The 72,089-nt window shown below is 44.8% G+C and overlaps 1 protein-coding gene across 1 annotated transcript; it reads right to left on the bottom strand.

The window, feature by feature from the left end:
- Nucleotides 1-22,779: 22,779 nt before the first annotated feature.
- Nucleotides 22,780-33,295, bottom strand: LOC143981983 (uncharacterized). Its single transcript, XM_077480279.1, has 2 exons — nt 33,115-33,295; nt 22,780-26,152 (listed from the first exon to the last, which is right to left on the bottom strand). The coding sequence occupies exon 2, from the start codon at nt 26,104-26,106 to the stop codon at nt 23,431-23,433; it is 2,676 nt and encodes an 891-aa protein (XP_077336405.1). The 5' UTR covers nt 26,107-26,152; nt 33,115-33,295; the 3' UTR covers nt 22,780-23,430.
- Nucleotides 33,296-72,089: the final 38,794 nt, after the last annotated feature.

Genomic DNA, 72,089 nt, shown 5'->3' with positions numbered 1-72,089 from the left:
TCTCGGAAACAATCGGTGTGTGTGCTGGGCCCTGCTGAGGAGTCTGGGAAGGGGTACTTAAGATGTTGAAGTCACGTGTTGAGTAGGAGTTCGTGAGGCCCGAGTGGTCTGTTCTTGTTTCCTGAACTGGGGTAGCCCTGCGAGGGGTCCCAGTCACGGGGTGTTCGACATCCCGCAACATGCTTCTGTTGGTTACCCCCCTGCTGGTCTGGAGTAAGGATCCGTCTGTTCCCGAGTCTCAGAACCGTCTGGTCCGAGGCACAGTAACTGAGGGAGGATTCAAGGTGTTTGGGTGTGCTCTCAGTTTGGAGGGGCAACACAGCTTGTGAAAGTGACCGGGGGAGGACTCTTTGGAGGAGGGCTGACAAGTGGCATCCCTTCCCAAAACACCCCCCACCACATAGCCTACCCCCCCCCCCCCTTGCACTGGGCCTCTTGTGTCACAAAGCGCCCCCTCCAGCACATATCTGACCTTACCAAGCGCCCCCAGCACATATGGACACAGAGGCTGCATATGATGGGCACAGAGGCTGCATATGATGGGCACAGTGGCTGTATGATGGGCACAGAGACTGCATATGATGGGCACAGTGGCTGCATTTTATGGGGCACAGTGAGGCTGCAATTTATGTTTTTTTTCAGTTTTCAAATTGTGAGCACCAGCCACCACTGCCCCCAGCACATATCTAACTCTCCCCACCCCCCTGCTAGCACTGTAGCACTCTCCCCAGGATATATCTGACCCCTGCATTCCATGCAGAACACTCACAATTCAGCCATGTGCACAGTTTGCTGTGGCAAGCAATACGGCACTACTCTCTTTCAGGCCACCAAAAGTGTCCCAGGTCTTTTAAAATCTTATGCAATATACCCCCCCCCCCCCAAAAAAAAATGCCATTGCTAAAGTGTTCAGGTTTGGCTTGAAGAAAAGGTGGTAACCCTAACTACATCAGAGGTAGTGATGGCCGAACGGTTCGCCCGGCGGTCGTTTCGCGGCGAATTTCCGACTTTCGCCGTCCGCGGGTTCGAACGCCTTTTTCCGTCGTTCGCCCCGGCGGACTTACGTGTTTAATGTATACAAGAACTTTAACCTTTCGTGACACGTTTATCATGTGTTACAGGACAACCAATTGAGACATGACAGCTCATGGACACTTGGACATTCCCCCTAACCTATAAATACACCCGATCCGGTGGCCATTTTACATTCTTTCTTCTGTCACTGTAGGGAAAGGATCCTGTGTGGAGTAGGGACAGAGAAAACGCTAGCTATTTGGTACACAAAAGTTCTTTTCAGGACTGGTATAGGTGTTAGGTCAGCAGCCTGAGTTTCTTTTGTCAGTTTAGATAAAGGGACAGAGCGCTGTATGCTGCTATTTTAGGGACAGCTCAGCCAGATTAGTCTTTCTTCATCATCATCATCATCATCATCATTAGCTGTTACTATCAGGTCCACAAAAGAGCTGTTCCAGCTAATCGTTCCAGCCTACTCTTTTTTGCCAATTTGTATAGGGACAGGCAGGAAGCAGTGTGTCAGGCAGTGAGGATAATTTTAAAGACTTGCTGTTACTATTAGTTCCACAAAGGTTCTTTTCAGGACTGGTATCAGTGGTACGGTAATAGGCTTGTACACGTATAATATTCTTTCTTCCAAATATAGAAAGAATATTATACTTGACTGCTGCCCTTCTGCTGCAGTCTGCTAATCATTCACAACTCACTTGTTCCACAAAGCTCTTTATCAGGACTGGTAACTTGGTCTGTCTAGGGTGCTACGGTACATAGGCTTGGGTGCGGTACAGTCTGCTGTTCTGTAAGGACCGCTATCGGTCCACAATAGATAGGGTTGCCGTGCACTACTGCTGACCGCTGCCCTATACTGCAGCAGTCCTTCAGCGGTATAGGGACTGACGCACAGTCTGCTAAACACTAATACACAACCTGCTTGGTCCACAAAAGTTCTTATAAGGACTGGTAACTTGGTATAGGGTGCTACGGTACATAGGCCTGAGTGCGTTACAGTCTGCTGTTCTGTAAGGACCGCTATCGGTCCACAATACATAGGGTTGACGTGCACTACTGCTGACCGCTGCCCTATACTGCAGCAGTCCTTCAGCGGTATAGGGACTGACGCACAGTCTGCTAAACACTAACACACAACCTGCTTGGTCCACAAAAGTTCTTATAAGGACTGGTAACTTGGTATAGGGTGCTACGGTACATAGGCCTGAGTGCAGTACAGTCTGCTGTTCTGTAAGGACCGCTATCGGTCCACAATACATAGGGTTGCCGTGCACTACTGCTGACCGCTGCCCTATACTGCAGCAGTCCTTCATTGGTATAGGGACTGACGTACAGTCTGCTAATCACTAACACACAACCTGCTTGGTCCACAAAAGTTCTTATAAGGACTGGTAACTTGGTATAGGGTGCTACGGTACATAGGCCTGAGTGCGTTACAGTCTGCTGTTCTGTAAGGACCGCTATCGGTCCACAATACATAGGGTTGCCGTGCACTACTGCTGACCGCTGCCCTATACTGCAGCAGTCCTTCATTGGTATAGGGACTGACGTACAGTCTGCTAATCACTAACACACAACCTGCTTGGTCCACAAAAGTTCTTATAAGGACTGGTAACTTGGTATAGGGTGCTACGGTACATAGGCCTGAGTGCGTTACAGTCTGCTGTTCTGTAAGGACCGCTATCGGTCCACAATACATAGGGTTGCCGTGCACTACTGCTGACCGCTGCCCTATACTGCAGCAGTCCTTCATTGGTATAGGGACTGACGTACAGTCTGCTAATCACTAACACACAACCTGCTTGGTCCACAAAAGTTCTTATAAGGACTGGTAACTTGGTATAGGGTGCTACGGTACATAGGCCTGAGTGCGTTACAGTCTGCTGTTCTGTAAGGACCGCTATCGGTCCACAATACATAGGGTTGCCGTGCACTACTGCTGACCGCTGCCCTATACTGCAGCAGTCCTTCATTGGTATAGGGACTGACGTACAGTCTGCTAATCACTAACACACAACCTGCTTGGTCCACAAAAGTTCTTATAAGGACTGGTAACTTGGTATAGGGTGCTACGGTACATAGGCCTGAGTGCGTTACAGTCTGCTGTTCTGTAAGGACCGCTATCGGTCCACAATACATAGGGTTGCCGTGCACTACTGCTGACCGCTGCCCTATACTGCAGCAGTCCTTCATTGGTATAGGGACTGACGTACAGTCTGCTAATCACTAACACACAACCTGCTTGGTCCACAAAAGTTTTTATAAGGACTGGTAACTTGGTATAGGGTGCTACGGTACATAGGCCTGAGTGCAGTACAGTCTGCTGTTCTGTAAGGACCGCTATCGGTCCACAATACATAGGGTTGACGTGCACTACTGCTGACCGCTGCCCTATACTGCAGCAGTCCTTCATTGGTATAGGGACTGACGTACAGTCTGCTAATCACTAACACACAACCTGCTTGGTCCACAAAAGTTCTTATAAGGACTGGTAACTTGGTATAGGGTGCTACGGTACATAGGCCTGAGTGCAGTACAGTCTGCTGTTCTGTAAGGACCGCTATCGGTCCACAATACATAGGGTTGCCGTGCACTACTGCTGACCGCTGCCCTATACTGCAGCAGTCCTTCATTGGTATAGGGACTGACGTACAGTCTGCTAATCACTAACACACAACCTGCTTGGTCCACAAAAGTTTTTATAAGGACTGGTAACTTGGTATAGGGTGCTACGGTACATAGGCCTGAGTGCAGTACAGTCTGCTGTTCTGTAAGGACCGCTATCGGTCCACAATACATAGGGTTGACGTGCACTACTGCTGACCGCTGCCCTATACTGCAGCAGTCCTTCAGCGGTATAGGGACTAAGAGTTTTGTCACAGGGTGATTTAAAAAATGACAGGCAGAGGAAGAGGCAGGCCCTTCCGCAGGGGTGGTAGGGGTAGGGCAGGAGCAACAGCCTTGAGCCAAAGTGGGAAGTTGCAGAAGGTGCGTTCAATTACTTTAAAGGACGCACCAGACTTGGTTGAGTGGCTCACTCAGCCTTATTCTTCTGCACCCTCCTCATCCTCTCGATCTGCACCCTCTTCTTCACTCTCTGCTATGTGCACCCCCAAAGACACTACCACCAACAACACCACCACCACCACATACCTTCCGCTTGAGTGCAAATGGGGGCCTTCATGCTCCAGTGTTTTAATAGGGACCCCCGTATAAAAAGCATGAGGGTCAAGGACCAGTACTGGGTGGCAACGTACTTAGATCCCCGGTACAAACACAAAATGGCGGAAATGTTACCGCCGTCGCAGAGGGCTGTCAGAATGCAGCACTTCCAGGCCTTGCTTCGAGAAATGCTGCATTCTGCTTTTGCGTGCGCTGGCAGAGGAGCAATTCCCACTCCCAGAGAAGGATTTGCGGGTACCAATCCAACAGCGCCTGCAAGAAGAGGCCGGTTTGAAGATGTGTTGGTGACTTCGGATATGAGGTCATTCTTTCAGCCGACCCATCGACAGGTGTCATCCGGATCCAGCATCAGGGAACGCCTAGACCGTCAGGTGTCCGACTACATTGGGTTAACGGCCGATGTGGACGCTCTGAGGAGTGATGAACCCCTAGACTACTGGGTGGGCAGGCTTGACCTCTGGCCAGAGCTTGCCCAATTTGCAATCGAACTGTTGGCTTGCCCCTCATCCAGTGTCCTGTCCGAAAGGACGTTCAGCGCAGCAGGGGGGATTGTGACCGATAAGCGTACTCGCCTAGCTCACGACAGTGTTAACTACCTCACATTTCTAAAAATGAATGAGGCATGGATCTCGGAGGAATTCAACACATGTGATCAGTAGACCATGTATATGTCTATAAACAATTTTTGGAATCAAGCACACAGACCTTCTTAATTCATTTGGCTCACTTCCCTGACCCAAAAAAGCACACCGTACTATATGCCCCTACCCTCCTCTTTGAAGAGGTTGAGCGGTGTCATATTTCTACTGGGGCTGCTTATTATGAGGGGTTCCCACCATCCCTGTGCTGTGCTGACTTCCTCCTGGGTGTTCTTATTATGAGGGGCTCCCACCATCCCTGTGCTGTGCTGACTTCCTCCTGGGGGTTCTTATTATGAGGGGCTCCCACCATCCCTGTGCTGTGCTGACTTCCTCCTGGGGGTTCTTATTATGAGGGGATCACACCATCCCTGTGCTGTGCTGACTTCCTCCTGGGGCTGCTTACGGTGCTGCTGTCAGCGCTGTATGTCACGGAGCTGCTGTCAGCGCTGTATGTCACGGAGCTGCTGTCAGCGCTGTATGTCACGGAGCTGCTGTCAGCGCTGTATGTCACGGAGCTGCTGTCAGCGCTGTATGTCACGGAGCTGCTGTCAGCGCTGTATGTCACGGAGCTGCTGTCAGCGCTGTATGTCACGGAGCTGCTGTCAGCGCTGTATGTCACGGTGCTGCTGTCAGCGCTGTATGTCACGGAGCTGCTGTCAGCGCTGTATGTCACGGAGCTGCTGTCAGTGCTGTATGTCACGGAGCTGCTGTCAGCGCTGTATGTCACGGAGCTGCTGTCAGCGCTGTATGTCACGGAGCTGCTGTCAGCGCTGTATGTCACGGTGCTGCTGTCAGCGCTGTATGTCACGGAGCTGCTGTCAGCGCTGTATGTCACGGAGCTGCTGTCAGTGCTGTATGTCACGGAGCTGCTGTCAGCGCTGTATGTCACGGAGCTGCTGTCAGCGCTGTATGTCACGGAGCTGCTGTCAGCGCTGTATGTCACGGTGCTGCTGTCAGCGCTGTATGTCACGGAGCTGCTGTCAGCGCTGTATGTCACGGAGCTGCTGTCAGCGCTGTATGTCACGGAGCTGCTGTCAGCGCTGTATGTCACGGAGCTGCTGTCAGCGCTGTATGTCACGGAGCTGCTGTCAGCGCTGTATGTCACGGTGCTGATGTCAGTGCTCTGTATTACGGTGCTGCTGTCAGTGCTCTGTATCTCCTGCACCCTCTTGTTTGCCTACCCTGGTCCCTGACCTTCCCTCTCCTCCATTGCCTTCATTAGCTCCATAGTCCTGAATTGTCAGAACAATTTCCCAAATAAAAAAAAAATGCTTGTAGTTATCGATCCCAAATTCACCTCATACATGTATTATGCTATTGTCCAGGTGGTGGGACTACGTGCTACCCCCTAATAATTACCCCGTGGCCGCAAATTCGACCTAAAGGTTTGCGAAATTCGCCTCCCATTGAAGTCAATGGAGCCCGCGGCGAACGGTCGTTTTCGCGAACGTTTGTGCCCGTTCGCGTTTCGCGTTCGCGAAACGTCCCGTCGGAAGTTCGTCCATCACTAATCAGAGGAGAGAAAGAGTATGTGAGGGGTTTGAATCAGAGAAAGTGCTCACTGTGATTGTGGAGGTAAGAAGTGATGACTAGGCCTCACTTAGCAACTTCCTGGGAGTACTTAGCAACATCCTGGGAGTATTCCAGTCAGGCTTCAAAAGGTATGTAAATGGCCTACACCTATACCAAAGGTAGTATTCATCTTTAGTTATAGTTGCACAGTTTGTTTTAATCTACAAACATCCCTTACCTGCACCGGCAGTTTTTTTTTTTGTAAAGGTGAACATTCTTTTAAAGTAGAACTATAGGCAATTTTTTTTTTCATTTTGGATAGAGTAAGGGAGGGTTTGTAGTTCCACAACAGCTGGAGGGCCACCAGTTTGACACCTGTGAGGGTTTAATTTAGCTTTAAACACATGAAAGAAATCCTCCCTGCAAACCAAGTAATTATTACTAATCTGTTCATCTGCCTGCACCACTGAACTGAACCGAATAGAAAAACTGTAAGGAGAAGTACAGCCAAAGCTCGTTCATTCTGCACTCCTGTGACCCATTTTCAGCAAACAGCGGGCTGATGTCACTGACCCAGTCCAGGCTAGGGAAAGATCGTGGCAAAATGGTCGGGATCCACCCACAACCCTGGCTTGGCGCCTGGCTCAGTCTCTCAGCGTGCTCCCGTCCCTCCACAGTCCAGGGCTCCAATGAATGACTGACAGTCACCAGCTCTCTGCTCACACAGCTCTGGGAACCGAGCGATCACTGATGCGTGATCACTCGGTTCTCAGTCTTAGAGCTGGCGGGGAACAAATGCAGCACCAGGACAATGCTGCATCCACCTAGGTAAATATGATTCTTAAAAAATAAATAAAAAATGTATATATATATATATATATATATATATATATATATCCCGAACTTCTCTTTTAATAGAAAATCTTCTATATCAAACACTTTGAATGCTGGCCTCTCCTGCTGCTTTCTGTGATTTAATCCAGCAGCCCCAACATCACTACAAAACAGAGTGTAGCAGGGGACCAGGTATGCCAGTTGCTGAGGAAGTTTTGGGTAGTTCCACTCTTTAACTCTGCAGAGTTTGGTGATGTAAGCAGTGAGACAGGTACTTATGGCTTGCTTTGCAGAGGAATTCTTTTCAGCTGTCTAAAATTACAAAGTCACTTTAGTCCCCGTTCACATTGGAGCGACTTGCCATGCGATTTGAAAGGTCCAGTCACATGACAAGTCGCATCCTATTGCGAACAATGGCACTGTTCAAATCGGTGCGACACTGACTTTGTGGTGCTGCACAAAATTTGAAAAAGTAGTACATGCACTATTTTTGGAGATTTTGTGTACTATTTGAATATACATCTGTGCATTAAGCCGCACAGATATTATTAAAGTCACATCTAAGTCGCATTGAGATGCGGCTTTGAAATTGTACGATTTTTAGATGAAGTTGCACGATTTCAAAGCCGCATTCAATGTGAATGGGGTCAATGTGAATGCCTCCCGCACATAGGGGTGACGTCATCGTGGCTCCGGCCAGTCACACAGCTGGACTTGTGGTGCAAAGTGGATTTTACAACCCCCAATGGCTGTACTTTACTTTGCCTTCTCAGAAAGCAAGTCAGCCAAAGTTTTCAGCAATAACTGTGTTTATGTTGAAGTAATATATGCAACATGTGAATCTACTATACAGATATATTTACATACCTCCCAACTTTTTGAGATGGGAACAGGGAACACCTATTAGCAAATTTTTGTAGGCGTAGGACACACCCCCTGCCATGCCCCCACACAGGAGAATTATTTAAAAAAAATTATTTATTAACCGCTTGCCGACCAGCCGCTGTCATTTTACTGCAGCAGGTCGGCATGATCCCACGAACCGCACGCGCCCGCTGCACTGCAGGGGTGCCGATGCTCGTGGCCAGCAGTCGCGATGACCGACAGCCACGAGCGAGCACGAGGGACAGAACACGGAAGTGTGTGTGTGTAAACACACAAATCCCTGTTCTGTTCTGAGAGGAGTGACAGATCGTGTGTTCCTATTAGCTAGGAACCACGATCCGTCAGTCCCCTCCCCCTTCAGTTAGAATCACCTCCCAGGGAACATAGTTAACCCCTTGATCACCCCCTAGTGTTTTTTTTTTTTTTGAAAAATATGTTTATTAAAAGTTTCATAACAAACAACACTTATAACAACAGTGCTCACAGTATACAAGAGCCGTTCAATGACACAGAATATTCAATGTAACATAATATTTCAGCAGTTCACAGTAAAAATCAAACAAGGGTGCACCGCTGGCGGCCCCAATGCCCTCTGCCAGTACAAACGATCCCCCATCTGGTTCCATAAAAGCAAGGGACAGCTCTTAAGGGCACGAAGGGGGGAGGGGAGCAGAAATATAGCTTAACAAAGCGAGCGTACCAATTCTCCCCCGCAACCACAGTCACCATCCCCATCTAAGCTGTTTCGGGGTCAGCTACCCAAGCATGCCAGACCTTATCATACTTCTTTGGACATCCCCGATGGAGGTAAGTATCTTTGTAAAGGGGAAGACTGTTATTCACCAGGCGCTTCCATTGCACCACGGATGGGGGTTCTGCCTTTTTCCAGTGCATAGCAATATTCTTACGAGCATAAAAGAGCAGCAGGCCGGTCATCGTGCGTTTGGCGGTGGAGTGCACCACGGGCTCAATGTTTTTGGCGGTGGAGTGCACCACGGGCGGTGGAGTGCACCACGGGCTCAATGTGTGAGAAGTCTCCAGGGGAGGCCCCACATCGCCAACAGCTCGGAGGGTGCGCAGGGTTCATCCTATGGAGTCTGTACGGGGTGTAATAGGCCCGGTGTACAATTTTAAATTGCACAAGGCGGTCCCTAATAGAGACCAGGGAGTTAAAAGGAAGGTCCCAAACATCATCCCAGTCATCTGTGTCTAGTGAGGGGATGTCAGTCCGCCACCTGGCCCAAAGTTTGTCAAGAGCCGGCAGCGACACATTTATGAGATGAGAGTATAAAACTGAAGTAGGTTTCCTGTCGCAGTCGGCCCTGAGTGTATGTTCCAGTTTCGATTGTGCCAAATTGCAGGAGGAATTCGGGAATTGCGCTGTGAACGCATGGACCAGTTGAAGGTATCGGAATAGATAGTGACCAGGCACATTGTACTTGGAGATTAGGTTGGTAAAGGGGAGTAAAGAGCCCTGCTCCACGACATGCGACATAAGCTTAATCCCGTGCCTAGTCCATGCGCATGGGTCAGGGATCTGGTATAGGTGAGACAGACCAGGATTCAACCACAGTGGGGCATTTGGGGACACATCAGTGCGTCCACGTCCCTCCAGGGCCAGCCCCGCTCGCCATGCTCGCAGGGTAGCGACCATGGAGGGAGTCAAAGAGTAAGGAGCCCGAGGGCCTCGGTAGATGAGAAGCCGGAGGGCCTCCAACGAACCCAGAACCGAAGCCTCCAGGATAGTGGAGGAGTTTGTTTGGTCTGGCTGTAGCCACCAGGCTACCGTAACCAGCTGTGCGGACAAATAGTATTTGTAACAGTCTGGGAAAGCCATGCCCCCCTGCGTCCGTGGTCTCATCAAAGTGGTCAAGCGGTACCTGGGTGGCGAGGAGCCCCAAATAAAGGAGGAGAAAGTCTGGTTCAGTTTTTTGAAAAACGACTTAGGCAACCACTGTGGGGAATGACGAAACAGGTAAGTAAGTCTGGGAATGACCTTCATTTTAAGGAGATTTACACGCCCCCAGAGCGACAATGGCAGGTTACTCCATGATTTGAGCTTAGCCTGGATATCCAACAAAACCGGGGTAAGATTGAGAGTGAGGTAATCCGACGCCAAGTGAGATACCTGAACCCCCAGATACTTAAATGAATCAACCCAGACAAGGAGGTTGTCCGAGAGCGAAGTGGCCCTTGCCCCCTGATCAATCGGAAACAGAAGAGATTTGGACCAGTTCACCCTGAGACCAGTGACCCCTGCATAGGTATTCAGCACATCCAACACTCCCTTCAGTGCAGGACCAGCATCATTTAGAAAGAGCAGCATGTCATCTGCGTACAGGGCCACCCTCTCCTCCAGCAGCCCAATACGCAACCCGAACACCCGGGGCGAGACGCGCAGTGCCTCCGCCACAGGTTCGATCGCAAGGGCAAACAGAGCCGGAGAGAGAGGGCAGCCCTGCCTGGTCCCCCGAAAAAGCCTGAAGGGGGCGGAAAGGGCTCCCCCCAACTGAACCGACGAAGTCGGGCTCTTATAAATCACCTGAAGCCAATTAATAAACAGCAAAGGGAAGCCCATTTTCCGCAGGGTTCCCCACAGAAAAGGCCATTCCACCATTTAGAAGGCCTTCTCGACATCCAAGGAGGCCACCACCCGGGTTCCCACATTTAAATGTTGGGTGTGAATGTTAGTAAAGAGTCTCCTGAGGTTAATGTCCGTAGATCTACGGGGCATAAAAACCAGTCTGGTCAGAGTCTATCACCGAGGGGAGCATGGGATAAAGTCTACGGGCCAAAAGCTTGGTCAATATTTTAAAGTCAGAGTTCAACAAGGCTATGGGCCTATAGGAAGCACAGGAGGTGGGGTCCTTAGGGGCCTTGTGAATCAATGTCAAGTGGGCATGGTACATGGAAGCAGGCAATTCACCAGCAGTCAGACAGGTAGTATAGAGCTGAGCCAGTTGGGGCGCCAGAAGAGCCCCGTGGGTCTTGTAAAAGGCCATCGGAAGTCCATCAGGCCCCGGAGCCTTACCCGGGGGAAAATAACTAATGACCCCCAGGACCTCCAGCGCCGTAAAAGGCTGGACCAGAGTCTCCCTCTCCGAGTCAGAGAGCCATCCCAGCGCCAGCTGGTCCAACAAAGTATGGAGTGACTCGGGTCTAAAGTCGGTAGGGAGGCCTGAGGAGTACAACCCTTCATAAAAGGCGCTGAAAGTCCGCAGTATATCCGAGGGGGAGGTCACGGTGTCCCCCTCCGGAGTCTGCAAGGCAGACACCAGAGTAAGGGGTTGGTCATGTTGAGCCATCATCGCCAGCAAGCGGCCGTTCCTATCTCCTTGTTCAAACACCCGCTGCTTCCCCTTATACATGTCAAGTCTGGTAATTTCCGTCAGGTGTAGCTGCAAGTCCCTCTGAGCTGCCATCAGTAAGTCAAAATTGGTAGGGTTGGGGTCCGCCGTGTATGTGGCATTACACTTATCAACGGCTTGTTGTAGTGAGAGAGTCATACTCGCCTGTTTTTTCTTAATGTCAGCAATACAGGAAATATATTGGCCCCTGGTATATGCTTTGAAAGCGTCCCAAACATTTGCGGGCGAAGAGGACCCCACATTCACCTCCCAAAATTCCGCCAGTTGATCCGGCAATTTGTCGGACAGGTCAGGGTGCGAAACCCAGTGTGCACCCAGCCGCCAAAGTGCCGCGTTACGGGAGGCTGGGGAGCGGAGCACCACCGACAGTGGGCAATGGTCAGACAATCCACTGGGGAGATAGGACGCCTCCAACACGTCCGCTAACAGTGCGGGGTTGGAGAAAGCCAAATCAATCCGGGATGCCGTCTTGTAAGAAGCTGAAAAACAAGAGTAAGCCCTCTTGTCAGGGTGCTTCCACCTCCAGACCTCCACTAAACCAACCGCCTGAGCCCATCCGGAGAGCTCCAGACACTGCCTCTTAGCAGGCGAAGGTCTGTCCAGGTCTGGAGACAGGGTGGCATTGAAGTCTCCCATCACCAGCACCCGCCCAGGACAGAAAGGTGAAATCTTGTCTAAAACATCATACAGTAATGTGGATGAAAACGGGGGGGGGGGGGGAATATAGAGATTTATAATAATGTACCTTTGAGAATACAGGGTAAACACCAAAATCACAAACTTCCCCAGGGGGTCCGTGCGGACCTCTTCAATAACACATGGAAAATTCCTGTGAATAAGGATTGATACCCCCCTGGCGTAAGTGGAGTAAGTGGCATGTACACCCCGTTGTATCCAGGGTTTCTTAAGAGTTAGGACCTTGCTTCCCAAAAGGTGAGTTTCCTGGAGGAGAATAAGCTGGGGGGAGTGAGTTTTCAAATATTGGAAGAGCAGAGCCCTCTTAAATTTAGAGTTCAGGCCTCTAACATTCCAGGAGAGGACAGTGAATGAATCCGAGACCTGGCTAGCCATATGGCATATAAAGGAAGGGGGAGCAGGAGGATCGGGGGAGGCCCGTCCAGGGGCACCCTGTAAGCAGCAAGATCATAATTACATTGCAGATAATACCGTCAGCACTGAGACACAACATATAACACAAACAAACAAATGCAATTGCATATAGAACTGTGGAGATCCAAACAGGCTCCAAACTACCCAGGCACGGAGTGCCTTTCCTACTATATCCCATCGCTCCCCCTAAAAAGAAAAACGAGGGGGGGTCCGGGAATAGTTTGTCCCCAAACAAAAGAAAGTCCTACCTAACAGGTGTAAGCGCCCCCGACTGGGACCCTACACCGTCAGTGTTCACCCCTCACACCACTGGTCAAAGGCACATGTCCAGGGAGCAAGTCAAAGTTAGGAGGCGTGGACCACTGACCAGAAAGGGGGGAAACAAAAAGCAAAAAGTAAATAAAAAAGGGGGGGGGACAGGGAGGGGGGGTAAGAAAAACCAGGGAGGGGGGGTGGGGGAGGCGGCAATCACGCCGCGGTGGCAGTACTTGCTTGTAGTAGTGTGTGTGTGTCTTCCGCAGTCTGCTGAGTAGGCCCGCTCCTGCAAAAGTGCCCAGCAGATCAGTAATGGCAGCACAGCCAGGTGTACAGGAAAAGAAAAATAAAGACACAGGGGCATAGGTGCCGGAGCAGGCACATGGTAGGTGGCAGCACTCCGATCCCCCGTGTTCAGGCAGGATGAAAGATGAGAGTCAGCAGGTGCAACGGCCACCTGGCAAGGATCCAGCAGGGGGAATCAAGTAAGGAGCAGAGTGCCAGGCAGTGTAAAGGTGCAGGTGGCATCCATAGTGTGGTGCAGCTCATCTGCGGCCATCCAGCCAGGACATGGCAGCTTCTGGGTCCATAAAAAAGTGTGCACGATCATCAGCAATCACCCAAAGTTTGCTTGGATACAGCAGGCTATACTTGAGGCCCTCAATTCGCAGGCGCTTCCTGACCTCAGTAAAGGAGCGCCTACGGTGCTGCACTTCTGGGGAATAGTCAGGAAAAAGCATTATCTTGGCCCCATTAAAAAGTAGATCCCGCTTTTCTCTGGCCGCCATCAAAACCCTGTCCCGGTCTCTGTAGTTTAACAACCTGAGCAGGAACGGCCGCGGTGGAGCCCCAGGGACAGGGGGAGTTGGAGGGAGTCGGTGCGCTCTCTCTACAATAAATGTGGGAGGCAGATCAGGCAGGTCCAGGAGCGTTTTCAGGAAGGCCTCGGTGAATTCAGCAGGCCACGCACCCTCTGCCTTCTCGGGGAGGCCTATGACACGGATATTGTTCCTTCTGAGCCTGTTTTCAGTATCTATGGACTTCTCCTGCAAGGCTCTAACTTGCAACTGTAATACACAGAGGTCCCGGGAGTCAGCTCTGGTGGTGTCCTCCAGCTGCGATATGTGGCCTTCGGCCTCTGTAAACCGGGCCCTAAATTTGTCCATGTCATGCCTAATTAAGCTCACATCAGCCACTAGGTGATCAATTTTCACCATCACTGAATCCCTGCCCTCCTTGATCGCCGCTAGGAGCTCAGCGTGGGAATCTGCCTGAGATGGAGGAGGATCAGCGGCGGCCTGAGAGCCGACAGACATCGTGGCGACGGGGGACCTCGTGGGGAAGATGGCCGCCGCGGACCGGGCCTCACCTGCTGCGGACGAACGGAGCCTTCCCGGGGGCTGCGGAGAGGGCCGCGGGGTACCGGAGGGTTTCTTCCGCCCCAGGGTGTCAGGGGGAGAGGCTGTGTGATGGTAAAAACGGCGCTGGAAGTCGACAGGATAAGCGGTGGAGCGGAGCTCAGCAGTCACACGTCTGCTCTCGTTCACATCCCGGCCACGCCCCGATCACCCCCTAGTGTTAATCCCTTCCCTGCCAGTGACATTTTTACAGTAATCAGTGCATTTTTATAGCACTGATCGCTGTATAAATGCCAATGGTCCCAAAATGGTGTCAGAAGTGTCCACCATAATGTCACAGTCCTGATAAAAATCGCAGATCGCCACCATTACTAGTAAAAAAAAAAAAATAATAATAGAAATGCTATAAATCTATCCCCTATTTTGTAAAGGCTATAAATTTGTGAAAAACAATCAATATACGCTTATTGCTATTTTTTTACCAAAAATATGTAGAAGAATACATATCGGCCTAAACTGAGAAAAAATGTACTTTAAAAAAATAAAATAAATGGGGACATGTTCCAAATCAGGGACAGTTGGGGGCTATGTAATTATATGTGGTATTTTCATATAATACATGTAATTCAGTAAACAATACAAAATAATTATGTTTATAAGCTAACCCCCTCGGCTAAGAAGTAATTCCATAATGATTAAATCGTACCTAAACAAAAATGTAATATAATGGAGCTTACCAGTCCTTCAAACTTTTTCCCCTTTACTTTTACCTGCTAATAACCAACTTCCTTTCATGACTACAGTCATTTCTCTATTGCATCTGTAACACTTACCCCAGCAGGAGTCGCTTGATTGTTCTGCCACAACTCTTTAACCCACTTGGTCTCCACTGACCTGGTTATAGGTTAGAGGTTGCTCACACCTGTGTAACTTAAAGTGGGATTCCGCTCTTTTTTTTTTTTTTCTTACCTGTCTCACAGGTGGGCGAGTGCTACCTTCGATTGGCATCCATGTCCGGCGTTTATTTGACCCCCGGCGCGACAAATCTTTTCCTCAGGATGACTTATAAAAACCTGCTCTGGCGTTTTCCATTTTAACTGTGGGCGTCTGAAGCCCACAGGCATTTACTTCCTGGTATATGATGAGGTCTGGCTCCCAGCATGCTCCGCTCCATCTTGCACATGCTCAGTGAGACCAGTGTAATGGCAGATACAGCTGCCTGCCCACTTTAAAAATGGCAAATTCGTACACGCCCTCGTCACGTGACCGGCGTCCTAACGAAATCTCGCGAGATTTCGCAATTTCATTGTCCCCCATGGATTCTTGGGAAATAGCTTACAAATTTCCCAGGGACCATTGCTAGGACGATAGCCACGCCTACTCCCACGGGAGGACAACCCGGAAGTCAGCTGAAACATCAGAAATAAAAGGTAAGTAATCTTGCTCCCTGATTGTGGCTTGCATGTGGATTTTGTGAACACAAGTGGATTTTTTGAACTAAAGTGGAGAGTTAACAACCAGGAGTTTAAGACAGGAGTCTCTAACCTCTATCCTACATCAATCCTCCCCTCCATTTTAAAGATCCCACTGCAAGGGGCAACCAGACAGCTTTCCAGAAATGTCAGGCTGACAGCAAGCCAGATTCACCGGAACCAGAGTGTTTAAAGGGGACAACCGCAGCCAGGTAAGCTCGCACCTCCACTCCCCCCCCCCCCCCCCAGTGATTGTTCCAGGGACTCCGTCCGACCGCCTACGGGGGTCAGGAAGGAATTTTTGCCCCACTGGTGCGTTTGGCTGCTACTGTCAGGGGGTTTTTCGCCTTCCTCTGGAACAACCATAGGTTAGCATACCCCTACCTCCGGCCTCCTTTCCATTTTTTACGCTATCCTAGGATGACTATTCCAGATCACAGCCAGACTTCTTTTCTAAGCGGAGACCTCCACCTTAAGTAAAGGTAGCTGGAACAGCCCGCAACCGAATACAACAACTCCTTCCGCATCCATATAGGCATCCCCTGATCAACTTGCGCGCTAATAGCCTCAAGCACGGCGGCAAGTCTGATACCTAGCCCCACCTCAGGATCAATACCCTGATCAGGATCATCATCTTAGGCCCACAGTACCATCAACAGCATCCACAAACCATGTGCTACTTCAAATACTCAGCTGAAGTTCTGCACAGACTAAGGAACATCAACACCACATTGCCATCTTCCATACAAAAAATACTTCAAAGAGAACAACTATTAAAAACCGGACGACAACCAGCTCCCAACCACAGGAAGACATCTACTCGACCACTACAATTAGATTGCGCCTTGATTAACGCCAGGTCTGCAGTCAAACATAGACTGGATGTACACGACTTCATCATCGAGAACAATGTAGACTGCCTCTTCATCACCGAAAGCTGGTTAACCTCTGACTGCAACACCCTCCTCACCGAATTGGTGCCGGAAAACTACAGGATCCTAACCGAACACCGGATAGGGAAAAAAGGAGGAGGCCTAGCAGTGATCTTTAAAGGTCACCTGGATCTCACTAAACCATCATCTCAGAACCCAGTGTCTTTTATGGAAACCCTGACGCTACATTTTCAACCAACACCCCATGACACCACTCATATTCTACTGTGCTACAGACCACCGGGACCAAAGTCCAATCTTCTTTCACCCCTCACGGAATCCTTTGCAATGCACACCCTAAAATTCAAAAATTTCCTGGCACTCGGAGATTTCAACCTTTGGGCAAACGAGCCTAAAGACCCCATCGCGACTGCCTGCATCAATCAACTAGAAGAACTGGGTCTACAGCAACTGATAAAGACTCCCACGCATGGGTCAGGACACACCCTGGACCTCATTTTCAAACAGAACATCGACGTCAACATACTCGACAACATAACTCTGCCATGGACGGATCACCATGCCATCAAATTCAAAATCACTACCAACATCACCAACGCAAAACGGAAACCTGTAACAACGCACTGGACCAGATCGCATAAAAAACTGTACTCCGAAGCCTTCAAAACCACTCTGTCCAAAAAAATATCTACAATAACCTTAAACCACTCTACGGAGGAAACACTCAACTCCCTGAACAAGGCATTACTGCAATCAGCAGACTCGGTAGCACCAAAACGCAGGGCTCTCATCAGGAAGAAAAATGCTGGATGGTTTAATAGCTCCCTCTCCGTACTAAAGCAAGAACGCAGAAGAGCGGAAAGAACATGGAGAAGAAATCCCACCGAGGAAAACCTATTTAACTACAAAGGTCTGACAGAGAATTATCGGAAAGCAATCTTCAAAGCCAAAAAGGACCACTTCTCATATACAATCTCAACGGCCGCAAACCAACCACGGGAACTGTTTAAACTGGTTAATCAATCAATGAATCCGGTGTGCCTAGAACCCCCAGAAAGCGAATCCCAGGATTACTGTGACAAACTGTCGGATTTTTTCATCGATAAAGTCAAAACCATCAGGGAAACAATTTGTCAGAAGAAAACATCCAACCTCAGCCAGCAAATACATAAAGAGGATGTCCGCACCAACATACCGCAACTGTCAAAATTTTTACTATCCCCAATTACCGTAGACACCGCAAAAAACATCATTAATAAACTGCGTGACAGTACCTCACCTATTGACATCATCCCCACAAAACTACTGAAAGAATGCTCCGACATCGTGGCTCCAACCATAACCCACCTCATAAACCGATCATTCCACGAAGGGATTGTTCCCAGCATCCTCAAACAAGGCATCGTCAAACCTCTACTCAAGAAACCAAACCTGGACCCTCAGGATCCAAACAACCGTAGGCCGATTACAAGCCTCAACACCATTTCTAAGATCATGGAGAAAGCTGTAGTACATCAGCTACAACTTCACCTGGATACTCACAAACTCCTGGACCCGCTGCAATCAGGCTTCCGCCCGGGTCATGGAACAGAAACAGCTCTCCTCAAGATTTGGGATGACGCCCTCGAAGCAGCAGATGACGGAGAGCCGTGTCTCCTCGTACTGCTAGACCTAAGTGCAGCGTTTGATACAGTAGATCACAATACTCTACTCGTCCGCCTCACAGAAGTAGCCGGAGTCCAAGACATAGATCTCCATTGGTTCGCGTCCTTCCTAGGAAATCGGTCACAGACAGTGAAACTAGGAAAATTCCTCTCCGAAACTCGGGCAGTCACCTGCGGAGTCCCTCAAGGCTCTCCGTTGTCACCCGTTCTCTTCAACATTTACATTTGCCCACTCCTTCAAATCATCAGATGCTCAGATCTCTGCTTCCACTCTTACGCTGACGACACGCAACTTTATTTCCGGATCAATGGAAAAAAAGATCACCAACAACAACTTGAAAACTGCCTCAAATCAATAGAGGACTGGATGACCACCAACTCCCTCCAGCTGAACCAATCAAAGACAGAGCTTCTTATCTTACACCCAAATCATAAGCCCGCAACCAAAACCTCCTGGTCTCCACCAACTGTCTTTGGGCAGACTATCTCCCCAAAGACCAAAGCGAAGAGTCTCGGGGTTATTTTAGACGCACAAATGTCAATGGATGCGCAAATAGGATCTGTAGTCAGTCGATCTCACCATCTGCTGCGCATGCTTCGCAGACTCATCCCTTTTATCCCAAAGAATGACAAAGCAGTGGTAGTTGGAACAATCATTAATTCACGACTGGACTACACAAACTCGCTTTACATAGGATTACCACAATATCAACTTGCGCGATTACAACTGATCCAAAACACGGCGGCAAGGCTGATAACAGGAAAAAACCCTGGGAATCCATTTCTCCTTCACTGAGGAGCTTACATTGGCTAACCGTAAAAAATCGGATCACGTTCAAGACCCTTTGCCTCACCCACAAATGCGTGCATAGAGAAGCTCCGCAATACCTAATGGAGAAAATAAATCATTACACACCAAACCGCAGTCTTCGATCAGCCAACAAAAACCTCCTCCTCGTGCCCAAAGCCCGGTATAAATCCAAGGGTGATCGGAGATTCGCTGTCCAAGGGCCTCGGCTATGGAATGCTCTACCATTTAACATCCGCCTGGAAGAAAATCACCTGGCTTTTAGGAAAAAACTCAAGACCTTCCTCTTTTAGCAGATTATCAAAGCTCGCCACAGCGCCTAGAGGCGATTCAGTTCGCATTGTGCGCTATATAAGTATTTCATTCATTCATTCATTCAAGTAAATAATTTTTTTTTTTTTCAGGGTTCGTTTAGGTAAGTATGCTATCTGTTGATTTTAATAACATGTATTTTCATTTTTAGGTACCAAACCACTTTAAGCATTAGTATGCTACCACTCTTTAATAATAGACAGAAAATAGGCCACAAGTAACCTGATGATGAGATTAATTAGATGTATTATGGCAAGGCAAGTTAGACAGTACATGGATCCATAACATGGCAATTAACTGAACTGCAGCCTTGCTAAACCATTTTTTTACTGATGCAAACAGGGTTGAAAGTATCAGCAATATTCACCCAAAAATAAGTGCTCGATGTGCACGCCATGCACACAGCCCTAACAGTGGGTGGGTGCATGTGTTGCTGACAAGTTGTGCCCCTGGAGGTGGCTATAAAATACCTGGTACCTGTTTAGCAGTACTCAGACAGCTTTTGTTGGGGCCCGTCTGTAAGGTGGTGCACATGAAGCTGTCCCTTTAAGACTGTACTAATTGGATGGTTTACGGGCTGCTAAGTAAGGAGCAGTCTCCCTTGGTATTAACTGTGGGCAGTATGGGATTATGCTTCGTAGGTTCCGCTCACCACTCCTGGCATTCAATGAATCTGTCCCAATATGCTTGGCAGTCAACTGTGTCAGAGGGCTTAGTCCTCATGATCAGGTCATCTCTGATGTGGGTACACACAGCTCAGGTCCCAAGACACGTCCACTCTCTGTGGTTCATCCTCTCAGCTCCCTGGGTGCTCAGAAGAGCTCAGTCTCTCACTGGTGTAGGCATGTACATATCCAATGTCTGCCCAGCTCCGATAACCATTCACAGGCTAACTGTGACTCAGTTCCAGCCTCCGCTCTCCGCAACAGATCTGTCCTCCCTCTGGTGTATTGTACAGACCCCAGCAACCAGTCTACTCTCTCTGACTACCTGCAATAGACTTCCCAGACCTCTGGTAAGTTGCGTGGGGAAACACTGTCCTCTCCTTCTCCTGTTTGCAGGGAAGCCTGGGTGTTGAAGTCCAAGATCCATAGCCTCCATTGTACAACACTCCTTTAAGGACTACATGTCCCATGACTCTCTGCCAGCCTCCCACTGATTGGTCCATTGCCTTGCTGCCAGAAGGGGGGGGGGGGCAGGAGTGAGAGGGGGATTTTACACAACCCACTCTGACACACACAGCCAGCAGTTGCGCCTGTCCCTGATCTCAGCACAACCTCTCTGTCATTTTGCAGTGTTAGGGGTGGGGGTTTTAATGGGTGTAGACACACACAGCCCGCTCCTCCAGTAGCTTTGTTATCCCCATTTCATTGTTTATCAATCAGATTAGTAGTTTCCACAATAAAATTAAGCTTGTTTGTGCTTTCATTTCAGCTCACAGGAAGTGACAAGGACACTGAATTACTGGCAGGATCAGCAGGTGTTTTCTGTACTTCCTGAAAATGAAGTCATGAAGAAATAAAAATGAATGCAGCCACCACATCTAATGACTGGTAAGCTTCAATATATTACATTTTTTCTTTGGGTTTACATACTGTACACTTGCCTAGAAAACACACACTTTTTTGTGTGCAGTGCGGAGTGCGAATGCACCGCAGATATGTGAACCAGCCTCATTAAAATTAATGTATTTTGAAATGTCCTGCGAATTGGATACGGTGTAAGCTGCATCTAATTCGCATAGGTGTGAACGGGGCCTTAAAGTGGCACTAAGCTCTAAATTAGGATATCTGCCTCAAAAGCCTTTAGCCAGCTGCACCGGCAAGTAGAGTTTATCATGTTTTAGCACTATTGCTAAATTCTCCTCCCAATCTCAGAATTATTTTTCTTATGCTGCTCTGATCTGATTTCTTGTTAGAGGGTGGCTACATTCGCCCATGGTCTCATTGCATGTAAGAACATAGCCACCCTCTCTTGCTCATTGCTGAGATGGACTATGGACTATTGGAGTTGTAGTGTTCATAGAGCAGTGCACATGACCACAACTAAAAGGGACTGCTCATTCCAAATAAAAGGAATTGAAGAGAGAAAAGGACAGGTTTGGGAGCTCAAAGAGGACAATACAGGGAAGCAGAAAAAACTATAGGAAACAATCTAAAGTGTTACTAAACCCACAACAATAAAATCAGTCTGTATATGCAGTAAATTATGCTTGTTTTACTTACCGTGGAACCGAAGGGGTTATTCCTCTGCATTGTATAAAAAGGCCTTTTGATTCTGTATGCACAGATCCTCCCCTTCTTGCATTGTCTCCAAAACAAGTCAGGATAAGACAGAGTTACTGGAGTCAGGCTGCACATGCTCAGTTTGGTGTGTATTTTGTGTGTATTGCTAGAGAGTTTTTTCATGTGCATGTGATCAGCACAAGGCCAATCAGCACTGTTCAGACAGAGTGTCAAGGGTCCTGTATCCTGATAGGACAGCCAGTGCCATATGAAAACTCCTCCTACAAGCTTTAACCAGACACTGATAGAAGTCACAAGACTGCTATATACTGCTGATAAAAAAAGGTATTTAGCAGTTTATCAATTAAAATGAATTGCATTTCCATGTTCTGTGTACTGTGGGAGACCAGATATAGTGAATGCAGGGTCCTGGGTTTAGTAACACTTTATTGAAAAATTTATTCCAGGGCCATTACGTACCGACTGTGTATAGATTATTTTTGGAGAATAAAGACATTATCTACTATCACTTTAAAGCCTACCCTCTTTGTCAACGCACATATGCTTTACATGTGGTAAGAAATTAATGACAACATTTTGCAGACAATGGGGAAGATTTACTAAAACTGGAGCACCCTGAATCTGGTGCAGCTGTACATGGTAGCCAATCAGCTTCTAACTGAAGCTTGTTCCATTAAGCTTTGACAAACCGTGTCGGTTCACACTTATGCGCTGCAAATTCCGTGAAAATGTAAAGTGGTACATGGTGCGAATTTGAATTGCGATTTCTACTTGCCATGTATAATTTCAATGCAAATTAAGTGCAAATTGATGAGGGGAGTGGTCACATCCGCGATTTTATTTTCAATAAAAACTAGCCAAAAAAATAAAAAATTGCAGTGATGTGAACACTGGACTGCGATATAAATCTGGTCCCATAGAAGTCTATGGAGATGAAATTCGCACCGCGCCACACTAAACTCACACAAGACCCTTTTTTGAACCGGATAAAATTTGCACAGCATATATGTGAACAGACCTCATTGGAAATCATTTTTTTAATGACATGTGAATCTATGCCTTTCGGATCGCATCTGATCCACATAGAATTTACATAAGTGTGAACAGGGTCTAAAACCTGGAAGCTGGTTTCGATGCAGAGCTGCACCAGATTTGGCATACTCAAATTTAAGTAAATCTCCCCCAATGTTCCATGAAAGGACACAAACAACTGAGGTAACTGAAATAAGGGTGCATTTTTATTTTTTTTAAAACCAATAGTGGTTAAAATAGCTAATTAAAAAAAAAAATCAAACAGTTCTTATAAAGGTGTTTTAATCCCATTCAGTTGTGTATTCTCTGCAGTGTTTTGTTGTGAAGCCTGAATTGCCATTCTTATAGATATGTGATTATTTTATCTTGGAGCGTGTAGACATTCCAAATGCACATAAGTTATGTTATACCGCATACAAAGTTTGTAGCAAATCCAAATACATGCTCTGCTAATTCAAGTGTGACTATCAATGCTTACAGTCATTCCATATACACCAAATACTGTGAAATGTGCAGTGATTTCAGACTTATTATTGTCCCATATTTCGTGAAACTTGCAGTGCTGTTCAAAACATAGGCATGTTTTGTGTAGTTGGTCCATTAACACATAGGTGTGTTTAATATTGTGTAAAACTTGTAGTCATTCTTTAGCTTCCTGTCTGGCAGAACGTAACTCTTTGTTCACATTTATGTGCTGTTCTGTGTTTTGTATAGTGGCATCCTTCCATGGCTGGATACACGGAAGTGATATCCTGTGTTTTTTTTTTTTTTTAAATAGTGACATGTGTCAGGCATACATATCCTAGCTTATAAGATCCAAATTAAGAATGTATTCTATTCAGTACCTTGGGATTCTTGGGAAAAACTTTCCAACCTATCAGAGGCTTCTTCTACTAGCCATTGAACCATGCTTTTCACCTCTACCTGCAGTGATTTCCATTCTGCATCCTCCTTCACATCATCTTCACCATCATTTATGTCTTCCTGATTGCCCCCTTGGTGGTAATAGTTAAAGTCCACTATGTTTGGTGCTGATTCTTCTTGAGATGTTGAGAATTCTGTGTGTGGTTCCTCTGATCTTACAGTACAGGTGGTGTGGGTGATCACAATCTCCTGTTTGACTGACCTGTCTTTGATCTCTTTATGTTTTTTTACACATTTGGTCTTCTTTGGTAAATTACCTTCTTCAAGACTGCCCTGTTCAGTTTTTTGGGCTTTAGTTTTTCCCAAATTATTCCCATGTCCTTCTTGTTCTGGACAGAGCGTATCTGGTTCTCTTGTGCTCTCTGTATTGCTGTTCTGTTCTAACAAGCAGTCTCCTCCTTTCTGTAAATAGCCATCCTGTTCGAAGAACTGATCTCCTGCTTTTCCTTTGTTTCCTATATGGTTGCCCTTTCCTAGAAACTGGTCTTCTGCTTTTCCATCTTTGTGTTTATGGCACTCCTCTTCTGGAAACTGGTCTTCTGTTTTTCTGTCTTTGTGCTTTTGGCAGTCTTCTTCTACAAACCGGTCTTCTGCTCTTCCGTCTTTGCGTTTTTGGCCGTCCTCTTCTACAAACTGGTCTTCTGCTTTTCCATCTTTGTGTTTATGGCACTCCTCTTCTACAAGCTGGTCTTCTGCTTTTCCATCTTTGTGTTTATGGCACTCCTTTTCTACAAGCTGGTCTTCTGCTTTTCCGACTTTGTGTTTATGGCAGTCTTCTTCTAGAAAATGGTCTTCTGCTTTTCCATCTTTGTGTTTTTGGCAGTCCTCTTCTAGAAACTGGTCTTCTGCTTCTCCATCTTTGTGTTTGTGGTAGCCTTCTTCTAAAAACTGGTCATCTTCTTTTTCTTCTAGAAAGTGGTATCTTGTTTTACTTTCTTTCTGCGAATTGCTGTTTTGTTCAAGAAGGTGGTTTCCTACATTTTCTTCTTTCTGTATATGGCTAGCTTGGTCTGGAAACTGGTCCATTGTTTTTTCTTCTTTTTGTATATGGCTGTTCTGTTCTGGTGAGTTGTCTGCTTTTTCTATTTTTCCTATCTGAATATTCAGTTTTTGAGAAAGGTTTTCTGGTTCCTTCATATTCTGTACATGGATTTCCTTTTCTAGCAAGTGGTCTCTTTTTTCTTTATAACTGTCCCTATCTATCAAATGGCTTTCTGACTCTTCTACGACCTCTTCATGAGTTTTTATTTTAGGAAGATTTTCAACCAATTCTTCTACTTTGTCTTGTTTCTTCTGAGTGTCTTCAGCAATCTCTGCATGGCTCTCTTGGTCAATTACAACTGGTAACACTTCCCCATCTTTTTTATGTTCTGAAAACTCAGATCTTGCTCTCCCCTCACTTTCCTCTTGCGTTGGTGAGCTTTTAGCTATGTCCCCTGTATTTTCTTCAGGGCTTTTTTGTTCTTGTAAGTCATTTTCTAGCTTTTCTGCATTCTCCATTATCACGCCATTTTCTGGCAAGTAATTTGCCACATCATCTGCCTTCTTTGTGTGAATGAACTGATTGTGTTCTTGTAAGTCATTGTCTAGTTCATGTACCCTTTTTGAGTTGATCTCTAGAATTTTTATGCTGTCTCCTGGCTCTGGTATGCCCTCTGTTTGTTCCTGTTTTGTGATTTTGTTGCCCAAGTCCTCCACCTCTTTATGAGTCTCTTGGCCTAAAATGTCTTTGTCCTTGTGTCCGTTTGACTTGCCTGCATGATTTTCTTGTTCTTTCAGGTCATTTCCAAGTTCTTCCACATTGTCTGTTGCATTTTTGTGTTCTGCCATGCTATTCCTTTTAACACCTATGCTCATTTCAGCATTATCCTTTTCATCCATAGTTTTCTCTGGGTCTCTTAAATTCTTGATTTCCCTGTCACCCTGATCAGCACTTAATTCAGCTTTTTCCGCCTGTTGTAGAACTTTGCTTCCTTTTTCTTCCTTCATCATTTCTTCGCTTTCCTTCTCTTCTGACATTTTTCCTTTTCCTCCCAATATATCCTCATATCTTTTTGGTTTGGTATCTTTGCCACCTAGGTCTATTTTTTTCTCATGGTGTTCTTCTACAAAAAAACCTTCCTTGCATTGCTCCATCTCTATCACTTTTTCCTTCTCTGTGGCATCTCTTTCTCTCATTAGTCTGTAGCCTCTAATTTTTCTCAAAAAGGAAGCCTTGGAGTATGGTTTTAATTCTTCTTCTGGAATCGCCTGGTTCCCTTGTTCATCTACCTTATTTACTTGCTCACCGGTTTCTGTTCTTTCTGCTGGTCTGAGACAAGGTAACCGGAAAATATTCCCACTCAGCACCTTTCGTTTTTTCCCTCTAACTCCATGTTTGTCCTCTGTGCTTTGATTGCTTGACGAGGCCTCCTCTAGGGACCTATCCTGCTCTGTTCTTTTCAGAAACAGACAGATGAATCCTCCTCTTAGGCAAGATGGTTGAGTTGCTTTAGGAGATTCCATTGATGTTCTCTGTGATCTGTCGTGTCCTTCAGAGACTGCGTTTTCAGATGTTTCTGGACTGCCTGGCTGTGGCATTCCCATAGTTGGCTTGGTTATATGGCTAATGATAATGTCTTATCTTCAGTATCTGTATAAAATAAAGCAAAAATATCAGTGGTCAAAGAAAATAATATGTGAAGCAGTCTTATGAGATATCTATGTCACAGAGAGGTTGCTTTTCAATTTTCTTTGATCTTTATCACATATCCACCTATAAATAAAAATAATTTGTGTCCCCCCCCCCCCAAAAAAAAATCCAGCACTAATCTACATGCTTACCTCCTAAGCATAAATTCCCCCTCCTCCCACTACCAATCTGCCCCCTGATGAAATCCCCTTCCCAGCACAAATCTTTGCCCCCCCCAAACTCGCAGCTCAAATCCTTTCATTTTCCATATGCCCCCAGCACAGATCCACCCCTCCTCCAAAAAAAAAATCCCTTCCCTAGTACAAATCCTCCACCCCCTACTCCAAATCCCCCTCCCAGCACAAATTCTCCCCAATCCCCCATCCTAGCACAAATCTCCCCAAATTTCCCCTCCTAGCACAAATCCCTTCAATCATCCCTGCTAGAACAAACCCCCCCCCCCCAAAAAAAATCCCCTCCTAACACGAATACTATCCCCACCCACCAACATTGGTGAAATGTTTCATCCACTGATACGAACAATGGGACATAATCAACCCCCCCCCCCCCACTCACACCAATGAAGGGACACAATGACACCAATGATGGGGTACAATTCCCCCAACGACACCAACAATGGGGAACAATTTCTTCCAATGACACCAATGATAGGGGCCAATTCCTCCAAGTGATTCCAACAATGGTGCACAATTCTTCCCACTGACACTAATGATAAAAGCATCTATGTGTCATTTCTATCTGCTGCTTTGTTCCTCTGCTATCAGCATGAATCACTTCTGACAAGTTTTCCTGACACCATTAGAAAAATAGTGGTGACAACCTCAGCTCTGTCCTGGTGTGTTATGTGGAGGGGGTGTGTCCCTTCTCTCCAGGCAGCTCTCAGAGCTCTCCTCACTGAACTCTGCAGCTATCTGCCCACTTTTTTCTTAAATCTCAGACAAGTTGTATAAATTCTGGACTTTGAACAGATGTAGAGGAGAGAATACTACAGATAAACAGGTACAACTTATGTAGGAGGATTTGTTTAATCGCTGTGCATCACCGGCGTCCAGACACTGTAAAGTCTCATACACATGATAGGACTTTATACAAACTTTCCTGTGGATTTTTGTACAAAGGGCGTCGGCCCTGAACTTGTATTGCATACACACGGCAGGACTTTTTCAGACAACTTTCACCAAATCATGTGGTTTTTCTGCTCTTTACTGCCACCTTTGGTCAACTTCTGTATTGTTGTCTGATCTTTTGCATTGGTTCTGAGCATGCCTGTTTGTACTTTGTACAAAAGTCCTATGGTTTTCTGTACACACGATCAGACTTTTCTCCATTGGACTTTTGTTGCCAGAAAGTTTGTCCCTTTGCACAGCCAACAAAAGTCAGATGAAAACCAAAAAAGTTTGTCCGATGGAGAGTACACACGGTCGGATGTTGCTCCAAAACAGCTAATTTGCATGTTTGTTGTCAAAAAGTCTGATCGTGTGTATGGGCCTTAAGAGTTTACAACCACTCTAAATGTTTGAATATGTGTCAACTACAGTGCCTTTAAAAAGTATTCAAACCCCTTGAAATTTTCCACATTTTGTCATATTACAACCCAAAACGTAAATGTATTTTACTGGGATTTTATGTGATAGACCAACACAAAGTGGCACATATTTGTGAAGTGGAAGGAAAATGATAAATGTTTTTCACATTTTCTTTACAAATAAATATCTAAAAAAAGTGATGTGCATTTGTATTCAGCCCCCTTTACTCCGATACCCCTAATTAAAATCTAGTGGAACCAATTGCCTTCAGAAGTCACCTCATTAGTACATAGAGCCCTGTGTATAATTGAATCTCAGTATAAGTACAGCTATTCTGTGAAGCCCTCAGAGGTTTGTTAGAGAGCCTTAGTGAACAAACAGCATTATGAAGGCCAAGGAACACACCAGGCAGGTCAGGGATAAACTGGGGAGAAGTTTAAAGCAGGGTTATGCTTTAAAAAATACCCCAAGCTTAGTTTGAACATCTCACAGAGCACTGTTCAATCCATCATCATAAATTGGAAAGCGTACAGCACAATTGCAAACCTTCCAAGACATGGCTGTCAACCTAAACAGATAGACCAGTCAAGGAGAGCATTAATCAGAGAAGCAGCCAAGAGGGCCATGGTAACTGTAAAGGAGCTGCAGAGATCCACAGCTCAGGTGGGAGAATCTGTCCACAGGACAACTATTAGTTCTGCTCTCCACAAATTTGGCCTTTATGGAAGAGTGACAAGAAGAAAGCCATTGTTGAAAGAAAGCCATAAGAAGTCCCGTTTGCAATTTGCCAGAAGCCATGTGGGGGACGCAGCAAACATGTGGAAGAAGGTGTTCTGGTCAGATGAGACCAAAATTAAACTTTTTGGCCTAAAAGCAAAATGCTATGTGTGGCAGAAAACTAACACTACACATCACCCTGAACACACCATCCCCACCGTGAAACATGGTGGTGGCAGCATCAGGTTGTGGGGGTGTTTTCTTCAGCAGGGACAAGGAAGCTGGTCAGAGTTGATAGGAAGATGGATGGAGCCAAATACAGAGCAATCTTAGAAGAAAACCTGTTCGAGTCTGCAAAAGACATGAGACTGGGGTGGAGGTTCACCTTCCAGCAGGACAACGACCCTAAACATACAGCCAGAGCTACAATGGAATGATTTAGATCAAAGCATATTCATGTGTTAGAATGGCCCAGTCAAAGTCCAGATCTAAATCCAATTGAGACCCTTTTCGGAAGACTTGAAAATTGCTGCTCAGACACTTTCCATCCAATCTGACAGAGCTTGAGCTATTCTGCAAAGATGAATGGGCAAGAATGTCACTCTCTAGATGTGCAAAGCTGGTAGAGACATCCCCAAAAGACTTGCAGCTGTAATCGCAGTGAAAGGTGGTTCTACAAAGTATTGACTTGGGTGGGGCGGAATAGAAAGACACCCCACACTTTTCAAATATTTATTTGTAAAATATTTTGAAAACCATTTATCATCTTCCTTCCAATTCACAATTATGTGTCACTTTGTGTTGGTCAATCACATAAAATCCCAATAAAATACATTTAAGTTTTTGATGGTAACATGACAAAATGTGGCAAAAATCAAGGGGTATGAGTACTTTTTCAAGGCTTTGTACTTTTGTTTTATTTCTCATCATCACAATAATAACATTGTAACAAGCCACACTACTAAGCTCACCACACACACATTACATTCTGATTGTACAATCTCCTTTAGACCTACCAACCAACAAGTATGTAGAGCAAGGACCAGCCTGATTGGATAGATTAGGTAGCTCCTCATATGTAGTTTTGGTAGATATAAAGTTGATTGTACAAAAATCGTATGGTCAGATTGTAACATGTATGGTGAGCCTTAAGCCGCGTACACACGGGCGGACTGTCTGGCCAACTTAGTCCGTCGAAACACATTTCAGCAGACAGTCCGCTCGTGTGTGGGCTTCAGCGGACTTTTTCAGCGTGCAGTCTGGCAGACTAAGTATTTCGGAATTTCCGTAATATTGTCCGTCAGACTTTGGTTTCAGCGGACAATCCGCTCGTGAGTAGGCTAGTTCGACGGACTAAGTATGGCGCATGCTCAGAAAGGATTTACACGGCGAAAGGTTGCATTGCTGTGTATTGGACTTCCTATTTCTAGTCCCGTCGTACGTGCTGTACACGTCATCGCGCAAGCTTTCGACGGACTGTTTGTGCATCCGTGTGTGGTCAAGTCCGTTCATTCGAAAGTAGGACGGACTGTCCGTCGGATTGTCTGACAGACTAAGTTGGCCATACAGTCCGCCCGTGTGTACGCGGCTTTAGACACACTTGCGTATTAAAGTATACTTCTAGCCAAAAACCTCTCTCAGTTGTCTTATTTGCTGTCTGTGGTGGCTGGAGTTGATGACATCAGCATCTCCTCACAGTATGTGTACCAACAGTATGAATCTGTCACTATTTCTAATATGGCATATACAGGGTTCCCAGAGTCTGTGTGTCTTGGGGGATATTGATCTAAAGTAACCCCACCTCAAGGATCCTCAGGCATACAGCTCACAATAGAGCACCGTTCCCCCAAATGCCAGGGCCCATAATCGGTAGGCAGAGGCTACCATTCAGTCCCCTCCAAAAGCCCCATGTCCCGGGTGAGTCTATCACAGGATTTTTCCCTTTACTTTTGATTATAGCTAGAAGTAAAAAGAAATTTGTCCAAAATAAAGTGCAAAGTTATTACCAGAGGAAGCAGCCCCAATGGAATATTACTTCTTTCATTCTGTTGCAGTGACAACCTTAACATTTTGCAGCAATAAAAACATGACAAGGGTTCTAACCCTTCCCTCTTCTGCAAAACCTGAAGACAAAGGTTTTGGCTGAAGATGCACTTTAACACAAGAGGCCGAAAAACAAATACAAAGGCTGCCGCCTGTAACCATGCTGTGCAAATGTAATGTACGAAGGACATGATCACAACACATGGGGGCTGATTTACTAAAGACAAATAGACTGTGCACTTTGCAAGTTGCTCCAAAGCCTAATAGCTTTGCACAGTGCAACTGTCTATTTGCCTTTAGTAAATCAACCCTATGGAACCTTGAAGAGCATAGTTGACATCAGCAGAAGGCCTACACCAGCTTCCACTCTGGTCAACAGGCTGTAGCGGGCACAGATCACCAAAACAGGATAACCCAAAAACTGGAAAACCTGATTTCTGCTGCAGTATTCAAATACTAGACAGGAATACCCAATAAATGCACACTGATTGGATTTACAGCAGAGAACTCACTATCCCATACATAGTTTTTATTCGTGGATTGTGCTCTGCCCCCTGTTATCAAAGTGAAATGTATAATACACCTCTGGTCTCCAGACAAGGTCCTCACACAAACTTTAACAAGCTTTGCTCTTTGTCTTTGTTCATCACTTCTCCCATGCAACTCCTTCCCTCTGGAACACAACTCCACATGCTATCAGACATTCACCACCACTCCAGGTCTTTAAATTCATACTCAGACCCATCCTTCCAGAAAAACATATAACTTTAAAGTGGACCTTCACCCCAAAATTTGTCTTACCTGTTTCATTTCCTCTCCCCCAGCCTCGTTGGATACAATAGGAGTGGGAACCAATTTTCATGGTACCTGCGCCCAGTTCCTCGCCTAGGCAAAATATGACAAACACACTATTCCCAATGCACACCTTCCTGAAAAATGGCTATGGGAGTAAGTGGAAATCACCCGCTGGAAATCAAAGACATTCAAAGTGTGAAGTATGTCACCAGCACACCAAGGATTTTCAGAACGGGTCCAAAACTTTATTCAGCAATCCCATCATAATTACAGAAGCAACGTTTCAAAGCCATGCAGGACCCCTACTTGAGGCATGTGACGTCACATGCCTGATGAAGGGGGTCCAGCGTGGCTCCGCAATGTTGCTTCTGTAATTATGATGTGATTGCTGAATAAAGTTTTGGACTTATTCTGGAGATCCTTGGTGTGCTGGTGACATACTTCTTGCTTTAGGCGAGGATCAGTGCCGGGAAACTTCACCTAGAGCCCAGGGCAAACATACCAAACTACAACCCCCCCCCCCCCCCCCAAAACAAAATGTATGAGCAGTACATGTCGGCAAAATTCCCTCCACAAAAAACACTGAGCATGAATCTGCATGCTTACCACCTGAGCATAAATTTCCATTCCTCCCAGTACAAATCCCCCCCCCCCCCTGCTGAAAGCCTTGCTCTCAGAACAAATCTTTGCCTCCCCAGCCCCCAAATCCCCCCCCCCCAAAAAAAATTCACATCCTCCTAGCACAAATCCTGTACCCCTAAAATTTTCCCTCCTAGTACACATCCCCCCCATTGAAATTCCCCCCTCCCAGCACTAATCTTCTTTCCCCCATCACCCCTCCCAACACAAATCCCCCTAGATCACCACTCTAGATCACCCTCCCCCAATTTCTTTGTGGCATGCCCACCCCACCTCACATGATACAACAGTGCCCAAAGCAGCTTCCCCTACTGCCCACCCCTTGTCCTGGCCCTGGCGAGTATGATGCCACCTTGTCCCACCTGTCACACATCCCAGGAGGCTACAGGACTAGTCTAGCATGCGCAGAAGGGGAGCCAGATGTGAAACATTAGGAAGCCTCCCCCGGCTCCCAAAATCAAGATGGTGGCACAGAGAAATAGCTGCATAGGAGACAGTGCTGGACTCCAGGTGCTGGTAAGTATCTCTTTTTTAAAAGTCAGCAGCTATTTGTAGCTTTTGACTTACAATTTTCCCATTCCCTGGTGACGTCCCCCTTTGAGACACATTGTTGCACTAATTTTCCTATTGTCACAATATTATCCACAATACAACTACTGCTGCTGATCCTCCCTTGCCTTTTTTGCCTGCTCATTCGTCTTTTGAAAGGGGGCATTTTTGGGGCAAGGTATCCTATTTCTATTGTTGAATGTGATTGTTGAAGCCCCTATGTTCCTGCTGTGTACAGTGCGATCTGCATTCATTGCATCAGTGTGAAAGCTCATACACTAAGCCCTGCATATGCATGTCAACTATACAAAAAAAAAAAGCTGTTACATGATTTGATGATTTATAAGAGAACAATCAAACATTCATAGTAAGGTATTGTTCTAGTGCAGTGCCTGCTGGTCCCCTCCTAGGTATGTGGCTTCTGTATTCCTGTCCTGATGTATATGTGATGTCATGAAGCTCCTTCCTCCAGCCTGTGCTGTCTCCTGTGTGCTGCCAGTCCCTGATTCCTTACTGCATTGTGTGACAGCCCTCCGTCCCAGTAATGGCTGCGGAGTTCCCTACTATGATGTATCGCAGTCCTGTGCGCTTCTATATTTGGGTTCCATTCCCCACCCCTTTCCGTCAGCTTACACAGCGTGCCGTCTTGGATCTCCTCTCTTCTGTGGGATGCAGACGGTATGTCTGTGCAAACAGACCCCCACCATCACATCCCCACAAAACGTCGCTCACACTTCACTTCTGTTTCCATGGCAACCGATCTGCGAAACCATTCAGAACCCCGAGAGAGCGCACCGACAGACATGTGTGTTTTCATTACAGCGAAAGCCGCCAGCCACACACTGATGCGTAATGATTACCGGCTATGACACAATATGTGAAATACGGGCCTATTGCTTAGAATGCACATCATTTTCCTGAATCCAGTGTATGTGTAAGTGCGTATGAGGATGCAGGAAGTCGTTTGATCCTTTGGGAAGTGCAGGCTTTGCTATAAACCTAATCACTAAAATCTCAAAACAATTTTTGTCATTTGCAATTTGTGTAAATCTAAAATTTCAATACAATTTCCATAAAATAATACCTAGAGGGTCCTTGTTTAATGCTGAACTCTGAGATAAGCAAATATTGCCTGAATATGAGAACCGTGTGTATTCTTGCTTAAATCTAAAGCCTCGTACACACGATTGGACTTTCCGACGAGGAATGTGCGATGACAGTTGGTGTTGGTGGACAATCCGACCGTGTGTACGCTCCATCGGACAATTGTTGTCGGACTTTTCCGCCAACAAATGTTGGATAGCAGGTTTTCAAATTTTCCGCAGACAAATGTGTGTTGTCGGACTTTCCGATCGTGTGTACACAAGTCTGTCGGACAAAAGTCCAAAATACAAACATGCATGCTTGGAAGCAGAAGCGATCGGTCTTGGAAACTAGCGTTCGTAATGGAGAATTAACATTCGTGACGTGGCAAATTATGAAATCTCCAAATGCAGAGCACAATTCTCTTCTTCTTTAATGGGATAATAATGAAGCTGCTTTGCTGGTGATACTGATGAAGTTATTGACAACAAATTTTCCAAGGATTTTTTTCTAGTGATATCAGAAGAATAATATTATTATGTTTTTTTTTTTATTTTTATTTGTGCAAGTTACCACAACACCATTATCCCGTAGTTTTTAAGATCAAAGATACAACTATGTTGGTGTCCCTTGTCAATTTTACATTGTAGTTTTTAAAATGTAACTGCCGACTCCCAAACTGTCATTTGAAATAAAACACATTGCCAAGTATTATTCTACACAATTTTTTTATTGTGCATTAAAAAAAAAAATAATAAGAAAAAAAATAGACATGCAATCTGCCAAAAGAACTTAACCAAAAAGTGCATTCTATGCATCCAAAAATATAGAAAATTTACCAAATCAAATCATTATTCAACCAAAATAATTTCAAAGCAATAACTCCAAGGCCAATAATAAATAACACGTTATCTCCTCCGATTCCACAACATGTCTGGTTGACGAACTGCCGTTCAAAAACGAACTGAAAAGCACAAAATGAAATGCGCTAAATGAAAAACGCAAAATGAAAGCGCAAATCAACACTCACCAAACTTCTACTAACACGAAATTAGCAGAAGGAGCCCAAAGGGTGGCGCTAAAGAGCTGAAAAGTCACGTTGTATGTCTAGTACGTCACTACGTTCATAATTGTTGGCCAACATTTGTGTGACCGTGTGTATGCAAGACAAGTTTGAGCCAACGCCCTTCAGACAAAATTCCACGGTTTTCTTGGCGGAAAGTCCGATTGTGTGTACGCGGCATAATGCCGCGTACACACGATCGCACATTCCAAAAAACAAAATCCATGGGATTTTTTCCGAAGGGTGTTGGCTCAAACTTGTCTTGCATACACACGGTCACACAATGTTGTTGGAAATTCCGAACGTCATGACGAGCCGAGAAAATTGAAGTTCAATAGCCAGTGTGGCTCTTCTGCTTGATTCCAAGCATGCATGGAACTTTGTGGGTCGGAATGGTGTACACACGATCGAAATTTCCGACAACGAATTTTGTTGTCCGAAAATGTGAGATCCAGATCTCAAATTTTGTGTATCGGAAATTCCGATGGAAAATATCCGATGGAGCCGCCACACGGTCGGAATTTCCGCCAAAAAGCTCCCATCGAACATTTTCCATTGGAAAATCCAACCACATGTACGTGGCATAAGTGTGTTTTGTTCATTCCTTCCAGATCTGTGCAATAATCCAGTGTGAAAGTTGGCATCTTTTCAGGAACTTGGTGCAATAAAGACCAGTCACTGCTGCTCACTCCTCTTGTGCAGGGTGACTGGTCTTGTATCCACCCCCTTCCTGTAGTTTTCTGCATGTAACCTGTTGTGGGTGGAGCCTTCTGAGTCCCTCCCACAGCTCTGCTGTCTGCACAGGGTATTTACAACACATTGATGTGCTGTAAATACTCTACTAATTTTACAATTGTTCTCATAAAGTATTACTTGGTCTGGGAAGTTGACCTTCAGCTATAATTTTTTTCACCTACATCCCTTTAAAATATTTTATATTCCAACCAGAGCATACATGGCATTTTAATGGTGCTAAGACAACAAAATTCCATAAAAGGTTTTATTTATTCAATAATTATTAAATCATAATAAAAACAATGCGCAACTTCATTTTTCATATACAACAGAGAATATACACTCACCGGCCACTTTATTAGGTACACCTTGCTACTCATACTGTGTTGGACCTCCTTTTGCCTCCAGAACTGCTTTAATTCTTGGTGGCATAGATTCAACAAGGTGTTGTAAATGTTCCTCTGAGATTTTGGTCCATAGTGACATGATAGCATCACACAGTTGCTGCAGATTTGTTGGCTGCACATCCATAATGTGAATCTCCCATCCCATCACATCCCAAATGTATGCTATTGAATTGAGATCTGGTGAGTGTGGAGCCCATTAGAGTACAGTGACCTCATTGTCATGTTCAAGAAACCAGTGGTGAGATGATTTGAGCTTTGTGACATGGTACATTATCCTGCTGGAAGGAGCCATCAGAAGATGGGTACACTAACTGGATATTTTCTCTTTTCGGACCATTCTCTGTAACCACTAGAGATGGTTATGCGTAAAATCCCAGTAGATCAGCAGTTTTTGAAATACTCAGACCAGCCCATCTGGCACCAACAACCATACCACGTTCAAAGTAATTTAAATCCCCTTTCTTCCCCATTCTGATGCTCGATTTGAACTTCAGCAAGTCATCTTCACCACATCTACATGCCTAAATGCATGTTTGCTGCCATGTGATTGGCTGATTAGCAGTTTATGTTACCAAGCAATTGAACAGGTGTAACTAATAGTGGCCAGTGAATGTATATCCTTGGTGTCTATTGAGGAATATATGTAAAATGAAAGTATTTGTGTTCGGAGTTCAACTATAACCACTTCCGGCCCGGCCTATAGCAAAATGACGGCTGGAAGTGGTTCAGTTATCCTGACTGGGCTTCATATGACATTTAGCAGGATAAGCCACGATTGAGCACCCATTGCTGTTGTTGTGTGTCAGTCTGACACACCGCAACATCGATCTCAGTAAACAGCATCTGACGGAGGCTCTTTACCATGTGATCAGCCATGTCCAATCATGGCTGATAACAGTGTAAACAGGAAGAGCCGTTTATCGGCTTTTCCTCACTCGTGTCTCACTTGTTAGTAACCTCTTCACTTTCGACATGAGTCTAGCATGCTACAAAAATCGGACGTTCTGTCATCTGAAAATCAAAGCGTGTGTACGAGGCTTAAGGCTGGGTTGACACTGGGGAGACACAACGGCTCACAGCAGAAATCCAGAGCGTCTCCATTCACTGTTTCAGGTCTGAATTGAGACATGAAATGGACCAAAAGATGCACATGGCTTCGGAAGCCAGCTCCATAGAGAGCCGGACATAATCTCCTGCTATGCGAATTGGATGCGGAGAAACCACATCCAATTCGCAATAGTGTGAACCCAGCCTAAAGCCTCGTACACAGGATCGGATTTTCCGCAGACAAAATCTCAGACGTTTGTCTGAAGGGTGTTGGCCAGGAACTTATCTTGCATACAAACGGCAAGGAATTGTCTGCCAACAAACATGAACGTAGTGATGTACTACGTGGTTTTTCAGCTCTTTAGCGCCGCCCTTTGGGCTCCTTCTGCTAATTTCCTGTTAGTAAAAGTTTGAGTGTTGATTCGCGCTTTTCATTTCGTGCTTTTCTGTTTGTTTCTGAACAGCCGTTCCTCAATCAGCCATGTTGCCGAATCGAAGGAGATAAGGTGTTATTTATTATTGGCCTTGGAGCTACTGCTTTGACCCAAGTCCAGTCCAGGAACAGGAGGAGGAGGATTTCTTGGACCAAAACTTGGTTGCTTTATTAATCGTGACCAATTATGTCATATGCCTTTGCTACGGGAGCTCCAGGAGAATAATCCAGATGATTTTCAGAATTATCTCCCGATACTGATGCCTTAAGAGTTCAAGCCCAACCCCTGAAAAAAAACACACCATTATCCCCCCTCTACCAAATGATTTGGAACAGTGCAAAAATCAAGGTCCATAAAGACATGGATGAGCAAGTTTGGGGTGGAGGAACTTGACTGGCCTGCACAGAGTCCTGACCTCAACCCGATAGAACACCTTTGGGATGAATTAGAGTGGAGACTGGGAGCCAGGACTTCTCATCCAACATCAGTGCCTGACCTCACAAATGCACTTCTGGAAGAGTGGTCAAACATTCCCATAGACACACTCCTAAACTTATTGGACAGCCTTCCCAGAAGAGTTGAAGCTGTTATAGCTGCAAAAGGTGAGCCAACTCAATATTGAACCTATTGGACTAAAACTGGGATGCCATTAAAGTTTTATGTGCATGTGAACGCGTCCCAATACATTTGGCAAATTAGTGTAAGTTGGTTGATAAATGGGGTGCAGTTTGTCCGCCCAACTGAAGATGGAGCTTCTTTGTGCAGGTGTCCTATCACATTGTGTCCCCCATTGGATAGTGTCCGCTGTGTACTGAGCATGCACAGTACACAGGACACACAGATTCTGAAAATAGCCGAAGATGAACGGCTCCTGCGCCGTGGAGTCCAGGTTCTAGCCCCACTATCCAAGCGGACATAGAGTTGGAATAAAAAGAGCCGAGCGCAGTGAGGCTGTGCCCGAAGCGTGGCGAGCGAAGCGAGCCCACGAGGGGCCCTATAATATTTGCAGCCTATGTCCACTTGGATGGTGGGGCTAGCACCTCGACTCACGGCGCAGGTGCCGTTCATCTTCTGAGATTTTCCGAATCTCCTGCTCCGTACTGCGCAAGCACTGCGCCTGTGCAGTACGGGGCGGACACTATCCGATGCACGGACGCTATATGCCAGAACACAGGCAGGAAATCATTGGAGACTTATTTGTCTCCTATTATGGGCTCCAGTCAGCCATCTTGGGGAGGCTGGCATCTCCTATAGCAGTGATGGCAAACCTTGGCACCCCAGATGTTTTGGAACTACATTTCCCATGATGCTCATCTACACTGCAGAGTGCACGAGGATCATGGGAAATGTAGTTCCAAAACATCTGGGGTGCCAAGGTTCGCCATCACTGTCCTATAGTAAGATTTGGATGGCCATCTTGACACAGAAGTGCTTAAGTAGTAGTTTCTGTGGCATTTGGTGTGCCACAGTTTAGGTATACAGCCCCGTTTGCTAGGGAAAGAGTATGTGCAGTGTCAGGCCACGTACACACGCGCGGACTGTTCGCCCAACTTTGTCCGTCCAACAGTTTCGGCAAACAGTCCACTCAAACTTAGCATGGACGGACATGGCCACACACGACGGACGAACAGTTTGCTGAAACCGTGCGCGATGACGTGAACGGCACGTACGACGGGACGAAAAATACGACGTTCTATACACTGCATTATAGCTTTCGGCGTGAAAATCCTTTCTGAGCATGCGCGCAACTTTGTTTGACGAACAAGCCTACACACGGGCGGACTGTTCGCTCAAACAAGGCTTCAGCGGACAGTTTTTCGGAATTTCCGAAAAACCTTGTCCGTCCAACTGTCCGCTGAAACTGTCCGCTGAAAGCCCACACACGAGCGGACTGTCCGCCCAAACACTGTTCAGCGGACAAAGTTGGGCGAACAGTCCGCCCGTGTGTACGCGGCCTTAGGGAGAAGTTCCAAGATAATTGCTCCTCAGTCATAATATTTTATTGCTGTTGAAAAAATACCTTGTTGCCAGACATTACCTTTCTGCCTGAAAAAATGTGTAACCCACAACATATGTGGTGCATTTCTGTAAGTTACCTTATTTACTGTGATCATTCAATGGGGGTTATTTACGAAAGGCAAATCCCCTTTGCACTGCAAGTGCACTTGGAAGTGCAGTCGCTCTAAATCTGAGGGGTAGATATGAAATGAGGGGAAGCTCTGCTGATTTTATCATCCAATCACGTACAAGCTAAAATGCATTTTTTTTATTTTCCTTGCATGTCCCCCTCAGATCTACAATTCAAGTGCACTTTCAGTGCAAAGTAGATTTTCCTTTAGTAAATAACCCCCAATTTCTACAATATAAAGTAACGTTTAGGTGCCTATGACTTCTTGGGTATGCTGGTTGAGCCCTGCCCACACCTGGCAAAGAAAATTTGAATAGCTGGAGTCTCCAGGCAAGATTCAGAGAGTTCCCAGGTATTATTATTATTATTATACAGTATTTAAATAGCGCCAACAGTTTCCTCAGCGCTTTACAACATGAGGGCAGACAGTACAGTTACAATACAATTCAATACAGAAAGACTCAGAGGGCCCTGCTCATTAGATGTAAGTGTTTTGCTGTTAGGGTTTCATTCAGTTAGAATTCTAGTGCATTACATAGCATTAAATAAGCTATTTGTAGTTTTTTTCATTTGTGTAGAATATGCTGGTATTTGTGTGTAAAAGGGTAACACTGAATCACAACGAATGCAAACGGCATGATTGCCTCTAAAGAAAGGGCCAAGTCATATGAGTGGGTAAAGTCACATGGGTGGGTGTGTGTGCTGCTGTTATTACTGTAACCATTGCAAACATTGATCTAAAACATATCTGCTCAATGTGAGATAAGATGCGAATCACTTTCCATCACAAATAGGGAACGGTCCACTCCAAAAAAGATACATATAGGGGGTTATTTACGAAAGGCAAATCCAATTTGCACTGAAAGTGCACTTGGAAGTCGCTGTAGATCCGAGGGGGGCATGCAAGGAAAATAAAAACAGCATTTTAGCTTGTACATGATTGGATGATAAAATCAGCAGAGCTTCCACTCATTTCAGATCTACCCCTTAGATTTAGAGCGACTGCACTTCCAAGTGCACTTGCAGTGCAAAGTAGATTTGCCTTTCGTAAATAACTCCCTCAGTGTTTACTTAGGCCGGCCATACACGCTTCCAGTCCAATCTTCAGCATTAACCGTCCGAGATTGGAACCGTTAATGGGCAGGCTGAATGTACCAAGTTGATCGATCGACTTGGGTACAACCAGCCTGCCGGATTCCCTTGCAATTATAGCCACCCAGCCCGCCGGGAGAAGACATTGGCCCTGTAGGAGAGATTCCCGCATGACTGCTGAGGTGCAATGAGTCCAGGAACCATCGGCTGTAACGTATCTGTATAACCACCTTTTAAACCCTTGCCCCTTCCCTCCAATGAATAATACACATACACCTGTCAAGTTGGAAAGGGCAAGGCCACAGCTTTATTTAAATCCAACACATAACATCTGAATACTTCAAAACCGTGCCTGACACAGTTATACTGTGAGCACATAATTCCAAAGGAGGGGAAGGAGATAAGAAGGGGCCTGTCCTTACCATAAGTGCTGGACAGGCTGTCTGCTTCCCATTTCCGTCAAGAGCATATCCCCATAACAGCCATTTTATGCTGGCAAGGTCAAGAAACCGCCACCCTCCCTTCAGTGAACAACTGACGGGTGCCCCACCGCAGCCAGCACATGTTCCACACCCCGTTGCAGTCCAAGATTAAAGATGTCCAAACCAATTTCATTGAAGTGAACACCATCTGGTCTCAAAAGATCAGCATTAGCGCCCTCCAAATCTCTGACGAATAACAAAACCCCCGATCTGTCGAACAAACTTGGCAACCTGAGCATTGACTTTTCAACGGAATCGCTCCAACCTGGGGCATGGGATTGCCCACGCCCACACTGAGCGGGGCACAATTTCCGACCAAATGAGGACCAAATTGGTGAAGACAGCAAAACAGTGGGCAATGTCTCGCTTGATCGTGGAAATCAGGTCCACAGAACGCATGTAACCCACGTCATTTCCACCAGCATGGAGTACCAAGACTATGGAACCGGACACATGTGCGTGGAGTCGCAGGCATTCTCGAAGAACCTGGGACCATCTCAACCCCCGCAGCCCAAGCCAGCGGACCCTGGCGAGATCAGAGGCGAAACCCAAGTTCTTCCCGTAGGTCTGGACTTCCGTATGACGAGCGGCCCAGTAGATGAAGGAGTCACCGAGCATCCATATCAAGGCCGGACGGCAACCTGAAATATTAACACAGCAGATGTGGACGGATATAAAACGAAAAACGAGATGATTCCCATCTACCCAGGCACTGAACCCATGCCAGAAGCAGCGGTCGCCGAACCGATGCAAAAGGAGTGCGTCGAAAAATCGCGTGAGTGAAGGTCCAAAGTCTCGAGACAACGTCGAAAAACTCTTAAAAATTAAAACCTACTCAAAGAGGAGGAGTCAGCATGAACGAAAAAAGAGAGAGAAGGGGGGTGCTCAGACATGAAGAGGGAGGCCAAAGATACCGGGCAAAAGGGGCCGCCACAAGGGTACAAGACTACCCTCCGGCCCCTGCCAAGACTATCGGTCTTAGAAATCCTCAACAGAACCAACACGCAGCGCTCGGCAAAAGCAACATCCGACGACTGGATGCCACCCGCTGACGACGTGACTCTCAAAACTAATTCCCTAATACGAAATATGCCGAAGAACTCCCAGGAGAATGCAACTCGAAACAGAAGGGTCTCAAACGCCGAAGAGCATACAGGCGGCAACACAGAGAGAATACCCGAGAGAATCTGGGGGGAAACCGGGCGCCTCGAATCGGGGGAATGGGTAACCCATTTCCAACCCTGCAGCATCCGTTGAACAGGAAAAGCTTTGGTAATATCCTCCCAACCAAGGAGTTGAAACCAAAAGGACAGCGCCGACAAGGAAGAGGAGACGGTGGAACCCGCAACGCCCTTCTGCAACAAGTGAACTAAATAAGTAAACAATGCCATACACCTGTCAGTAGATGAAGAAATGTAAAACTCACCACCCGAAACTTGAATCCACTCATGCCAAACCCTGCAGTATGACGCCCATGTCCGCGCTGACAGCGGCGACCGAAGGAGGTTCAGTAAGCATCGGAAACGAGGTTCCATAAGTGGGCCAGACAAGGGAGGCCCTCCAGGGAGCCAAGGAGTGGAAACGATCGAGCTGTAGAGAGAGAGCATCAGCAATATCATTAGCTGTCCCGGGCACATGCTTTGCCTTAATACAAATGTTAAACTGTAAACCCTTCAAAACCAAAAACCGCAGCAACTAAATGACTGGGGGGGGGGGGGGGGGGAACTAGCTGACTGCTTGTTAACTACCTGGACCACACTCATGTTATCAGACCAAAAAAACACTTGATGATCACGCAACCATTCACCCCAAAGCTCAACAGCAACAATGATCGGAAAAAGCTCATGGAGGGTGAGGTTACGCAACAGATCCATGAGGCCGGCCAACGCTCAGCAGACCATGTCCCCTGAAAGAAAGCGCCAAAGCCACAGGAGCCTGCTGCATCAGTGTATAACTCCAGCTGTGAGTTTGGCACTTCCTCCCTCAGCCAACAAGACTGGCCATTGTGGGATTGAAGGAAGGATAACCAAATCGCCAAGTCGGCCCACATGGGCCCGGTGGTCCGAACATAGTGGTGAGGGGCTGTCACCCCTTTCATAGCCCATGCCAGGTGCCTGCAGAAGACTCTACCCATTCGTATAACCCTGCAGGCAAAAACAAAATGACCTAGCAGAGATTACAGCTGTTTCAACTGCAATTTCTTGGCATTTTTGGCCAAGCGGACCAAGGAAAGGAGCCTGGCTAGCTTGTCTTTTGGTAACCAAAATGCATCGCCACTGTGTTGATTTCTATGCCCAAAAAGGACAAAACAGTCACCGGACCTTCAGTCTTGTCAGTGGACAGTGGAATGGTGAAACGTTGGCAGGTGTCTTGAAAAATAGCAAGTAGCCGCTGGCACCAACCACTGTCCGCTGAGCCCACAAAGAGAAAATCGTCCAAGTAGTGCAGTAAAGACTGGTAACCCGCCTCCTGGGTAACCACCCATTCAAGGAAGCTGCTGAAAAGCTCAAAGAAATAACATGATATGGCGCAACCCATGGGTAGGCACATGTTGAAAAAATAGCTTCCCCGAAAGTAGGAGCCCAGGAGGTGGAAACAGTCCAGGTGGACCGGGAGGAGGCGAAAGGTGTACTCTATGTCTGCCTTAGCCAGCCATGCCGACTAACTGGCAGCCCTAACTAACTGAAGCACCCTATCAAAAGAGGCGTAATGGACCCTGGATTCCTCCTTGTCGACTCCGTCGTTAACCGAGGAGCCAGAAGGGTATGATAAGTTATGGATGAGGTGGAATTTACCCTCCGCCTTCTTCGGGACCACACCGAGGGGGGATACCCTCAGGTTGTGGTAAGGGGAAGGTCAAAAGGGCCAGCCATCCGTCCCAATTCCAATTCCCTTCTGAAGCTTCTCGGCAATGACGGACTTGTATTTGACCGCCGATTTTAAATTGGGCGCCATGGTAGGCATGTCCGACGGGAAAAAGGGGATCCAGAAACCATGATCCAGGCCATCACTCAGGATCAGCGCCTCCCTATGAAGGGGGTACCGGTCTAGCCAGGGAAGCATCTCTGAGACGTTCACTGGTGTCCTCTGGTTTAGAAAGGTCAGGCTTTGCTTCTGGTCTGGGCATTGCCTGTTTGCCCCTCCGAAAGCACCGGCTGGCGGGGTGGGCACCCCCACAACCCGAGCACTCATGTTTGAAATGGCACGCGGTGTACCACTTGCAGTGGCTTTCATTAAACAACCAGCAAATACCCTTTCTTGGAGCGGCCAAAGCTCCGGATTGGGAAGCACCGGTCGAGGACTGAAAGGACGAAAGCCTGTGGGGGCACATAAGCAGCAACCACAGGCTGCTGTCCTGACAGTTGAAACAAAAATCCTTACGCGCCGCCATCTTTTGATGAAACTGAGTGTTGTAGTGAAACCAACACTGTCCGCCATAAACTTTGTAAGCACCCCAAATGAGGTCTAGGTAACAAAAAAGTGAAGTGGCTAACTCTGGAAAATGCTCGCAGAGCACTCCAGCGTAAGAGCTTTTTAGAACCCTTGGAGCCAGTTCCCAAAAGTCAGAGGGAGCTGTTTTGGTTTGTCGTCCTGCGTCGATACGTCGATCTGCCGAGATTTGTCGATCGTCTCCCTGTCCGGCGGTACAAGCATGAGAAAATCAATGAATTTGCAACGCCATACCTTTTCTTTCACCTCTACCGCCAAGTGTGTGCCTGTAGGCGAGACCGCCCACAGAGCACCACCCTAAATGGAAGGGGGCGGACACCGGACCCGATACCCCCATGCTGGACAGGACAGATTTGACGACCAAAGCAGTGCGTTCCTCTGGCGGGCCCAATACGGAAGCGTCAGTCGACCTCCCTCAAATTAAATTACAGTCATACTCACTGAAGCGCGGAGGCAGGTTCCACTCAGGCAGCTGTAGCATGTCCGTGGAAACGTTGTCAGTGGAGATCCCCGCCCGGCTAGGCTCAGGGGGATTCATGGCATATGTATCGTCTGGCTGATCATCAGGTGGCATGTCTGACTCCCCCGCCCCGCTGGGCGCAGGGAGATTCGGGGGAGGCAGCACAGGAATAAGTGAGGCAGTGCCCAAACAGGAATCTCCCGCCCTGCCGGGTGCAGGGAGATTCGTGACATCACCATGGAGTGTGGCCGAATAAGTAGGCACGAATGACTCTCCCGCCCTGCAGGGCGCAGAGAGGGTCATCCCATGCTGCAACACAGAGGATGAATAATTTATGTCAGCCCCTTCTCCCACCCAGCCAGGCGCAGGGAGAAGATGATCCACTGTGGGCAGCATCGCCGGCATCAAGTCCTCAGCAGAACCGCCGACCAGGAGGCTAGGACTGGTGGCCACTGAGGAGATGCGCACCTGCTTGCCAGAGCGCCCAGAGGATCTGCGCTCCATGGACTGATGACCCCCGCCGACTGCCAACACCCTGCCTGCCGTGGGAGCGTGCTCAGGTATGGCGGGAGCGACGAGCAGCCAGGGAGCGCCTCAGCTCCAGCCCCGCCTTTTTGTCACCCCACAGGCAGGGGAGGGGGCAGTGTAGGAAGCAGCCTCGCTTGGAACGAGGGCTTCGCAAGATGTGAGGAGACCTGGGCAGCATGAGGATGGGGGAGACTGGATTATAGGATTGTCCAGCAGAGGCCCCAGAAGAACTGGGGCTCAGCCGAGAAGGCGGGCGGGCCCGTCTCTGGGCCCTGGGCTCCACGGGGGGTTTTGCAGGAGGGGAAGGGGGGAAGAGGAGCAATCCCAGGGGAGAGGAGAGAAAAGAGCCAGTCAGCCTGACCTTGAAGAGCCAGTTCGCGGACCTTGGCCAAAAGGAGCTTGGTGTCCATGGCTGAAGGGACAGGGTCAGCACCTCTTCCAAACTACGCTTCCAGAAAGATCCGGACTTCTTGGGGGAAAACACTTTTGTCAAGCTCAGGCCCAGCCCAGTCCACTTCCCAACCAATCTTAGTGACCCCTTGGTCACTTTAACCCGCCCTGGTCATGCCCCCATCAGTTAGGGCTCGCTTTCCCTAAAGGGGTCAAGAGGCCTTCATGAACGCTGTCTGTGTTGATAGGGAAATCAAGCAAATTTCTATTCTGTAACCCATAGCTGAACTCTATTTGTGTTTAAAAAGGACTAAAATTTCACAGTGCTGCATGGCTGACTAATTTAAATGTGATTAAAATGTGCCATTTAAAATGTGAGAGCTCTGAAATATCAAAATGTGTCTAGTTAGTAAGGGGATTTAAGTGCCCAGTGGTTAGGTGGTTAAATATAGCCATTCAAATTTATATATGTGCTATTTTATTACATTTATTTTCTTTTTGATATTTGATATTTTCTGAATATTGATATTCATATTTTTTAAAAGGTTTCATGAAAATTTAAATAATCAAAAGATTGTGAATCTCCTGACTGGAGTATCGAGATTGCCACTGTGTGTTTAAGAGCTGGAAGCAAGGAAAAGGTTTAAAAAAAAAAGCGTCAATAGAAACAATTGATTGATGATGTCCATCCAAGACACACACTCTTTCATCTCCATCATGCAGATGCAAACATCTCCATTTAATTCATTCTGTCAATGTCACACACGCAATCGTGTACATCCAGCAAATAAAAGTGTATCTCCATCCTTGGCTACATATTTTACAAATATGTCTTTCCTCTAAGCAATTTTTTTTATTATTGTTTTACTTTTATTTAAATCGTACTATTCTTTGATTTTATTAATTGTGATTTTTTTCAAGGTGTTATCAAAATATTAGTAACCTTACCATAGACTGGTTGACTGACTGGAGTATTGAGATTCCTATTGTCTGCTGGTGACCTGGAAGTATCACGGTAAACTTTTTAAAAATATATTTTTTCTATAATCAGATCCATCCATTATGCACACGCATCTCCATCCAACATACACACATATTGTAAAACACGGTAATATCCAGCTCACACAGACACGCTCATTACCACCTGGCTCACACAGACACGTTCATCGCCACCCAGCTCACACAGACACACTCATAACCACCTTGCTCACACGGACACGCTCATCGCCCCCCGGCTCACACGGACACGCTCATTGCCATCCAGCTCACAAGGACACACTCATGGCCACCCGGCTCACACGGACACGCTCATTGCCACCCGGCTCACACGGACACGCTCATTGCCACCCGGCTCACACGGACACGCTCATCGCCACCCGGCTCACACGGACACGCTCATCGCCACCCGGCTCACACAGACATGTTCATCGCCACCCGGCTCACACGGACATGTTCATCGCCACCTGGCTCATACAGACATGTTCATCGCCACCCGGCTCACATGGACATGCTCATCGGCACACGACTCACATGGACACGCTCATCGCCACTAAGTTACCTCACACAGAGACACTCATTAAAACCCAGCTCACATGCTCATCGTTTCCTGGATCACAAACACTCTGTAAACATGGCCATTGTCATCCGACACACAAACACCTCCATCCAAAACACATCATTTCCTTCTGACACACGCTCATCTCTGTCCAACACACACTGTCGTCTACATGTGTCTTACACACTGTCATCTCCATCAAACTATCGATGCAATTCCAAAATATATACGTCAATTTTCTTAATGAAATCTTATTAATATTTTTTGCTTTGTTAAATGTTAGGAAAATAGTTTTTAGTAATTTTATATAAATCTTTGTTATTAAAAATGGTAATAACCTTACAAAAGACTGAATTAATTGATTGTATTATCAGGATTGGATTGCACTTGATTGGATGATAGAAATTAGCAGCGCCTCCCCTGGTTTCAGAGCTCCCCTGGTTTCAGATTATCCCCTCGTTTATAGAGCAACAGCAATTGCAGTGTACAGCGTATTTTCCTTCAGAAAATCATCATCATTGTGTTGTATAATTGGATGATGGGAAAGAAGGCTCTCGCTCAGGGGCGGACTGACAACTCATGGGGCCCCCGGGCAATAGGAGATTATGGGGCCCCCAAGCAATCAGACATTATGGGGCCACACAGTATACACAAACACACACACAGTATACAATCACACAGTATACACAGACATGTTTCTATTGGCTGAGAAGGTACTGGAGAAGTGGGGCAGCTATAATCTAAGGATTTTTAGACCAAAAGGATGTCGGTAAGGGACATTTCAGAGACAGATGTAAAAAAAAACACAGATTTTACATACTTTCCCTGGTTTTACTGAGGTTGGCAACCCTGATGGTGCCCCCTAGTGGCACGGGGCCCTCAGACAGTGCCCGAGTGGCCCAATGGTCAGTCCGCCCCTGCTCTCGCTGCACTGTTTACTTATGTCTGCACTGGGTTAGATCCTTGGGTTGGTGCACAGTAAAAGGAGCTGCTAATCACATTCAGAACAAGTTGCTTTGTACTGCTTTCCCTCTACTCTATGAGTTTTCTATGTGAGAATAATGATAGTAAGTCATTGTAGAGACAGATCCCTCTGATTGCAGTGTTCCAGTGATGTTATTAGACCTTCATATCCTACGATTGCGGTTATCAATCAGAGAGCCCTTGTCACCATCTGTGAAGTGTTTTATTTGTGGCTCACATCTTTTTTTTAAAGAGCTTACAATGCTTCATTCAAGGAGAAAGTACAGTATCTCCTGTTTAAAAATTGACGGCAGTAATGCAACCATATTGTGCACACCATGAGATCTGTAAGCGTAGAAGCATATACATATAACTTTTTAATATATTTGCAAATGTTTTTAAATCCCTATTACAAAGACAATAACAATATTTTTCTGAAATAAAATTTTCTTGACAGGTTCCTTACACCAGTGTTTCTCAAATCCAGTCCTCAAGGCGCCCCAACAGGTCATGTTTTCAGTCTTACCATTATTTTGCACAGGTGATTTGACCAATTTCACTGCCTTAGAGGTTACCACAGCTGTTTCATCTGAGGGAAATCCTGAAAACATGACCTGTAGGGGCGCCTTGAGGACTGGAGTTGAGAAACCCTGCCTTACACTGACAATTTTAGGAACAATTACGAGAAGTTTTCTGCACGTGAGTTATCCCTTGGAATATTCCCTTTGTCAATCTTATCTTTGGATCATCCTTGCTCAAATCAATAACCATCATTTTGAATATAACCGTGGTTCATTATTTTATTTTTGGAAACATAAATACTATTCAAATTGACATCCACCTATTGCATTGTAACAAATTGCTTATAGTATCAGAAAAAGATCTCATTATGCCTTCTTGTATTGTTAAAAAATATAATTCTTATTGTAAAAAAAAGAAAATGCATTTAAAAAAGACAAAGTACATAATAAAGCAATGGCTTATGAAGAAAGGTCAGTTTGATAAAAAGCAATGTAGAGACGACAGTTGAGAAAGTATGGCTAGGTAAAACGCTACACATAGAATATTAGAATATTACACAAAGCATTTCGCACCAAAAATGTACCACGATGTTGATGGAAAAATGGAATTGAAAAAAGACGCATACACCAGTATATTTCCTACAGCTACCTTGAGTAGTGATGTTGATGAGAAACCGGGAAGAAAAAAGAAACTTTGCACTGAACAGAACAGAGATAGGTCTTTATATTTGAGTAATCAAAACGCATACAATGACAGTGACGTAAGCAAAACTATTTCGTTTGATTCAAGCATACAAAAAGAAAACACATCTGTATCTAGTGCAGGTGAAGCTATATCAGAATTATCATATATTACAGAAAATTCACATTTTTGTGAACCTACTAACTCTGAAAGTTATGTTCTGTCAAGGAAAAGACACATGGGACACAAGATACATGGTCTAAGGGTGTTATGACAGATTTTTACATCAATACTAAAAATAAAATAAAAAATGGAACATTACTGTTCTTTGGTTGCCATAATAAAAAAAATACAGCATTGTCTACAGACACAAGATGTTGGCATACAGTGTGATTTGTTCAGCTCATGGAAAAAAAAAAAAAAGAAAAAAAAAAAAAAAAATATATATATATATATATATATATATATATATATATTGATTTAATTAAAGAAAAACAGATAAACAGCACACCAGACAAAAATTACCTACTAATTACAGATGTATTGCAAAGTGGCACTCCAATATCAATCATTTGCAGCCAGGAGTCATCAGTAAATATAGAAATGGAAGAGAAAGATATATCTTACAATCCTGCCAATAATTCCAACAGAGAAAATGATGAAAGTGTTTTAGGTACTCCAAATGCAGATACATTTTACAGACTAGAGACTTCTAAAGTAACACCTGCATTTTCTGGTTCTGATTTTGCAAAGGAAAGAAAATTTTAAATTTTTGAAAGTTGTCTGGATAATCTATTGGCAATGTTGCCCTGCAAGTTTGAGAATTGCAATGCTTCCCTTGCAAAAGCCTGTCTGTTTATGCAATTTGTAAACAGGGTCATCGCTTTCTACTTTGGCAAAGTCAGCCTAAAATCGGAAACTGTCCCATAGGCACATGGGCGTCTGCAGATAGGGGCAAGGTGGGTCAAGTGCCCCCCCTGGAATTGAGGATCAGATCTTAAATTCAGCACAGTTGCGTCGCTATCGGGGCTCCGTTCCTTCCCTATTGGCCATAACTGAGGGACAATCAAAGGAGACTAGTAGAGGAGAACATCATGGGACATGTAGTCCCAAAGATTGGCAGCCCCATTTTCCACAGGGAGGAGAGACAGACATGCTACACCACTGACCAGAGTGATTGATTGTGACATTGTCGAAAAAGAGTGGTGCATGGGTGACCCTAAAATGATGCCCCCCCCGAAAAAAATTCTGTGGACACCCATGTATAGGCAATGTTTTAATTGCTAGTTCATCTCTATGCAGCGGATCTATTTTGCTGAAAATAGAAAGTTTTCTTAAACTACTAGGGATGATGTCCATTAGCAAAACCACATATTACAAATATCATAACAACTAAGTCCCTGCCATTGATTACTATTGGCAATTAGAGCAAAATAAAACAATATCCCAACTATCTGGACACACAGTCTGTTTATCAGGTGATAGACAATGTGATAGCCCTGGTTTCAACGCCAAATATTGCACGTATTCTTTCATGGAAGCAAAAGCAAAAAAAAATTGTGGGGGTTTCCATTAGAAAACTACTTAGAGAAAAGTATTCCAACATTATACATCTGTTTGACGTCTGGCATATGGCAAAATCGGTAGGGGCAAAGATTAGTGCCACTAGTTAAAAAAAAAAAGGCTGTTCTGAGTTGGCACCATGGATTCCATCCTTAAAAAAATCATTTATGGTGGGCATTAGCTTAGCTAATTGTTTTAGCCCAATTCTTCAAAATTAAAGGAACAGTGGTGTTTGGTATAATGTCATGTGATCAATGTTCATCAAGGGCATGGATGTGAATGCTACAAAGAATGCAAGCATTCTCTCATTGGTGAAACATCCAATATAAGACGAAAAAGGGGTTAAGAGATGGATCATGTGCATAAAAACAGCTGAAAGACATTGTTCTAAGACAAAGATGGCTTAGAGATATTGAAAGACTTATTTTGCCACACCGGAAATCTAAAAATATTCCATAGCACGGAATTAAAATACAAACTGAAAATAAATCATTTTTTTATTGACGCTATGGTAGCAAGGACACAGCTGTCTATTCTGGAGCACAATTCAAATTTGCATTGTTCTGACCCAAGCGATAGCGACCAAACACAAAAAAAAACTGCTTTAGCAGTCAGTACAGTAAGGTAAGAGGTCAGTGGATTTTAAGGGTTATATATGAAGCACATCATCAAGACTTTGAGAGCAGAAAATATATGATTGTATATGTTGTACACAAAGGTGAACTTCAGTTTCGGTGGACTTCACCTTTATCCCAACAATATTGCCCCAGTTGACAAACCGTCGTTGTCAGAACAAAAGCAACAACATCATTCAAGAATGTTGATAATGGATTAGTTATTCATGGACAATGATGTTTTTTACCCAAAGATTTTGAGGAGAACACTTTATATTCCTTTTAGAAATAGTAACCAAAATGGAAATAAATGGATGGTCTATGGAGACCACAAAAAATTGTATCTGATTAAATCACTTGTGTAATTCCCTTTTTATGGTTAAAAATAAAAAATTGGGGGTTAATTAGTGTAATTATGCTTGATATAATATATACACGTTGCAGTGTAGAAAATTATTTGAGCCCTGTTAATTTTGTAAAGTTTGCCCACTTAATGTAATGCAGGCTCCATAATATTTCAACATAGATGTATTTTACAAGAAATAGAGACCTGATAGCTAGCAAATATCAAGAGATAGTATATAATACACATATTATAAATTTGAGTTTGCAGTTCAGTGATTACAATGCACAAGCAAAAAAAATGACTAGTTAGTAGAGAAACCCTTGTTGTCAAGCACAGAGGTGTTGTTTCTTGTAGTTGTTGACCAGACCAGGTTTATAATAATCTCAGGAGGGATTTTGATCGACTCTTCTTTACAAATCTTCTTAAAATATCAAATCTTTCTAAACTTTCACTTGACAACTCGAAGTTTCATTTCCCTCTATATATTTTATATATGCTTACGGTATGGAGAGTGGCTAGGCCACTCCATGACCTTAATGTGATTCTTCCTTAGCCAATTCCTTGTTGCATGTGCGTTATGTTTTTGGTCATTATCATGCTGAAAGACACATCCATGACCCATCTTCAGTGTTTAGGCTGAGGAAATAAGATCAGAAAGCCCGTGTGAAAAGGGCATTAGAATGGTAAAAAGAGATTTTGTGACCACATCTTTTATCACACCACATGAGTACCTACTATAGCCAGTCTGTGGGAGCCAGAATTATTGTCGGTTAGTAGGAGATCAAATGCTTACTTATTTTAATCACTGAATTGCAACTCAATTTATAACTTTATTTTCTGCATTTTCTTTAAATATATTTTTTCCAGATTCAGTCTCTATGATTTAAAATGCACCTATGATAACAGATATAGACCATTAATTTATTATTTAAGTGGTCAAGCTTCAAAAATATGCTTAGTATCCTGAAAAAAATTATGGGGTATTGTCAGTATTTCAAATTTAAATATCTGCTTGTAATTAACGGTATTCAGGTCTCCTGACACAAATATATCTGGTGCATAATTATTCCAAATTTTATTTGTGATACATTTCTGGTTTTAAAATTTTTTATTGTTAATAGTGCTTTGATGTTCTATGTAGTATTGTGTCAAATATTTGAATAATTGTTAAGTAAAAAATTATTATATTAGTCAGTCCCCAATTTTTATTGAAAAAAATATATCTATATATGTATATTTGTGTGTTTTATATGTATAGGTATATGAGTGTGTGTGTGTGTGTATATATATATGTATGTATATATATATATATATATATATATATATGTATATATATATATATATATATGTATATATATGTATATATATATATATATATATATATGTATTTAATCTATAAAAATTAAATTTTGTAATATCTCTTTTATAATTAAAAAATGTATATTTAATACATTTAAAAAAAAGTATAATAAATAAATGTGTATGTGTGTATGTGTATATATATATATATATGTAGCGGCCATAATCCTTGCAGGGGGGGCTTGACTTATTGGGCTTACCAGTTACCTCCGCTTGGCTTGTTCTTCCACGTCCAGGGGTTCCCAAGGTTGATACCGAACAACTTGAACGCTGACACGGATAAAGTCCTTTTTAAAAGGTTTTATTTTGCAGTAGTAACATCCAATAACATAGTCTCTCATGGGAACAGAGGGCACGGGTGAAGAACTCAGGCACCTTGAACTGCAGGTCTAGCAAAGTCTCTAATTCCACCCAGAGAGTAGCCACTCACAGCTGGGTACTTCAAGGCTGAACAGATCTCTAGCCAAAGATCATGGCAGTCAGCACTTGACTCAAATACTTGAAAGAATCCTATGAACGTATACAAGTTGTAACTGAGGGTGAACAGGAACCTTTTTCCTCAGTACCTGGAACGTTCTCTGTCTCCTCAATGGTACTGGAAAAACGTGAACTCGTCAATGTCCTTCCCAACTCAGTAACCAGGCACTTCTCAGGATGCCACTTGTCGGCCCTCCTTCGAAGAGTCCTCCCCTGGTCACTTCCACAAGCTGTGGCGCCTCTCCAAGCCGAGAGCACACCTGGACACCTTAAATCCTCCCTCAGTTACTGCTCCTCGGACCAGCAGAAGGATCCCTACCCCAGACCAGGCAGGTGTATTAGGGGCCACTAACGGGAACATGTTGCGGGATGTGGAACACCCCGTGACTGGGACCCCTCACAGGGCTACCCCGGGCCTGGAACCAGAACAGACCACACAGGCCTCACAAACGCCTCTCCCTTAAACACGTGACCCACACATCTTAAGTACCCCTTCCCAGACTCCCCAGCGGGGCCCGGCACTCCCACTGATTGGTTCCGAGAAGGTTGATACTCAAAACGTCCAACCAGGCCTGGTTCTGGCCTGTCATGTGCACCTCATTGCTCACATGACCAGGCAGAACTTCCAACACAGCCCAGCCAGAGTGATGTCAAGGCCAACCTATGTAATTAACCCTCAGAACCCCTACTGTTCTGAGGCAAAAACTAAATTTACATGCGTATGGCATTTTGTCCAAAATGACACCCGCTACACACAAAATGTACTTAAAAAAAAAAAAAAATCATGTGACAAAGTAGCATTCGTGTATATGATATGATTAAATTCTTTAAATAAAATTATGCAGTCCAGCAATCCCTCTTGATTTTTTTCTATATAAGGCTGATGGGATGTCCTGATTGAATGGTACTTCTATGTATTTACCATGTTGCATCACACTCTGAAATCTATCACTCTGAAATAAAAAAAAAAAAAAAAAAAAAAAAAAAAAAATATATATATATATATATATATATATATATATATATATATATATATATGGTGGTGCAACACAGTAAATACATAGAAGCGCCAATCAATAATGCCATCTCACCAGCCATATATAGAAAAAAATCAAAAGAGGGATTTACATATACATATATAACATGGCTGAAAGGCTGACCCTGTTTTTGGTCCAGACATGTGAGTGGATAATGAATACATATTCCTGATCTGTACCGACTAAGTGACTTCATCAGACAGCGTAATTCAGCACGCTGTTTGCTGAAAATGTGTTATTTAGAGTGCTAAAAAAATTGGACTCCTGCTAGCCACATAAGAAGTACAGTCAAATGAGCTCTTACCCTAACTTCACCAATAAAAATGTTTTGCCCATACCCAATACATTTAATAAAAAAATGATATTAAATAAATTGCTTTGTGTGCTTTTTTATTTATTCATAGTATTATCATGCTTATATTAATTGCCAAAAAACAAGCAAATACATTTAACAAAGTCTTTATTGCTTTAAACAAGTCTTTATTGACCAAACATTTTAAAAACTGTAAAATATATATATATATATATATATATATATATATATATATATATATATATATATATATATATATATATATATATATATCATTTTTATTTTAACATCAACATTTTTTTTTTTTTTTTTTTGGGGTGTCTGAACAGTAATAAAAGCCAACATATTTTCCTTCTGGGTTGGAAAAATTTTCTCTGATATTTCTTACAACGCATGCTGGAATCGGAATACGGACTTTGGGACCAAGAAAGCCATATATGAGGGTGGTAAATGAGCGATATGCTGCTTTTCTTAGTATTCTAAAAAAAGAAAATATATAAATACATTTATAATAACTTTAAAATGATAGTATAACAATTATTAAACAATTTTTACCTGTTACTACAATTTTCATATGTAGACTGGCTAATGAATCGCCTCCACCTTATGCACCAATCCAAAGTCTCAAGATCAAGGCATTTTTCTTTGTATTCCCCTCTTTCTGTTATGCATAGTGCATCTTCTTCGAAAATATTTCTCCAAATGAGTCACCTCCTTACAGCATAGTGACTCGTCTACTGTGGGCATTTTGACACATTTCCCACATGTGCACCATAGTGTTCCTGTCAGGGCTGGGCTCAGCTCTTCTTTCTCAAAGCTGGCCGCTCAGCTGTCGGCTAATTGCCAGCTCCTATCGCTCCACAGTGACTCACCCGTTGATATCCTGCTCGTCAGTCCTGCCTACTTTAGCCATCCAGTCCAGATGATCTCTGCCTTTACCTTTGTCACATCTCTAGAGACACTCTCCTGTGTTCCCGTTAAAGACTTGCTTGGCAAACTTTCCTTCTGGCTTCAGATCCTGCTTGCTGTTCTACTAGGCTCATCTCTGACTCCCTGACGTTTTGGCTTGTCTGACTATCTGTTCTGGTTCCTGAACTCTGGCTATGTTTTGACTACATTTACTCGGTTTACCTTTTTTTTAATTGAAATTTAACTGTAATTCTGTCTCAGTCTGATTCATGGTTTCTGACAGTTCCTGACAGCTTCCACACTGGGCCACTCAGGGTAATTTTGGAAGCATTCCACCTCACTAATATTGGAGATAGCATTCATACCACTGAGCAATTGTGAAACTTCCTGGAAAAAATAACAAATATATAAATTAACAGTGTGTATATTTACCATACATACTTTAAAACAGTAAGGCCCATTTCAAAAGTGCTTTCCAATCGGGTACACCTGTCAGTTTCACAGATTGACCTGATGCTATATTCTGTTCACTCTCATGGAGCATTGGATGTCAGCAATGACATGTGCGCTGCCACATGTCACTATCATATCCGATCCTGTCCGTTAAAGCAAGATGGATTGTGACCCTATTTTCCATCAGCCTTTTCATCTGATCACACCATAGAGCAGAGCGGGGATCTGAATGTTCCATTTCAGTACAGTGAGTGGAGACAGACCTGTCATATGCCTGTTCAGCGGGGATCAGCGGATCAAACGCTTAGCAAAATTGAGAAAGCCAGGGAGGAAATCCCATGGAAAATGGCACAAATATTTGTTTTTTGGGGGGATTCCAATATAACAATCATGTTTGTTATGCCTTAGAAAGAATGCTTGTATGCTAACCTCAGTAATCTCTTCCACTGGTTGGCCACCCTGATTTGTAGTAATAACCTCAATTGAACTCTTAAAAAATAGAAAAATACGTTTAGATTTAATAATTCATTTAAATTACCAGAAACAATTTATCATAATAGGTACCTCAGAAGACTCCTCTTGTGATAAATCACATGATGATCCACTTCTTATTTTGAATAAATCACCTATAGCCTAAAATAAAATAATATATACAATTTTATAAAAAAAAAAAAAGAAAAGTAAAATAAGGATTGAATACATTTTACATATGTTAGATTTATGCTCTAAGCATTAAATGTAAAAACAAATTTAAAGAGTCAGATTAAATAAAGTGGTGGGACAGATGAGCAGGGGGGTACAGAGGTGGGGCAGATGTGCAGGGTAGTACAGTGGGGGGGGGGCAGATGTGCAGGGGGTTACAGTGGTGGGGCAGATGTGAAGGGGGTTACAGTGGTGGGGTAGATGAGAAAGGGGGTACATTGGTGAAGCAAATGAGCAGGGGGTACATTGGTAGGGCAGATGAGCAGGGGGTTACAGTGGTGGGACAGAAGAGCAGGATGGTACAGTGGTGGGACAGATGAACAGTGGTGAGGCAGATGTGCAGGGGGTTACAGTGGTGGGGCAGATGTGCAGGGGGGTACAGTGGTGGGATAGATGAAGCAGGGGGTACAGTGGTAAAACTGATTTGCAGGGGGGCAGTGATGTGAGGTGTGAAGGTGCATGAATTGAGGTTGACGTGAAGTGTGGAGTTGCCGGAATTGGGTCTGATCTGAGGCGTGAGAGAGCAGGATGTTAATTTCTCACTACCACTCAAGTAGTTTACAACATTTACTTTATAAAAAAATCCTTTTCGTGATTGAGAGTGTGAAGTTGACTTTTTTGTTATAAAACCAGCACTCTCAATTTCTTTGAAAACATTTTTCGGCACACTGTGCTCAAAATGTTGCCTAACCCTAGGTGAAATCATAATGTAAAAATGTGCTGCAATTTGGACAGTGTGTATCCAGCTTTAGATTATGACACTTCTTACCTGTCCACTGGTCTGGCAATAGTGTAAGTAAGGAGGGGCTGGCCAAAGTATCACTGATTATTTCTGCAACCAGCTTTCATGGAAATGGAGGGGATTACCTGTCCAAAATATTTACCCATTACCCCCCCCAAAACAAAAGTTGTCTAATGGGCCACTAGAAGGGAAGTTGACCTTACACTTTTGTATTTAAATACTCTTTTAAGTGTATCCTTTTGTTGGCTAAGCATGTTTGTGTCAAATCTGATTGCAAGAAGTAGTAATGTATTTTTTATTTTTTTAATCCACAGTTTCCTTCCAACCAAGAGCAATGGCAGGACGTTTCAGCCCATTTTCTTCACCAATGGGATTTTCCAAAATGTGGTGGTGCTATTGATGGGTAGCACGCCCAGATTGTACCACCAGCGAACTCTGGTTCATATTACTTTAGTTATAAGGGCTTTTGCAGCTTAGTGATGCTAGCTGTTGTGTCGGCCAATTATTAATTTTTTTTATTTGGACGTTGGGAAGAACGGCCGCAACTCTGATGGAGGAGTCATCATGCAAACAGAGTTCTACAGGCGGCTCCAGAATGGCACCTTAAACTTGCCAACTGTTGATCAGAATGTGGAGGGCCTCAATTTTGTGTTTGTGACAGATGAGGCGTTTGCTCTGGGGGAACATTTGATTAAGCCATTTCCTATGAGGAATCTCACCCCCGACTAGAAAATATTTAATTACCGACACTCTCGTGCCAGAAGGGTAATCAAAAATGCAGTTTCCGGCTGTTTTTGGCTCCCATCAACCTGACACTATACAAAATTAATCGTGGTCCTGTGCTGCTGCATCCTCCACAATTTTTTAAGGAGGAATGCTACGAGCTACCTTGCCTCCCTGATTATGACCTAGTAAGAAGAGTAAAAAGTATTAAGAGAACGAGGGTCAAGTGTCCCTACATAGTGAGTTATGTTTAAGTTAATTGTACACTTAATAAAATACTTACCTACTCAGTCTCTTATTGGTTGCAACCTGCTTGCCCTTCAGATGCCTACGCTACTAGGAATGTACACACTGCAACTACTCTATAATCTTGGCCCTGGTGCCTGGGTCTCCCAAACTCGGGTACCTAGCAACACTGACAGATCCTTCCATCTCTCCCTTCTCCATGCTAATGTTAAAGCACTACATACTTTACTAATGTGTGGAATGGATGTTTGGTTTGGACATCTAAACAATCGACATGTCAATACATTCGAAGCAATATTTGAAGAATACTTACTTGCGCAAACAACAGGCTCCCAAACACTTTCTTCCTGTTCTGGTTTGCTTTGGTCCTCACTGTGACTCACGTCAGGGGATTTGGTGTCAACAATTCCAATGTCTGTGCTGGGTCCAGGAGACATTTTGCTACATTAGTTGACCAACCTTGCACTTGGTCTGGTGTAAAAGTTGGGTCCTCACTAGTGGACTCCACCATGCTGGACTCTGGAGGATTTGCTGGGGAAAATGCATAAAAAATGGAAGGTGATGGCATTTTCCAGAGGGCAAACACTTCACAAGTGCCAACATTGAAAAAGGCCTGCAGTTGCCCCCCACCCCTCTTGTCTCCTATTTGATACGGGATATATGATGACCATAATAGCAGGCGTGGCTATGTGTGACTGGGAGCCCCGGGGGCCTCTCCTCTACCCATGTCTACACTGGCAAGGCTGCATTAATGGGCACTGATGAGCCAGGAAGCAACCAGAAAGTGTTCTTTAACCATTAAGTTCTGCCCTAAACCCACCTTTGGCCCACCTAGAAACACCCTTGTCTGTTACTAAATGAGTGTGTTTGAAGTTGGCATTTACCTTTTTAGGGGGAAAATGGCCTTGTTGCCTCCCCTGTTGGGGCCCGAGCGAGGGAAGCCTCCCTTCATCTTCTTGTGGTGGCTTGGCTGGAGCATGCTTTTTTGTGTCTCCCTGTTGAAAGCTAAAAAAGACAATACGTACAAACAAAATAGAAATGAATGTCCAAAAACATGACCAAATTAGAATCTTCATATATGCTTTATATTTACCTTCATCTTTGGAATTCCAAGTCATACAAAAAAGATTTTCTAAGCTTACATAGCATTCTCTATAGCTACTTTGAGCAAGAACATATACAGACAGCTAAATTATACATATACTTATTGTTTAGATACAACTATTGCTTACTTTTTTTTAAGGATATGATGTAAGTGCTCCAGCTGGTCTTTGTTCCCGGTGTTTAGGATCGGACCATCGTTTCCGGATTTGATCCTATGATCGGTCCACTGAAAATTCTTTCTTTAAAAGAATCCAAAATGCAGTCTTTTCGGCTGTTGGGCTTCTAATAATTCTGCAGCTTGCAATTGTAATTATGCTTCTCCAGAATGCACACCATCTTACCCTTGCTCATTGGTGTGGCTTTTCCCCTCCTATGAGCTCCACCACCACGGGGCTGGCTGCAACTCGGCAAATCCGCCATGTCCTGAACGAAATATCAGCTGTGTGTGTCGCATGAAGGATAGTAGAGGTGTTCACGCCCCAGTGTCATGACGCACATGAAAGCAGAGTTGGACACATGCGCAGTGTATATTAAGCCAGAACGCACATTCGAAGGAACGGCCATAGGAGTGATCTGTGAGTGGAGGACAATCGATCAGCGATGCGCAAAAGGAGGCTTATATTGGGAACAGCTTATGGGTTAAACCAGACATTATAGTTTGTCTTGTGTTCTGTCTTGCAGGTGTAACGATGTGTATGCTTTATTTTATAATTCAAGTTCAATTGTTATGCCTAGTTCCTTATGCATGTTAGGGAACAGTTAACGGTTTTGGTCATGTGATCTGGGGACAGGGAGCTGTGGTTAGTTCTGTAAGATGGATGCTGCTGAATAAACACCAGGCTCATGTTAAAGCTCATACTGTCTGCCTATTCTTGGTGTTAAAACATCACAGCAGGCATCATATCACAAATGACAAGTTCACATCCCCGGACTTTTTGCCCTATTTTATTGATATGTACCAGCAGCTGCCCTGTCTATGGAGGGTTAAGAGCAAAGACTACTCTAATAAAAAATGAAGGTTGGCAGCATTGGAGAAACTGGTCCAATTGTGCAAACCAGTTTTCCCCAAGGCAGACCCCATCTATGACCACCAAAAGATTGCTAACCTCCGTAGTACCTTTAAAAGGGAACTTAACAAGATCCAGGAATCGGAGAGGTCAGGAGCAGCCGCAGATGGCATCTATGTACAGAGGCTCTGGTACTATGAAAGCCTGTGGTTTCTTACAGACCAGACTGAACCCAGGCCATCACTGTCAATCCTGCCTTTCACCTCTGCTGAGGGAGCAGCTCCTGATGCACAAGATAAATCTTGACACAGGTATAGCCTTGTTGAACATATTTGGATCCAAAAATACAATGATGATAACTATACGTTATTGGAAAAATATTTCAGCCTTAACAAAGTGGTTTCCATATTAATACACAGTAGTGACCAAAAAATAATTTGAACAAGAATGAAAAATGCTGGGGTCAAAATGATAGTCTTTTCTATTTCTCCACATTCAATTTGCAACAGTGAGGAGATCAAAATTGTGTGCGATTGATGACCAAACCCAAAAAAAGATTCTAATTATGTCCCATTTTCATACACGGGAAAGTGTCAATCTGGAGGAGCCAGCGGCCAGTAGTCAGACGAAGTGGCAGATCCCTCCCCTACCTCCTGCTGCAAAAAGAGCCAGAAATCTGGACGAAGCCACGGCTTAATTTCTCAGCCAGGCCTCAACTGCGCTCCGTACTGACCCAGATGAGGCTGAAGGATTGGGGTTTGTGACGGATAATAAATTAAGGCAGATTGCCAGTGAGCAAAGCAGCAGGTGTGAGGAACTCATCCTGTAGCTCCTCAACAAGGGGGTGTGAGGCGAAATTTCAGAAAGCATCCACATTTCAGATTTTGTGGCCCCACCTCCACAGCCACTCTACCCACCACAGTCAGCCCACCCCACCCGCCACAGCAGCATGCTGGTGAGTGGCAATTCCAGCCACATGGACCCCAACAACCATGCTGGTATGGGGATTTTCACCCCTACCCCCATTTCTAATTTCTATTATTTTGTGTATTGTTTTGGTAATGTTTTGTTTTGTTATATTTTCTTTGTTTTTATTCTGCATGGAATGCTTTTTTATTATTTTTATTTGGATGGCAGATAGCATCTCTAATTAAATTTCTGTTGTTTTTTTCCCCTTAGTTTAGGCCTATATATATTCTTCTACATATTTTTGGTAAAGAAAAAAAAAATAAAAAATAAGCGTATATTGATTAGTTTGCGCAAAAGTTATAGCGCCCACAAAATAGGGGATAGATCTATGGCATTTTTTTTTTTTTTTTTTTTTACTAGTAATGGCAGCGATCTGCGATTTTTTTCAGGACTGTGATATTGCGGCGGACAGATCAGACACTTTTGACACTTTTTTGGAACAATTTACAAATTATGCATTGATCAGTGCTATAAATATGCAGTGATTACTGTATAAAAGTCACTGGCAGGGAAGGGGTTAACATTAGGAGGCGATCAAGGGGCTAAATGTGTTACCTAGGGAGTGATTCTAACTGTGGGGGGGGGGGGGAGGGACTGACTGGAGGAGATGACTGACAGGACATGGATCTGTGTGTTTACACATCCCTGCTCTGTGACAGATCCATGTCCCTGCCTGTGACAAGCAATCATAGGTGCCCGGCAGACATCGAAAATTTCGCAAATACTGGCATTCCAGCTTTTTGTTTTGTTTATATAGTGGTTAAGAAAATACTTTTCTAGGAGGGTTTGTGAAAAAAAAAGCTTATGCTCAAAAAAGCTTGAAAGAGCGCAAAAGAATTGCGAGAAAGAGCAAAAAAAGAACAAGTTTCTTCAAGCTTTTATAGGTAGAAATAAAATCTCAACTGCTTGTAAAAGCAGCTTTCCTGAAAGGCTCCATGGCAGCATACGTGTGGGTAGCCCCGCCTCCACGATTACCCAATAGGACCCAACTCCCATAAATCTTTGCTCCCGGCTACTATCAGTGTTCCTTTTTTGTCCTCCCCAGTAGGACCAGATGGTTTCTTTCCTGGAAATAAAACTTCACAACGATCGATTGGCTGATTGACTGAGAATTTTTCCTCCGATAGGCCCTGACTGTTAAGCAGGGTATGGAGAGTATTTGCAGAGTAGCGCTGAAGAAAGGATTTCCTACCTGAGTGCGCACGGTCTGTGTCCCATTGCTATGGGTGACCATTATCTGCTGGAGGTATGGCGTGTGTGTTCCAGTCCGTTCGGCCAGGTGATCGTTGGTGGAGTGGTGAGCCTTTTATCTATCCATGGCAGCATTGTATTTGTGTGTATTTCTTTTGTTTGTCTTGCGGTCTCCTCCATGCCGTTTGCGTTCGCTTCCGCGTTCCAGCAAACCTCTCTCCTACTTCCGGGTTATGCAGGCGTTCTGCGCATGTGCGAACCCGGTATGAGACCGAGGCTTGGTTCCCGCGCATGCGCGCGAGCGCCTCGCGTCTGACGTCGGCGATGACGTCACGGGCGCCAAATTTAAAAGGCTTTGGAAGCTGTCAGAACCCTGGGAATGTTTGCAGTGGTCGCAGCGACTTCCCGGGGCTGTCAGCGTGGCGGTTTAAGGTAAGAGCATGTCCCTTAGGCTGGGGAAATGCTTTTAAAAAAAAAAAAAAAAAAAAAATGTGTGTTTTATTTTTCTCTTTGGTTGCAGTGTTTCTTAAACTGTGGGTTTATTGTGAATATGGACGCCTTACTGCCTCCTAGTGGCCAGCCCGCTCATGTTAGGTAGGTCTTTAGTATTTATGCTTTTTATATATTGGAGAGAGTGTTTGGCATAGGTAGGATTGACTGTTTATCCTTTTCTCTCTCTGTCTGTTTTACCCTTACAGCCCTTCTGGGTCTGATCCACAACCTAACACTTCTAGACGCAGTGGATCATCAAGATCACACCGCCATAAATCCTCCTCAAGATCTAGCCAGCATAGGTCAAGATCTGAACAGCATAATAAGAATTATTCTCACCCCCCTGCTGCTCACTCCAGCAAGCGTACGGAAAAATCATGCTGGGGGTGCAGGATGCCTGTTCCTTCGGACGTATCCTTATGCGATCATTGCTTCTCCAAAGCTGCAGATGAAAGGGATGGTGCAGACCAGCGTTTGGAGTCAATAGTAAGACGGGTTGTGAAGGAGTCTCTGCAGGAGAGGGACGCTCTACAGCTGTGTGAATCCCCGTCAGAATTATTGGCTCCTCCACCTGGAGAGAACCCATTGCAGGAGACATGGGAATCCTCTCAGCCAAGCCGCCTATCTGCTCCCATCTCAGATAGTGAATCTGACTGTGAGGATCCTGGTTTAGGTTTTGACTATGGACTGGTGCCTTCATTGGTCAAAGCAGTGAGAGAGGCTCTGAAGTGGGAAGACCCTATTACTTCCCCACCAAAGCAGAGAAAGTTCTTTAAACAGCTCAATAAGGAGCGACAATTTTTTCCCTTCCTTTCAGAGTTGGGTGACATTATTACCGAGGAATGGAGCAAGGTGGATAAAAAGGGTTCCATGCAGTCAAAAATCCTGAAATGATATCCCTTTAAAGAAGAGGATGTGAAGCACCTGGAGTCAGCACCACTGGTGGATGCAGCACTCATGCGTTTGGTGAGATATGTAACCCTACCCTTAGAGGATACGGTATCCTTTAAAGATCCTTTGGAAAGGCGGATCGATTCAGACCTTAAGAGGATATATCTGACTTCTGGAATGGCTTGCAAACCAGTGCTTGCAATGGCAGCGGTATCCAAGGCCATAGAATCATGGGCTGACTCTGTAGAGGAATTCCTGAGGGGTATTTCTATTGAATCAGCAAAAGACTCCCCTATTCAAGAAATCAGGATGGCGTCTGCCTTTTTGGGGGAGGCATCTATTGATGTTATCCGCCTGATATCTCGGGATATGTTAGCAGCAGTCTCAGCTCGCCGTGCGTTATGGCTCCGTCCATGGCTGGCGGATCCAGCATCCAAACAGGCCTGGTGCCGTATTCCCTTTGAGGGGTCATCTTTGTTTGGTAACAAGCTGGATACTGCCATATCCCGGGCTACAGGTGGGAAATCTGGGTTTCTTCCCCAGGACAGACGTCTTCAAAATCAAAGGCGTCCATTTCCTAGAAGACAAGGCCCTGATCGTGCCAGGGAGGCGCGGAGCTATAGACCTGGTCGAGAATTCTCAAGGTCATGGAGATCCAGGCAATCTTCTTTCAAAAATACCTCAAAAGGGGGTTCGTCCGGCAAGCAGGATTCCGCGAAATCCTTTTGAAATTGGGCCCGCTCAAACTTGTCAGGTGGGGGCTCGTCTTCTCCACTTCAGGCATGTTTGGGCGGCCTCAATTCGGGATTTTTGGACTGTAAAAACAATTTCCTCAGGTCACAAGTGGGGTTTTATCAGCACCCCAAAGCTAAGATTTATTCCCACAAATCTTCCAGAATCAAAAGAGAAGAAACAAGTCCTATTGACCTACGTGAACTCTTTACTGGATCAAGGCGCAGCCGTTCCCGTTCCAGAAGAAGAACGTGGAGAGGACATGTATTCCCCTTTGTTTCTGGTTCAAAAGAAAAACGGCACATGGAGGCCGGTAATAGATTTGACCCATCTCAATTCCTTCATTCGCAAAGAGAAGTTCAAGATGGAATCTCTGCTTACCATCCAGCAGTCCGTGTATCTGGGGGACTGGATGATATCAGTCGATTTGAAGGACGCTTACTTCCATGTTCCCGTGGCAAAGGAGTTTCAACAATACCTCCGCTTTGCAGTAGGCATTCAACATCTTCAATTTACATGTCTTCCCTTTGGGTTAACAACGTCCCCACGGGTCTTCTCCAAAGTTCTTTTGGCAGTTGTGGCCTTTCTCAGAGTCAAAGGTGTTCGTCTCCATCACTATCTCGACGACCTTCTTCTGCTATCCCAGAACAAAGATCAGCTCTTGGAGCACAAAGACCTAGTCATCTCCACTCTACAGGAGTTCGGGTGGCTTCTGAACTTAGAAAAGAGTCACCTAGATCCAACTCAGTCTCTTGTTTTCCTAGGGGCGCAGTTCAACACAGCAGAAGGTACTATCGCCCTTCCAGAAGAGAAGGTTGGAGTCATACGAGACAGGATTCATGCAGCCCTTGCAGCATCCCATCTCTCGGCTCTCCAATGTCTGAGGGTGATTGGCACAATGTCAGCCACCATTCCCATGGTAAAGTGGGCCCAGTGGCACACTCGTCCCTTTCAGAAGGGGTTTCTACAACAGTGGGACTTATCCAGCCAGACACAGCGCATATTCCTCACTCCAGCCATGAGGACGTCTCTTCTTTGGTGGCTACAGGGGAAGAACCTGCGCAACCACCATTCAATCATTCCCATCTCATGGGTCACGGTAACTTCAGATGCCAGCAACCGAGGATGGGGCGCTCACTGCCTTTCGGAGGTCGCTCAGGGCAGGTGGACGTTTCCATCACAGAGAGTCGTCTCCAATGTTCTGGAGCTAAGAGCGGCCTTCCAGGCGCTTCGGTCATTCCATCATCTGACAGCGAATGCCTCGGTCATGCTAAGGTTGGACAACACAACCGCGGTGGCTTACATAAAGAAGCAAGGGGGAACTCGCAGCTGGTCCCTGTTACAGGAGACGGAGCCAATAATGAATTGGGCTCAGAAGAATTTGTCCAACCTTTCTGCAGTCTACATCCCAGGGGTGCAGAATGTTCAGGCGGACTTCCTATCGCGTGTCGAGTTGGACAACAACGAGTGGTCTCTACACCGGGAAGTATTCGATTGGCTCCTGACCTTAGGATTGTCCCTGGAAGTCGACTTGTTCGCTTCCCCGTGCAATCGGAAGCTTCCGAAATATTACTCAAGGTTCAGGGATCCCCAGGCATATGGGATAGATGCCCTCACAGAACATTGGAAGTTTCAGACAGCTTAGGCCTTCCCTCCAGTTCCGGTGATCCTGCAATTCCTTCGGAGACTCAGGTCAGAGAAGGCGGAGATTCTCGCAGTGATTCCTTTCTGGCCCAACAGACCTTGGTTCCCTCTACTGCTGCTCCTCAGTTTTCAAGAGCCAGTTCCCCTGCCTCTCAGGTCGGATTTGCTATCTCAAGGCACAAGGTTACATCCATGCCCATCATGTCTGAACCTCAAGGTATGGGTTTTGAGAGGGAAAGGCTAGAAGCTCTTGGTTGTCCGGAAGAGGTCATCCCAACCCTTCTCAATTCCAGACGCGGGAGTACTAATAGGGTATATGAGCGTATATGGTCCAAGTTTTCGGCCCATATGTCCACCAGAGAAAATTCTTGCAGTTCTCCAACAATACAAGGCATACTAAGCTTTCTTCAAACAGGCCTTGATTTACCTCTAGCTATCAGTTCATTGAGAGTCCAAGTATCGGCTATTTCAGCCTTTACGGGTATTTCCTGGGCAAACCATGCACTGGTACAACAATTCTTCAAGGGAGCTACCAGGCTCAGACCCCAAAGAAAACCAAGGTTTCCTAAATGGGACCTCCCTTTAGTGCTGGATTTTCTCTCAAACCTTGGAAAGGATTCTACGGAGCCTCTGTCCATAAGGGATCTCACTCTCAAGACCATCTTCTTGGTAGCTATAACCTCAGCCAAGAGAGTTTCTGAGATTAGGAATCTAGGTTCGGAAGAACCCTTTCTGACTTTCTTTCCAGATAGGGCAGTATTGATTCCCATGTTGGGATCGCATCCCAAAGTAACCTCGGTCTTCCATGAGAATCAGGAAGTTGTGCTTCCCACTTTCAAAAACTCAGAGAGTCAGAATGTTCATCCTCTGGACGTAGGACACGCGCTTAAACAATATTTGGAAGTCACAGCTCCCTTTAGACAAACGAAATTTCTTTTTGTTCTCCCTCATGGCAAGAATAAAGGATTGCGAGCTTCGGCTAGATCTATCTCTACCTGGATCGTTCAGATCATTCAGAGGGCGTACAGAGCAAAGGGCTTGGCTCCTCCTGAGGCATTAACGGCTCATTCAACACGGAGTATTTCAACATCGTGGGCAGCTTCTCGCCATGTAGCGCCTGAAGTTATTTGCAGAGCGGCCTCTTGGTCTTCTATTAATACCTTTGTTTCTCATTACTGTGTAGAGCCAGCGGCTCTGTCTTCTGTTAATTTTGGTTTGCAAGTTTTGTCGGTTGACAATGCTAAATAAACTTTTGTTCTTTGCTCGACATTTTGCCCACCCGGGTGTGTTTGGCGAGTTATTTCCCACACGTATGCTGCCATGGAGCCTTTCAGGAAAACGGAAAATTTATATCAAATACTTACCGTAATTTTCCTTTCCTGATAGGCTCCATGGCAGCAGGAGTTCCCTCCCAAATGTCTGGAGTTGGCTAGTTACGGAACACTGATAGTAGCCGGGAGCAAAGATTTATGGGAGTTGGGTCCTATTGGGTAATCGTGGAGGCGGGGCTACCCACACGTATGCTGCCATGGAGCCTATCAGGAAAGGAAAATTACGGTAAGTATTTGATATAAATTTTCCGTTTTTTTAGCTGCAGCGTGCATGAGCCCTTAACCACTTTCCGACCACCCATGCACAGATGTATCGCGGCAAGTTGGCTTGGAAAATCGCCGTACCGGTGTAGTGATTCATGCACTAGCTTTCGTAGGCGAATGCACGCTCTGATTGGCCAGCGGGGGAGCCAATTAGCGGGTCCGGCGCACTTGATGTCCGCCGGCCGCTCGCGATCGCTCCCCGCAGAGACAGAATGGTGATCTGCCAAAGTAAACAAGGCAGATCTCTGTTCTGTCAGGGGATGACACTGATAACCGTCTTCCTGCTTGGAAGATGGATCAGTGTGTTTCCCCAGTCACACAGTCCCCCATACAGTTAGAAAACACAAACAGGGAACACATTTAATTCCCTTGTTCGCCCCTGATGTTAACCCCTTCCCTGCCAGTGTCATTAGTACAATGTCAGTGCATATTTTTAGAACTGATTAATTACTGTAATAATGTCACTGGTTCCCAAAAAAGTGACAAAAATGTCAGTTAGGTGTCCGATTTGTCCGCCGCAATGTCACAGTTCCGCTTAAAATCCCTGATCGCTGCCATTACTAGTAAAAAAATAAAAACAAATAAAAATGCCATAAATCTATGCCCTATTTTGTAGATGCTATAACTTTTGCACAAACCAATCAATATACGCTTATTGGGATTTTTTTACCCAAAATTTGTAGAAGAATATATATTGGCCTAAACTGATGAATACATTTTGTTTTTTTATATATATTTTTTGGCTCTGTATTATAGCATTTTATTATTATTTTTTTAAATTAGTGTTTTTTTTTTTTGTTAATAGTGCAAAAAATTAAATCTGCAGAGGTGATCAAATACCACCAAAAGAAAGCTCTATTTTTGGGAAAAAAAGGATGTCAATTTTGTTTGGGTACAACAACCAAGCAATTGTTAGTTTAAAGTAACGCAGTGCCGTATTGCAAAAAAAAAAAGCCAATAGTGCTTATACTGTAAAAACAACTTGTCTTTATTAACCGCTAGCTGACCAGCCGCCGCAGTACTGCGGCAGCATGGCTCGGCTGCACGAATCACCGTTATGCTATGTCGGTAGCATAAACGGCCTCTAGGGGGCGCTTGCATGCCAATGGGGGTGCGCACCCCCCCCCCGCTCGCTCCCCAAGCCGATGCGAGTGCCCGGCGGTCTCAATCACCGCCTGGCTCCCGTGATCGCTTGGGGCACACGGAGAACACGGTTTCCGATTCTCTGAGCAGTGAACTGACAGATCGTCTGTTCATACTGTGCAGTGTCCCTGCACACTCCCATCCCCCCTTCAGTTAGAACACTCCCTAGGATACATATTAACCCCTTCACTGCCCCTAGTGTTAACCCCTTCACTGCCAGTGACATTTTTACAGTAAATGCAATTTTAATCGCACTGATCACTTTATTAATGCCAATGGTCCCAAAAATTTGTCAAATTTGTCCGATGTGTCCGCCATAATGTGGCAGTCACGATATAAATCGCTGATCACCGCCATTACTAGCAAAAATAAAATTATTAATAGAAAATGCCATAAAACTATCCCCTATTTTGTAGACGCTATAACTTTTGCGCAAACCAATCAATATACGCTTATTGCGATTTCTTTTTACCAAAAATATGTAGAAGAATACATATCGGCCTAAAATGAGCAAACAAAATGTTTTTTTATATTTTTGGGGGGAATATTTATTATAGCAAAAAGTTAAAAAATAATGTGTTTTTTTCAAAATTGATGCTCTTTTTTTGTGTATAGCACAAAAAATAAAAACTGCAGAGGTGATCAAATACCACCAAAAGAAAGCTCTAATTGTGGGAAAAAAGGACATCAATTTTGTTTGGGAGCCACGTCGCACGACTGCGAAATTGTCAGTTAAAGGGACGCAGTGCCGAAACACAAAAAGTGGTCTGGTCTTTGGCCAGTCAAATGGTCCAGAGCTTAAGCGGTTAAAATGCAGAAAAAATCTACTCACATTTTTCAGGTGCTTCCAGCACACTACTCTTAACATGCTTAAAAATCTTATTTGGTATATCCATGACACCACACAAGCTGCATAAGCAGGGATCTCCACTTGTGGAGATCCCTGCTTATTCGGCTTGTAAAAAATATTGTTTTTTTTTTTGTTTTTTATATTGTCGCCTTTTTTTTGTTTATAGTACAAAAAATAATAAATGTAGTGGTAATCAAATACTGCCAAAATAAAAGCTCTTTGTGGGGAAAAAAAGGACACAGGTTTTATTTGGGTACAGTGTTGCATGACCGCACAATTGTCAGTTAAAGTAACGCAGTGCCGTATCGCAAAAATAGCCTAGTCATGAAGGGGAAAGAATAACAAAAAAAAACAAACATATTATGCCTACATGATCTGTACAATGGTTTTGGGGAAAAGGTGGAAAAAAGAATTTATAATATGTGTGTGTGTGTGTGTGTCTGTATATAATATTTATATGTGTGTGTTTTATATTTAATTTCTATTTTAATCTGAATGGGTTGTTTTACAAGGTGAGGATTTTCATATACTTCATATACTTTAAGGCATCATAAGTAATCAGCCAATCAGGGCATTGGGGTTCTATATGCCAATACAATCTTTGCTTTTAAACCATACCGGATATGATGTAAGCTGATATTCTACCAGCCTATCACTTATTTTTTCTGTTTGTTGCTGCCTGCCTATAAATTTAAAAGATTAGTAATGTAATGGCAACATTTGCCGGTCATGTAAATTGTTACTTGTGTAGTTTCAACAAATCGTTTCCTTAATAGGAAATCCTTGACAGTGGAATGTTTGTATTTGTAGATTAGAGAAGTGAATACTTATAATGCGTTCTAGCATAGAACTTGTTTATCATAGCTACTGTATATAGCAGTGCTGGAAAAACAAAAGGATGACAGGAAATCCTGGGTGGTGGTCATTGCTCTCTGTGCACTTACCTGAATCCTGCAGACTCCTCCATCCATCCTCTTCTGGATTTAGGTACCCTCCTAGACGATTTCTCTGATCCAGTTTCATCCTCACTGCCTGCCTCTGGCTTCACTCTTCTCCTTTTCACCATCAGCTCACATCTCTGCCCTTTGCATGATTTCCAGTGCAGTGGTTGCAGATAAAGTATTTGTTGCATACTGGGATCTGAGATCCCTTTATAATGGAAGAGCTGTGTGGACCTTGTAGCTAAAAATGAAGGATCGTACAACAGGGGACAATAAAAGATATTCAAAACTGTTAGGAAGATCAACTCCCCAGCATCTACTAAACATTGAAATATTGTTTTTGTATAGAAATTGCAACTTGCAAATCAGGGCCGATGCAAGGATATTTGTCTACTTAGGTGAAGGTGCCTTTTAAAGCCTTCATTTATAGGCACTGAAGAATTTGTAGAGGCCGATCTGCTGACAGCCATAGAGTGGAATTAAACCCTCTCATCCTTTACAGCCAAGGAAGCTGCTTCTGTTTGTCCTGCAACTGCCATGGTGGT

Source organism: Lithobates pipiens, unplaced genomic scaffold, assembly GCF_037356315.1.
Source record: "Lithobates pipiens isolate NorthernLeopardFrog02 unplaced genomic scaffold, aLitPip1_a1.2 Scaffold_1, whole genome shotgun sequence".
Taxonomy (NCBI): Eukaryota; Metazoa; Chordata; class Amphibia; order Anura; family Ranidae; genus Lithobates; species Lithobates pipiens.
This window is presented reverse-complemented; position numbering and strand designations above follow the sequence as displayed.

What these genes read in the sequence shown, in the direction of transcription:
- LOC143981983 (XM_077480279.1), bottom strand. Translation starts at nt 26,106, where the DNA reads ATGGGAATGCCACAGCCAGGCAGTCCAGAAACATCTGAAAACGCAGTC.